Source organism: Perca fluviatilis, chromosome 11 (genome assembly GCF_010015445.1).
Source record: "Perca fluviatilis chromosome 11, GENO_Pfluv_1.0, whole genome shotgun sequence".
In the NCBI taxonomy this organism is placed as follows: domain Eukaryota; kingdom Metazoa; phylum Chordata; class Actinopteri; order Perciformes; family Percidae; genus Perca; species Perca fluviatilis.
In genome coordinates this window covers 13,873,843-13,945,931 of record NC_053122.1, presented here as the reverse complement: position 1 = coordinate 13,945,931, position 72,089 = coordinate 13,873,843, and the positions used below count along the sequence as shown (strand labels likewise).

Genomic DNA, 72,089 nt, shown 5'->3' with positions numbered 1-72,089 from the left:
CTAATTATTTATTTCAAACTAATTTATTCAAGTAATGAAGAGCAAGGTGTGGGAGGCGTTTTGGGGAGGTGGGTGTGGATCACAGTATTAGCATAACAGAGCAGATGGACCATGGGTGTATTTTAAGACATATTATATGGACCTGAAAGCAGGCGGCATGCCTACAATTTTTTTACAAATAGCAAATATACTATAGCACACCTTACCACTAAAGACTTAATTACAATACATTTGTCTATAAAAACAAATAAGGAATAAATATGAATGCAAAGACTCTCTGCTCTCTCTACTGTAGATGTCCTACAGTAATGTCTTAAAATTGGTTCCTTATGATTCTCATCATGAGGAAACTTGTAAGTCTGTGGAATTCCTTCAGTAATTGAAATTAAATAAATAGTTAAATAAGATTAGCCAGAATCTTCTTACTGTTGAGTTTGAACCTCAGTGTATGTTACATGATAACACTCTGTAAAGCTGCGTTATATAAAAGTTCTCATCCATACAAATCCGGTCACCCAGGATGAATAGAATACCTGCAGGACAAAATATGCAGTTGAACTCCATGAGGACTTTTCTGGTTTCCACTTGCTGTGTGTGTTATCTCTCTCTATCTTCCTCTTCTTGTTTTCACTTGCTGTGTGTTACTGTATCTCGTCTTCTTCTTCTCCTTTCTCACTCCCTCACAAACACCGGACACACCTGGTGTCAGCCTGAGGGCAGCGGAACAAAGCTTTCTACCTCCTACTCTTTTAGATTAATTGCCTTAGCTGGGTCCCGCCTTCTCTGAATCCCACAAAAAACACACACACGCGCACACACACAGACAGACAGACAGACAGATGCACGCCTGTCATGTCATACACACTACCAGCTTGCAGCAATAACTGTCTTTATCTGTACATCTATAAGTAATGCTCATAGTTTTATGCTTAGCATTATCTAAGCCATTTGCACATAATTTGCACATTTATTTTATTGGTACAATTTACCTTAATGGTTGCCAGTGTTTGACTATAAAATCAGATTGACCCACTGTTGTCCGAAAGGGTAAAGTCCAGGGCACTTTCACACAGTAGTCGTTGCTAAATCTTTTAATGTTTACATTAATGTGTAAGATGAATGTCTTGCTTGCATCTCAATTCAGCTTGGGGCAATCAGTTAATACACATTTGAGTGTCTGTCTTTCAGAACCTTATAGTGTGATGATAATAATTCTTGGCTTTCAGTTTGACACAATCAGTATATCATTGCAGTTGAGGTTGTAAAATGGAAATGTAAGGCAATGGGAACTTAAATGGAAATGTTATCTACCTAATTTGCTCATTTAATGCAGGATATTCAGTACATATTTACATCTAAACATACTTCCATTGTTTTTATATTTGTATTTGTATTTAAGTCGATAAATTAGAGAATAGACAAAGTCAGATTATTTGACAGTAGATGATGCTAGAAAATGTGTAGGATGTGATGTTCCTGTGCCACTGTGTTGAAGCTTTGATGTTTTTGATACCACTGGAGACTGGAGAGAGTAACTTTTAAAGCTAACAATATTGTTTAAAAATCTACTAACCTGTGTCGAAAGTATACTTTTGGCTAGTTTGTCTAGGGTCTTTGAAAATGAAAGGAACCGGACTCTTCTGCCCGAAATATTTAAACACAGACCTCTAAAGATGTTAACATTAAAACTGTTGTTACTGCTCTGAGACAGTATGATTACAGGTGATTGGACATGTAAGATGGGTTGAGAGAAAACTGGCATGACGCCCAGGGAGCAGTTAGAAATACAGGAATAGTATCAAATGCGGGCAGTGCCAACTCCCCAACAGGATGTAACAGTTTGCAGTCTTGCACCACCTTCCTGCATGAGTAAAATGTAATGACTCAGAGCAATTCAAGCTTTAGTTTATACTGCAAGTCCAAGTCAGTAATTAAAAATGACAGCCGGCGATTGGATGTCAGCGTGCCAGTTTGCACAACGACCATGTACAAAAAAACATGGTCTCAAATGACGATGTACAAAAATCATTAATCTCATTCAAAGAGATGAGATGTATTGTTCCAGATTTAGCTACTAGCTAATTTTATATAATATTGCTTATTCTACTGTGCCAAAAACCATTAAAAAAACACTGTGAGCCAAACTGTTGACAAGTTCCTTCATTATGATGATCACAAGCAATGTAGTTTATTTTGAGTAAATTTTGAATGTCCTGGGGCTGTAAATACTCACTAGACCGCCAACCCTATATTAATCCACAGCTGAAAATAGTCCCCGACAAATGCACTTATTATTCCTGCTCAAGTAACATTATTTAGGAAATAAAAAAAAAGAATAAAAAAAAAAAAAGAGTCTTGCCACAGAGAGGGGGTGGGATGTAGAGATGTTGGTTCTTGAGGAGGGTCTTTTTTTGTCTTGCCATGAGGTGTGTTGGTGGTAAGAAAAACACCAGCCTTTAAGCTGTCACTTCTGGCAAAGGTAAGTTACTAACCGATTAAGTAATTAGGTAATGTCTAAACAAAAATAATATAAATGGAACCCTGTAATGGAGACTTGTGTGGCTAAAAGTATATTAATAATGTTACATTGTGATTTATTTTCCTTCTCTGTCCACTATGTTACACTTATGTACTATAGATGTGTGGGTGTGAGACACAGAAATAATGGTTTCCCCCCACTGTCTCCTCTGTTGGTGAGAGAAGATTGTGTTTCACTCCCCTCACCTCTTCATGGTGGCTCGTCTTCCTCGTTGCAGCTTTGCTTTGTCCTCAGGAGAGAATAAAGTTGGCCTAGCCTCTTAGTTCATCTCTTATTACCATAGTAGCCTGATTATGGGAGTATTATCATTTAGTGTCCATAGAAACCACATCAAAAGAGTTCTTTTACTAAACTGATTTAGAGTTAAATATATTACACATATAATGTATATTGAGTTTTAATGCTATGGTGAAGTTAGTGTCATGAATACCTCATGTGTCGGTATAAAAATTATTGATATAAATGGTTAGCAGACGAGTTTAAAATACAGCGCAGTCTAAGACAAAGACCATTGTCAGTGTTCAAGAGGTCCTGGTAAAATGCAATTCAAAACACTTTTTTTTTTGGTGAGTGGTGCCATGTTGACTTCATCAGTGGGGGGAGGCAGCATGAATGAAAGGCTTTTCTGTTGACAGTGGAGTGCATGAATCAGCAGTGACTCTGCAATGGAAAAGACAGGAGAGGCAGGCTTTCTATTCAGTCTGATGAATCCTGCTTAATTATAAGCTTATTTAAAAAGACAAAGAGCTAGGAGAACGGATGAAGAGCTTTATGTACTAATAATGTTTTCGTAATGATGTAATATGTACAGATGATCTTGTAAGTTTTGCGGTAAACTGATATCAGCAACCTAAGTTTCATACAGTTGGACTCTGGGAATACATTTTGCATTGTTTCAGACTTCAATTTGCATCATGTAAGCTTGATATGCAAATGTAGAGTGCAAGGTCACCATTTTAAGTTGAATACTCTCACCATGTCAAGGTGCCAACAAGCAAGGCACTTGAACACCAATCTCCAGTGGAGCTGCTCAGTGACCAACATTAAATAAATGGTGCTTTATTAAAAACCCAACCTAAAAACAATAGCTACCGCAACCAATGTTAAATCTGATGTTCAACCAACCCTTTACCCAAGAGCCCAGTATCTTTGACTGGTCATACTGTAATGAAAGAAGACAGACATGAAGTGAAGCCAACACACAAAAAAAAGAAATACATGCATCACTCAAACTTTATTATGGGCCTGAACTTTATTACAGCAAACTTATCAAGGAGTCAGCGGTCGTTAGAGGTAAAGGTACTTTATTGTCACATACACATAGCGAAATTCATTCTCTGCATTTAACCCATCCCTCAAGGGAGCAGTGGGCTGCCAATCACAGCACCTGGGGACCAACTCCAGATCTGAGCCAATGCCTTGATCAAGGGCACTGACTGGAGAACCTAGTACATGTTTTTTGACATGGGGAGGACATGCAAACTCCACACAGGCCCTGGAACAACCTGGATTCGAACCCAGAACCTTCTTGCTGTGAGGCCACAGTGCTAACCATTGGGCCACCATGCTGCCCAGTGGTTCAGTTGAGAACAGGAATCCTTCCCCTTGACCCTGAAATTGTTAGATTTAAAAACATCCAGATAAACATCCAAAGATATAAGGTTGTGCGAAACATGAATTAGGAGAAGTTTGAGAGTGAATCCCATATACTTTTGTATTGTTGTTATTATGATGAGTTAAGAACATTAATCTTTCAAAAATCCAAAAATGTTTTGGTGTACTGATGACGACAAAATGGAGTGGTTGTTTAAATGTAATCTGCTGGCGACCTTTGTCTCTAAAGCATGGGAAAAACGACAAGAAGGTTTATTTGTTTAATATAATATGTAATTTATGTTGCTACTGTTACTACATTTGCCAATTAGCACTAAACAGGAATATCATAATTGATTTCAGGTATATGATCATAAACCAAAGTAATGGCAAATTCAAATTTGTGCTTAGTGATGCTGTAAGATGAGAGGTTAAGGGAACACCAAGGTTGTTCGAGTTCATCCTGAGGGGATCATGTCTACCGAATTTCATGACAGACATTTCACTTGAAACCACAAATCTGAACCTTCTGGTGGTGGAAGAGGAAAAGTCAGAGGATCATCAAAGTCATTAGGAATCATCCTCTGTAGACCATGAATGTCTGTACAAAATGTCACGGCAATCCATCCAACAGTTGTTGAGACTTAGGGCCCTATCTTGCACTCAGCGCAATTGCCTTTGTACACCGACGCATGTATCATTCCTATTTTGCACCCGACGCACAGCGGACTTTTCCCTCCACAGACGCACGTCGGTAAATTAGGGAATGTATTTGCGCTCCGGGGGGGGTTCAGCGAAAAGAGGAGGCGTGTTCCGGCGCAAACGTTATGTGGTCCTTTTTTGCAGTTTCAGAAAACAATTCCGCCACTGACCAGGAAAAACCTGGTCTAAAGTCAGTGGGCTAGTCTAAAGTCAGTAGCGCGTTATTCAGATGCTATTTTAGGGCGATGCTTGGCCATAATGTAGCGTGTGCAACACAGCGGTATACACTTCTCTCATCTACAGCAGTTCCCATTTTTGAAAACCATACATAATTACAAAGAAAAATATTACTGAAAATGCGCTTCATGTGTTTGGATAGATCAGGAGGCACTTACAGTCCTCAAAAAGTCGCAGCATTCTTTGTGGCTTGTTGTGTTTTACACATTTCCATGAATCATGGATGTGTTGATGACATAAATGAGGAAATATTAGAGGACTTAAGGAGACGTGATGTTGAACTACGGTGGGATTGGACACTCCGGCGGAATCTGGTCCGGGAGTAATTCGTGATGTGCTCCTGGTGGAGCGGGTGGACGGAGATGGTGTGCGGGGAGGAGGAAGGGGCACAGCAGGAGCAGGTGGTGCATTTGGAGGCCCACGCTCCATGGCTGCAGAATCCTCTCCAGACTTGAGGAGATGCGCCCGAGAGGCCGCAGCAACATCGCCACCCGGCTAAGACGGGCATTTGTTACTTTGCCGCATCCCAGACAGCAACCGCTGGCGTGCACCAGGCAAATCCGCCGTCATAATAGCAGTCCGCCGTGGAACAAGCGCGCCTGCTCTTAAAGGGAATGTGAGATGACGCTCTGATTGGTTATTTTCACGTTACGCCCAAACCACACCTAGCTACTTCAGACCAACCCATTTAAGATTTGCGTCGGGCGCAAGAGTCATTTATCCCGCCGGTATAATAGTAACAGCGCCCGAGATCCGCCCACAAAGCTACTTGCGTTTGGTGTTTCAGATCGTTAAAATAGGGCCCTTAGACTGACTAACTGATTTTTTTTTTTTGTAGATCAATTTTTTATTTGCACCATTTATCATTCAGACATACAGAACAAATTCCACAGTATGTGCCAGGTAATATCAGATGGCGCACAGAACAGAGAAACATAAAATGAACAAGAACAAAAACCCTCTCCCACCCCCACCCTCTGCTGTCTCGAGGAAAACAAAACAAACCGAAATCACACCTTGCCTAGTCACTCTCCTCTAGTTCTTGTGGCGCTGAGGTCATTAGGTCTGATATTTGTGCTGCTGTGCTTTTCCATAGGTTGATAGTTGATTATTTGCCTTTGGTAACCCTTGCTGTAGAGAGCTCAAGCATAACTATGTCTAAATGAATAACTGGTCTAGAGTATAAATACCTCTGTCCCTCCACTGCTTACAACAAAAGCTTTGTTACCAGACATTGAGTGTGTATTGTGCCATATTGGGGTATTCACGTGTCACTTATTGGTGTAGCGCAGGTGCTCCTCCACCTGTTTAAAGTTGGCCAATGTGTTAGTGATAGTGGGGCCATAGGTTAGCATACACTTTCTTTGGACAAACACCTGCAAAGGCCAGGTCTTGCAGTCTTAGACTTCCAGTGAGATTTTGCTCTATTCCTCTCCATGGAACTGGAGATAAGGGGTCCATCCACACTCTGAGGGCCTGTAGCAGAAAGGCCTTGTGATACATTTTAAAGTTGGGGAGGACCAGGCCTCCAGTGTTTGTGGTACGTTGTAAGGTAGAGTATTTTAGCCTAGGTTGTTTATTGTTCCAAATATACTGCCGAATTAAAGTATGAAGTTTCTTCCAGAAATGTATTGGTGGGGGTAAGGGGATCTAACCTGACTCCGCCAGATGGATCGCTTCGCATTTGCACGGCATATCCATCTGGGAACTTTCCATTGGAGAACTTTTGGGAAGGGGCGAAAATACTGGTTAGCTGATTGGATAAACCATCTGTCTATCACCTATGTTGGTGATAGATCAACAAAGCGTATGAAAATACAACCAGAAGCCCCTGCTGCTGCAGGCAAAGCATAGCTCATTAGCTCAGCAAGCAAGCAACATGTCGGTAAAGGATATTTGCCGTTTGTGTAACAAGAATTTAGGAATAAAAGGCACCCTTTCAGGTTCCCGGTCCATATTCCAAAAGAAGGATCCAAGAGAAAAAAGCATTAGCGAGCAGCTAACAGAATTAGGGCTACCGCTGGCTGAAAATACTGGTTAGCTGATTGGATAAACCATCTGTCTATCACCACCTAAACCCGCCTCAAAACCAACGCTGATTGGCCCGGTCGTTTGGCGAACGGCTCCAAATTTTCTCTATCTCAAGATGCCAGACTGATCTGCGAGTGGAAAACTGGAGCTCGCGAGATCAGGACGGTCTCACGAGGCTAAAGGGGATCATTGCACTTAAGACATTCACACAAGGAACTATGTTAATTTTAAAAACCGCAATTGTGGACCGCAGTGATGCCGGCAGCGAGGTCCACCTGGCCAGATCCCTTTGAACATTACTTAACATGGTTTCATAGTTGTCCTGGACCACTCACTGTAGTGATGCATGTACGATGATTCCCAAATATGTAATTTTGTATTGGGTTGGTATTGTACCACTAATAGCTGATGTCACATGCCTGTTGTTCAATAGAAGGAAGATTAGATTTATTCCAATTTTTTTGCGTAACTTAAATCACATTAAATTCCGTATGAATGCATGCCTGTAAATATATGGTAAACACTACTCTTTGGCTGATGCTGGTAGTCACTGTAGTTGTTTATTTGACTTCCTTTAGAGAGCTGCTTTTCTTGTACATTTGTAGTGTTTTAAGTGGCCTCTGTGTTTTTGCAGTTTATTTTGGGCCTTTCTGAGACTCTCTAGGGACTGGGTGGTGTTTGTGTGTCTTTATGTGCCAGGGTGGGAGCTGCAGCCATAAACTACCTTCTCCTCCCAGCCCTGCTAACTGACAGAGTTGTGTAACAAAAATGTGAAATCCGCTGGTGTCTTGTGATGTCGCCTTCTGGCATGTTACAGATTGTTGTAGAATAGAAAAAGAAAAAGATGCAGCTTACGGTTTTAGCCTGAGCCACTAATGCATGGATAGTGCATGTGTCGATAAATGAATGACATCCCAGTGGCTATGTGTCACCTAAAAGCTGCCAGACTGTCAAGTTTTTTGTTTGTTTATTGTTTACACTTATGCGCTTGTATGTGGTCGGTGTGTGTTACTGTCCAGCGTGCTTGTGTTTCTCCGTACACAGTTACATGTAGTCTTTTTTTCCACAGACAAAGGAGTATTTGTGGAGCGTATGCAGAGAGGAAGAATAGCTTGGTGTTTCTCCTTGTTGTGAGCTTCTACTCTGACACTGTAGGCCCCAGTCAGCTACTTCCCTAGGTGGTGGGTGGACCGTGTCCCTGTGAGAATTGCATTGATTCATTCATACTGCCTTCTCCTGCACAGGGCCCCTCAGGCATTCCTACCACAGCCCCCAGACCTGTTTGGAACAGTGTCAATTCATATCAAGCATTGGAAGTTGCTTCCGGTTGTAGCCTACTCTAGGTTATTGATTCAGCAGGCGACTGTGAAATACAGTTTCATGTTTTGTAAGATCTTGAGTTGTTCTCCGAGGTGAATATACTGTAGATTAATCCAAAAATTATCAAATTCATCTGATCATAATGGTTTCAGTTCTCAGTTTCACAATGATGTTATTGTGAGAAAGTTACTCATCTCTGTGGTTTACTCAGTTCAGGTGATGCCAGCCCTCTGTTTCGTCATGTGTGTAAAGTGTACGTGGGTGGATGATTGTTGCTGAAAGCTTGGCTTCCGCTTCACCGCAATAGATGTAAAGTTTCATTTGCCTTGAAAAGGAAAGAAAAACGGACGTTAAATGTATGCATGTAGGTGTTTTTTTTTAAATTTATTTTATGTATTATAAAAACGTTTTTGGGTTTTGTTTTTTTAAAGTATATTGCATGTAGGGAAAAAAAGTAATTTTCATCAGTATGTCTAAAGGTGCCTTAAAACTGGTTATTGACTTACTGTCATTTCATTAGAACCGCTGTCGATAACCTCATTTATTTATCTCGTCTCTTCAGTTTTCACTAATAAGAACTGCTGTCCTGTTTCCTGTGCTTATTATCAGCCCGTGTCTTCGAACTAAGCGTGTGTCTGCACAGGGAGCCCTCCAGGGCAGTCAAATCTGTTTCTTTTGAAACCCTGTAAACCCTTTGCGGGGTCATGGCTCTGACTCATTCTCTCATCACAATATTAGGTCTCTCTGTGGGTACACAAAGATCCATTGGTGTTCACTTTCAGTCACTCAGGACAGGCGAGACGCGGTTCTTTCAGAGGTGTTTATCTGCCTGGCGTTGTCGTCTGCGCAGGGAAAACGGCACATCTGCAATTAGAGGTGATGAGGCAAGCTCTTTGTAACGCGTTGCGTAAGGAAATAATATGATACTTAGACCCCATCATACTATAACGTGAGCATTTTTTGTTTTCTTTGTTTTTTTAGGCAAGTCCTGAAACCTACTCCCGGGTTTGTGTTGACCAATGGATGAGGATGAAATCATGTGAGCGTGTGCTAGCGTTGCAGTGCCATGGACCTGTAGCTGGACAAAATCTCACCTCAATAGACTGGGGGCCTCGTCTGCACGTGGTTGACCTTCTGTCATCAACCTGAGAGGAGTATCTGCTGTACGGTGTCAGAGCGTACGCTGGACTCAGACCAGGAAAGAAATCCTGGATTGTACGGCTTCAATATTGCAGGTAAGAAGATTGTGAGACAGACACCAGCACTGTATCGATGCCATCTATTCAGTTTTCTGAATTTATTGCAGCTGCGTGTGACTGTGCTGTGCATGTTTTTGCCATAGTGTACACTGTTTAAACACACAAGTTTGGTTTGCTGTTCTGTCTCAGTGTGTATGCAGACATGACATCATGCCAAACAGTGACTGTGCGTTCCTCAATGCGGGGAGGGCCACAGACAAGCTCAGTACAATGAATGGGAACTATTCATCTTTGAAATGCAGACAAGCAAATATCGAGGATGATGTCATCATGGGTCTCACTGTTGGATTTTCGTATGTGTGAGTTAAAGATATCATGGCAGGGTGATGAAGAAAAGAGCAAAGGATTCTTTACATCTCACAGGATTTAATGGTCTTCTTGCAGATGCACACTTAAAAAGAGAAGGTGGATGTGGCTGACCATTTCCTGTTTCATCAGGCTTGTGTTTGTGTATCCAGAAGAGGATCTGTCATGTCCAAGATTTGTTAATTTTCTATTTGTGGGACACAGTCACCGCATAACAATCCGTAGCTGATGAATTAGGGGGAAGTGAGAGTCACACTGGTGGCTTTGATAGAAACTCCTCTGTTACACGGGCACAAAACCACGGTGTCTGCAATCCTCAGTACACAGAGAAACAATAATAAAGTGTGTGTTTTCAGAGCTAAAAACGAGGAATAGTGTGGGGAACAGACTATGTGAGTGTGTACAGTATGTGTGCATGTGAATGTAGGAACTGGGCCAACACGCCTTTGTGTGAGTGGGTGCACTCACTGACACTATGTATATGCTTTTGTTTTGGGAAACACCACGCGAATGACCGAATGCTGCTGCCAGGCCGGTTGTTTACTTATCCGAGGTAGACCATCAGTGTTTAGGTCTGTAAATGGCTCTATAATGGCAGCCCTGTTAAAGATGCCTATCTCACGGTGACTGTTAAAGTCAGGCCAGGCCTCCTTCCTCTGCAAGAGGGGAAACTCTACTCAACAAAGGTCTGACTGAAACAATGCACCTGTAGTCTGACCAATACAATATTTGTTAAGGCATGTGAAGATCAGGGCTGGAAGTACAGTACCAGTCAAAAGTTTGGACACACTTAGAATGTATATTTACTCAAATTATGTACTTTTGAGGTACATGCATTTATATTTTCCATTTCATATCCATGATACTTTATACTTATTCTTTATTACATTTCAGAGGAAAATATTAAACTTTTTACTCCACTACATTTATTTAACAGCTATAGTTACTTTTCAGATAAATATTTTTTCCACACAAAACATAAATTTATAAAACAATAGGCTACATTGTTATATATCAAACAACCCAGTAGTATTTGAAGTGGTTAGCTTCATTTTGACCAGCTGCAACATTAAAATGCTACTTCAAAGTAATGTAGATAGTAATAATAATATAATATAACACCCAGACCTATTAGGCAGCAGAATGGCACCTTCTGCCTAATGGGAACCTTTAATTTGGATATATTTAGTACGCTATGATGCTTATATTGTTATTATATTATATTTCTGTACTTTACTCAAGTAAAACTGTGAATGCTGGACTTTCACTTGTACATTGAGGTTAAGGATGCATCGATCCCACTTTTTCAGTCCCGATACCCATACCTTGGCTATCGGTCGATACGAGTAACAATCTATAAGTCTTAAATTAATAAGCTGTATGCCTCACTTTGTGGAAGTGACTGGGATACATGGATCTACATTTACCAGTGTTGTAGTCAAGACCACCTAAACCGAGACAAAGTCATCACCAAGACCAGAGTGTATCGAGTCAAGACCAAGACTTTGAGGGGTTGAGACCGAGTCAAGACCAAGACCAGACCAGTGCCAGAGCTTCTCCTGTATCTCACATTCACTTTCTTGGGCGTGCTTGTTAAGGGGCGTGGGGAGAGGGGGTTAACAGTAACAAAGTTCAAATTAGAAATGAGTCAAGTTATTGGTTGCATTTGAAGCAGTAACGTTTTACATCCAATGACAGTAATGATGTTAACACATAAAATTAGACAATGCACAGGCAATTTACTGATATTTCTGCAGTTGTGGTCTTGACCGGTCTTCTCAATAAAATCCTGAGTCCTCTTCAATCGAGACGAGACCGAGTAAAAATGTGGTCCATTCCGAGACGAGACAGAGACCTTCAGAAAGTGGTCTTGAGACTGGTCTTAAGACCAAGAACGATCTTGAGTACTACAACACTGACATTTTTGGAATTATTTATTATTAAAATAATAAATTATGCACCAGCAACTTAGTAAAAAAATCTTCAAAATGAACAGGAATTACAATTCAAAGGTAAACTTTTTAAATGCAGCAACAAATTGGTCACAAGTTATACAGGAATTTAAATTCCAGTATATAATGTGTGTGTGTGTGTGTATGTATGTATGTGTGTGTGTGTGTGTGTGTGTGTGTGTGTGTGTGTGTGTGTGTGTATGTATATATATATATATATATATATATATATATATATATATATATATAGAAACATAGAATTGAATTGAATAGATCGGCACCATTGTCACCGATACCCGATCCAGCTATGTCAGTCAGTATCGGCCCGATACATTTATTGAGTCGGTGCATCCCCAATTGAGGTATTGATACTTTTACTTAAGTAAATTAACGCACTACTTCTTCCACCACTGACAACGCTGTTGGTTTACTAAAAGTGATTCTGGTGTTAATTGAAAGACAAGGTCATACTTAACAACAGACTTATTCCAGTATGTTAGATTATAGAAAAGGTAATCCAGTAGTTTTAAATATTTTAATTGCAAGCACCATGCAGCACATGCTTGTCTAATAAATGTCAACTCTGCTTTGATTGATTTAATGCAAACACTGAGTCCATGAAATAGCTGAGTACCTTGCTGGACCAGAAGAGCAAATGTAGCCGTCAATCAGACAGGATTTTTAATGGGAAAAATGAAAGTCATGATTCCATTCAGGGACATTCAGTCATTTGGTAATAAAGAGAAGAGCTAGTAAGTTCCAGTCAGAGAAAAGGCATGCTAATAAATGTGAATTGACCATATATAAAGATTTGTTTTAGATCTATGGAATTGTCATTGTGGACATAATGGAATTTATTTACTCACAATTCAGTTCCTAGAAATCTAGGCGACTGGTAAAACAGTTAAGAGAATTTTAGGATGTTATATGACCTCAAGGTAAAAATGTAGTTTGACAAAGATAATTAAAAGCGAAAGGGGGAAGAAAATTTGTTCCATTAAAGCCTGTGATGCTCCAAGAATGACTATGCGCTTTGAGTTGCTTGTTATTCTCGATTTAAATAAAAAAAAAAAAGTGATAGTGCGAAGAAAGGTAGACAGAAGTATGCGGATGGATGGAAAGGGACTAAAAGAGAAAGCGGAGAGGAAGTTCCCAGAATAGCAGCAGCGACCAGTGAGTGTGCTTTTTGTAGAGTGTCTCTGAATGCTTGGAGGGCGTTGGGGGCCCAGACTGACAGAGGAGAAGTCGGAGGAAAGGGAGCGTCTGGGAGTCAAAGTGTGTAAGTGTGTGTGTGTGTGAGATAGAGGGGACAGTGTTATTTTAACCCTGAACTTACATCTGGCTATTTCACCAAATCTCCCCCGTTGCTGACTCCTCATTCACTCTACCTGCAGACCAGTTGTCACACGCCTCGCTGTTACTTTAGTTCCTTCTTTGGCTTCGATCTCCTTTCACCTTCAGATGTCCCCCCCCCCACCCCCATTATCCTTTCTCTTTTTTCCGTTCCTCCACACAGATGCACAGGTATTGCATTACCAGCCCCCCTGAGGACTGGCGTGCTGTCTGTCACTTCCGGGTGTATTGTATGCTAGCCGTGTTGTTAACGCATCAGATTTCCTGATTAAGTGACCCTGTAATAGATCACCTTGTGACAACTAACAGCCATCGCAAAGTTTAAAATTCAAGCTCTGCTTTTACATCCAAAAGATGTTTACATGTCATTAGTCTTGTAGGCACAATCTGATGCATACAGTGTCGTCTAGCAAGCCTAATAGAAAACAAGCCCCAGCTATAAACTGTTGAAGGGGTGAGCAGTATGGTAATCCTCTTTTATACAATGCTATTGATATATATATATATATACACACATATGTGTGTTTTTGCTAATCCACTTAATTAAATGTCTTAAAAATAAAGGTATTTTATCACTTTGATGCAAAAATACAATCCAATGCTGTCATAAAAAAAGTCCTGCTCATTGATTGTCCACAATTGCCCAATGCATTCATAGATATTAAATTAATAGATCCTTCAGTATAAATGGTATGGCAAAATCTTTGACGGTTGGGAAGTTTATATTGTCTTATGATTACACCGTAAATTTGGTCCGACTCAAAGACACTTGTTTGACATTTCCATTGAATTGGAAGTTTTTTTGAAAAGTTTTAGGAGGCTCAATGTCGTTAGCATGATAAAAAGTCATAATGGACAAAAAAATGTAAGGGTAACACCCAGATTGAAAGATACCAGCATTTCCCTTTAGTGCATCCATGGTTCATGCTGTAAATGGTGACAGGCCTATCATAGACGTTCAGGGTTGAGAGAGAGAGAGAGAGAGAGAGAGAGAGAGAAAAAAAAAAAAAAAAAAAAAAAAAAAAAAAAAAAAAAAAAAAAAAAAAAAAAAAAAAAAAAAAAAAAAAAAAAAAAAAAAAAAAAAAAAAAAAAAAAAAAAAAAAAAAAAAAAAAAAAAAAAAAAAAAAGAGAAAAAAGAGAGATATGAACAGACAATTGCGCAGTTGCTTACCACCATAACCTCTCTCTCTCTTTTTTGTACACAACCATACACACACACACACACACACCTGAACACCATGCAGCACAGTCACATTTCAGGGTCACAGGCTGTGTGTTTGCTTGATAATGTTGAAAAACAAATCATGATGGAGACGGATCAGTCTCACTGAATGCACTTGTGTATCAAGGTTGTCTAACCACCGAGTTCCTGTGTGTGTGTGTGTGTGTGTGTGTGTGTGTGTGTGTGTGTGTGTGTGTGTGTGTGTGTGTGTGTGTGTGTGTGTGTGTGTGTGTGTGTGTGTGTGTGTGTGTGTGTGGTCTGAGGGATTCGATTGAATTCAATTTGTTGTTTCCCTTCATGATCCTTTTATTTTTATCATGTTTTTCTGTAGTAAAATATTTTGACAGGCTGTATTTTCGCTCCTTATCTTTTTAGTCTCTCTCTTTTTCTCATGCACATGAACAAACAAACACACACACACACACACACACACACACAAACAAACAAACAAACAAACAAACAAACAAACAAACCACTGTAGACAGTGATGATGTAATTTTGCAGTCTTTTGCAGTGTTTTTATAGAAACAATTTTGAGTTACATATGAGGTAGATAATCAAATTTGGGCTCCAGTACTTATACCTACCTCATAAACATGAATGACAACTGCTTTAAAACTTGTTCTTCTCGCTGCCTCAGGCTGACCCCATGTGGCCAGATGGAGATATGATAAGTTTTATTGTCATTGTATTAAATACAAATTAGGAGCGCTACTGCTGATCAATGCAATAAAAAGACACCGGAAGAACATCACAAAGTGAAAAACATCTACAGCTGACAACACCAGTTTAAACATAACTAATATAAATTAGTCCAATGTAATTGCCACTAGAATAAGAGTTTGTATATTGCCCTATAATACATTTAAACATTTCACGGGTATGGGTGTATTTTCACACTACATATAATGTATATACAGTATATGTATGTTTTAAATAAATCAGAAACATTATTCAGAGTACAATAACATATAACAGTAATAAGTAATAATACCATAATAACAGTATTAAAACTAAAAGGAACTTAAAAAACTAAATTATATGGTTCATAATTAAAAATCTATAACTAAGAATCTATTTTGACCAACAGTAACACATATTGTCGTGACAAAAGTCCATAGATGATAATTGAGTCAGTATGGTCAGCGTCACTTCAATGTCTCTAGCGCGCACGCACGCACGCACGCACGCACGCACGCACGCACGCACGCACGCACACACACACACACACACACACACACACACACAGACCCTGGCATAATGCATGACCAGGCACCCAGATGGCAGTGAAACACAGAGAGCTTTAGCTTCTGATGGTTTGCATACCTCATCACTTGTGACCTTGGCACCAACGCACACACAGATTAAGTGAGACAGTAGGACCCTCATCCCGGCCTCCCGGCCCCCTAATTCTGTCCTCTGCTTCCCTGCATGGCTCGGTGTTGCCCCGCAGGCTTTAGATCACCCTCTTAAATCCCACCTGTTTAGCCTGGAGGGACAGGGGAAAGCCAACACCACATACGCTTCTGTGCCCCTTCAACACTTCCTAGAAAGACAGCATGAGAGTTAGAGGATTATATAGCATGGAGGTCAGTCTCTCTCTGTCACATTCACACAAACACACACATGCATTCTTTCTTTCATCCGTCTCACACACACCTCTGTCCACAGTGGATTTGTTCAGCGTGCCTGTCCGCCTCTGATTCAGCCAAAGTGGAAATCTTTCTAAGAAACAGGTGATGAGAAAGGATTTGTTGAGATTAATATTTCTCCTGACAACTCGGTATGAAATATTGTGTTGTACAGTAGATAGTTATTAGGGCGTTTGACTCTGTGCCCAACCATGATTGATCTGAACTGAGCCTGCAGGGCTGGGAACAGGCCATAAAAAAGCTGATAATACAAAGTCACAATGTGATACTTTTTTTTATTAATCCCCATAAAGTAGGGCAATTTCTCTTTGTCAACCCCTCCCTTAGGCAGTCAGAGTCGATTACAATTAATCAGAATGAAATCGATATATGGATTAAAATAATAGATCTGAAAAGCTTTATGTGATGAGACAATGTGGCATCTTAATTCTATAAATCATTGTCCACAATGTTGCCTGTTGTTTCTTTCTTTTTTGGATTAATCAATTAATTAATTAATAATAAAAAAAAAAAAGTTTCCAGCCCATTGTGACCTGTAAATAGCAGATTTTGTCAAACCAAACAAAGACATTCAATTTACAATGATATAAACCAAGGAAATCAACAAATCTTCACATTTGAGACGCTAAAATGTTTGGCATTTGAGCTTGATAACTTACTTAAAAGTGAATTAATTAAACTTAAAAATAGTTATTTTCTGTCCATCAACTATTTTTTTCATCAAAAACACTAATCTTGTTAGTTGCAGCCCTAGTTTATGTACTCAGCATAAACTTTCTGGAAAATGTTTTCCAAGATAATCTTAGTTATAAAGAAGTACGTATGTTGGTATGTGACCTCTGTCTACTTTTTTCCAGGAACACAATGAAGATGTTCTGATTATACAATATTTTCAGCAACATCATATTTGTAATCAAAACTTTTATTAAGGCTTTTCAGCATATGGTGAGGATTTAGAGAACGAAAAGAGGTTTAGTTTTAAAGGACAGCACGTGGATCGGCAGTCAGGTTTTAGCCCACTGGTGTTGTGTTGAAGATAAAGGTGAAAAAATAGGCTGAACAGAAACGCTGAAGGAGCTACTGTACCGTTTCTTCACAGTCCACACCCTGACCACAACTACGTCAGCTTCTTCACCCGCCGATGACGTTTTTACTGTGTCAACATTTTCCCACGAGCACTGACCTCAGCACAGTAGCAGTCATTGGTCAATCTTATTGTCTTTTTCATAGCATGTGTGGTGTCTTTTCACCCTCAGTGAGGTGAAGTCATCGCCTAAGTCAACAAGATTTGATCTCTGAGCAGAAGTTGTGGGTGGGTGTTGCTGCCATGACCTATAAGAAGAAATATTTCATGCACATGGGTGTTTGTAAGTGTCAGGGCCCAAATCGGTTGTCAAAGGATTCATTTGGAGTCCCACCAGAAACAGGTCTGTTGCACATTTGCTGTGTCATGATGTTAGTATTGGGACTACAACTAATGTATACTTCCACTGTAAATGTATTGATTATTTTGTCAGATATTTAATCATATGAAATCTGTGGAATTTGGAAAAAATTGACCTTTTGATTTTTTTTTTTTTATTGTTGGACAGAAAAAAATAAGAAATTTAAAGGCATCAGTTAGGGCTTTGGTAGTCTCCCATTGCCAGACCTTCCTCCACAGCGCTGCGGAGGAGGGTCTGGCTAGTCCACACAGCATTCCTGGATAGGAGGAAAACGTGCTCTGGTTTACTGGCATATCTTTAAACCAATCACAATTGTCTTGGGCGGCGCTAAGCCCCGGGCATAATGACTGTGCCTCTGCAAAATAGCTTCAGGGAGGAACGGTTTTGGTGGAACGTGTACGTTCAAAAGTTGTTTTAGTCGTGCAACAGAAAACTGAGATTAGACCATTGACCTATATAAAATGGACCAACAGAGCCCGTTGCTCTGGACGGAGACCAGTGAAGGCTATTAGAAGCACTTTTCCGGTGAGCGCTGAGCGTTACTGCACAGCCTCCAATTGAGAGAGATGACGTAAATGTGACGTGAGCAACCTGTCTGAAAGTTGTAAGTCTTCTGGTAGCTGTGCCAAGAGAAATCTCAATCATTCCCAATCTTACAGAGACAGAGAGCGTAGGTATATGTAAGGATATAACATGTGCACAGGCTAATTATTGCTAACTAAAATGCTAGTTAACATTAGTAATTAAACCTAAACAGCTAATGTAAGTGCAAACTGCCTGCGAGCTTCTCCTGTACTATACGGTAATTCCTCTATTATGCGACAGTAAGTCGCTTGGTTATGACACAATCGTTAGCCTATTTTTACAAAAACGTCTGCTACGGAGCCATAACATGAGGTACAAGGTAATGGAGCCTTTTATACATTGTCGTGTTTCTTTAGAAATGAACAATGGACAAATAGAGTCTTTAAACGCTTCAGATGTAAAGTTATTCACTGTCAAAGTGACGTCAAAATGAATGGCAGTCAATGGAATGCTAACGGCGGGTGATCGCTTGTTAGCATCAAAATGGCGCCATAGGAGCTACGTATTCCAGAGGCTCACTTACCCCCTTGGATTAGACAGATAGTCTAGCTAGCTGTCTGGATTTACCCTGCAGAGATCTGAGGAGCAGTTAACCATTAGAATGCCAACACAAAGAAAGCGCAAGGTCTGGGATATCCGGCCTAAAAAGAGGGACATCCAGCGGAATTTCATTTCCAGCGGCACACACACACACACACACACACACACACACACACACACACACACACACACACACACACACACACACACACACACACACACACACACACACACACACACACACACACACACACACACACACACACCATAACCTCTTCTGCTGTACTGTCCAGTTCCTAGCTTGATTATATTTCCACCCTACGAGCCCCACATCAGCAGTAGACATCAGGGATTTCTTCCAGCTCCTGTTCAAAAGCTTACTGCTGCCCCCAAAGCCTGCGGTCTACCCACCAACAGTCGTAACGAGGCAGGAGGGACCCAGGAGTTGCAGTCCTTTTAGTCTTTCAGGACTCCAAACGGTCTCTTAAAGGGAGTTTGCGACGTTACACCCACAGCATGCCTGCTCTGCTTCTCCACGCTCTCCATCACAGGGACAGAGAAGGCGTTCACATGTTTTAACAGGCTCAGCTTTAGCTTCCCCCTGATACAAGATGGCTGGTAAAAGAAGCTTCTGGGTTCAAAGGTTGAAGCCCCAGCATTTGGTCATTAAAGGGGATTTCCAGGTTTCTGAAGGCGAGTTTGTGAAATGTGGTGTTTAGTGCAAGCAGAGAGGTCAGAGGAGAAGGCTCTGTGGTGCTCTCTGAGTAATCGATCTACTGGGAAAAATGAATGCCATGTTTAAAGACGTATGAAAATGACAAAAAATAACACATGAATGTGAAATAAGAAAACGTTTGCTTGCATTTTTAAAATGGGTCTATTAAAAAATAAATAAAATAAGCAATAAGAAAATAGATTAAAAAAGAATTGCACATTCCTATTTATAGCCAGCATGTATGTAGTTTGCTCACTAATAAAAACTATGTACTTTAAAACTAGATGGTAATAACATACTCATGTTTCTGTCCATTAGAAAATGATTCATGACATGATGTGATTTATTTATTTTTTAATTTTTTGGTAGTGAATGTGTTTCATATTTCTATAAAGTATATTTCAGCACTTGAACTTGAATATCTTACACTTTGAGTTGAAGGCAGGTTCAATTAGGAAGATTAAAGATGAGATTAATACATTGATATATAAATCAGAATTTCTGGGCAAATAATGAGCAGCAGTAGCAGTAACCCCACATGACACCACAGCTCAGCCCTGCTCCATTTAGCATGGCCTCAATTGGCCAGGATGTCCCTTCTCTGTCTTTCTGTCTCTCCCCTACTTTCTCTTTTTTTCTACTATCTGTCTCTGTGTAACTGTGTAACTTTGCTCCTCAGTCTTGTGCATTTCATATTTAACAACGTAGTGTTGGATTGTGTTACTATGTTCAGTATTGAGATCATATAGTTTGTGATGTTGCGTATTGTATCCCCTTTTGCACGTACTGTATTAAGTGTCCAAACCACCTCTCTGTAATGTCATGAAAATTGAACAGCTTTACAAACGTGTAGTATCTATAACAGGGCAATATTGTATTGTCTTATATTGTACAGGTGTGGCTTTTTATTGTGTCCACCCCTGTACATGTGCAGCAAGAGTTGGAGTTGTGTTGGTGATGTTGGCGAAGTGAGGATATAAGCCTTTGAGGTTTGTACTCGAGGCATGTCAGCCGTTTGACCAATAAGGATAATTTGGGATTCAGTTGTAAAAGAGGGAGGGGAACAACACAACGGCTCACCCCAGAGACCAGAACACAAATCAATAACAATAGAGAGAGAAAGGAAGGGTCAACCTATAATAATTCACTCGTTCATGGCAAAGGGAATTTGATTGCAATAGCTGGCAATGCCCTCAAAATGTGCAGAGATAATCAGCATTATCTCCAGTAGTAAATACAGAAATGCGGGCCTCTGTGTTGCTCTGCTTTGTGTCTGCATGCATGCATGCACGCACAGTGTTTCTGTGTTTCAGTTTTATAGAAATATTTGTTGGCTGATGTGTGTGTGCATGCGCCTTTGTGTATTTACCGTGCGATATTGCGTGCTCATATGTGTGACAGCCAGCCTCTAGAGGAGCAGATCCAACAACGGAGCAGAGGAGAGGCAGAGGAATGAGTGCTCAGCGGACTACGAATAACCTGCCTGAGGACATCAGAGAGAGAGAGAGAGAGAGAGAGAGAGAGAGAGAGAGAGAGAGAGAGAGAGAGAGAGAGAGAGAGAGAGAGAGAGAGAGAGAGAGAGAGAGAGAGAGAGAGAGAGAGAGAGAGAGAGAGAAGAAGAGAGAGAGAGAGAGAGAGAGAGAGAGAGAGAGAGAGAGAGAGATGGACTGAGGGAGAATATATATATATGAGTCATTTAAATGTGTTAAAGATTCGCTCAGTGGCATCAGTGCTTGGACTGCAATTTTGCTAATCACACTACAACTTGGGAAGGACCAAGAGGACAGTGACACACACACACACACACACACACACACACACACACACACATTGTTCTTTTATTATATTTTCCCCTCCATCCAGATGTCCACTCAGCAAGAATCCAGATGGCCTGGATACCCATATTGGAGAGGTGCTTTTGACGCACACACAGATCAACACGAACACACACAAAGCAGCATGGCCATGTTTTTCTCCCTCTCAGAGGGAGGATTAGAGGGCTCCCCCTCCTCTTGCCATCGTCTTCCCCCGCGCCAGCCTGCGCCTCGCCTTCATTGGCTGCTTCTATCAGGACTACCCCTGACTGGATCAGCGATACTACAGGACACAGGAGAGTGGGGAGGAGGTGGGATGGGTTGATGTTGCCACGGTAATAGAAGAGGCGACCACTCACAAAATCATTGAGCCGGGGCTGAAATGGAAAAAAAAAAAATGTATCAAGTGGAGGGGTGTGGAAAGTGGGTTAGAGGGTGAGGGACTGAAAGGAGGAGAGGAAGGGAAAAACAATAACAACAACAGCTGGGGATTAGGCATCGGCCGAGCAATCATGGGTGGGGGAATAGAAGCGCACAAAGGAAGGATGAAATAAGACAGGTGAAAAATGAAAAACATCATCTGTACGATCTCTCTCCTTCACTGCTGTCATATTTCACTGCTGGCGATGAGTGAGAGGAGGTAAGCTGGCCGGTGTGATGCCTAATGCCGAAATAGAAACAGGGAGATAGAGGGAGAGGGACATCGCTGGATATGAAGAGCATGCGTCAGCAATAAGGCAGGGCAAACAAGAGCAGTTAGAGAGAGAGAGAGAGAGAGAGAGAGAGAGAGAGAGAGAGAGAGCCCAAAGATGAGCGAGGTAGAGCGAGAGACAGATTGAGAGTAGAGGTTATTACTGTGGCGCGAGATGGGTCGACAGAAATAGAGTCTGCTGGATTTGTCACCTCCAGTGCCACACCTTGGCTGCATCATCCCAATGCTCCATCCTGGCTGCAGCAGCATCTACACATGGGATTTCCTTGTCTAGGAGGACACTTGATGACCAGTAAATTCATTTGGAATAATCTGTTTAACACCTCGGATGCTCTCTGAAGATTTAAGCCCCCGGCATGTGAAAAGGACAAACCGTACGGTCTTTTATTGAATCGGGGAAGAGGAAGAGTCCCTGCCTGCCCACACAACAATGCAAAAATAGGGATTATTTCATTCAGCATCAAGAATTACTGTCTGCAGCTTGCCAGAGCTATTTCCATAAAGATAAGCACCTGTGTTTTTACAGACTAGTCAGTCAGTGAACACAGCCCTGTTAACACTGTGTGAACATGAGGAACTCATTGTCCGGCCATTTTCAAGGAAAGCTGACTCAACCTAAATGAGGAAGACAATGGAGGTGGGCGTATTGGAGGTATACAGCGGCAGCACAGTTAGTCGAATGATTAGAGATATTGTGCTCAGCTACCTGAAGTAATGCAGTGCTGTACTGTGAATGACATGCAGAATACAGTACTTGTCTTCTAATGACAGGACAGACCTCAAAGCGGGCCAACTGACCTGACTGTGCATGAGTTGCTCACTGACTGGAGCTGTGGCTATTTGAGGACTTTAAGGACACGTAGCCCCAGGCAGGTACTGGCCGGTGTTGGAGCCCCACCATGGGGGAGACGGCAGAATACCAGAGGCTGCAGGAGACGTCCGAGTCTGACTACCAACGCCTGCCCAGTGATGACGAAGAGGTAGACCTCTACACTTCCTTGATTATACCCTGCCACACAACTTTAGACAAACATGGATGACAGATAAACAATTCAGCAGGTATTATGGAAAATGAAAGGGTGTGAGATGATGTAAGGCTTTGTTGTGGGGTTTTTTTCCCGTGGGAGGGCGTATCTCTCGCTGAACAGAAAATACATTTTGGAGTGCAATACAAGCAATTGGGTAATCAGTAGATGACACTAATATGTATTTTTTTGTGGCAGTAACGTTAGAAACAGTGTTGCACCTTTTTCGTGTGTGCAGATGCGATTTTGGATGTGTAACATTTGTGTTTGTGTCATTAACCAAACAAGAATTTTGGTCGACATTCACAGGCAGCTGTTTTCGTGTGACATCTGGGATTTTCATGGGTCATGGGGTTAGCACCTGACCAAGAGGCAGGCAGGGAGATGCAGTATTATTTTCATTAATGTATTGTTTTCAAAAACCTGTCAAGATGAGTCGTTTTGACATGTCACAGCAGTAACATGTAGAATGTTGGCTAAATTCAGTGTAGCTTTTTCAGGTTCAGGGTCCTGGTATTGTGAATGCTGGCCCCTGTCACACTGTCATGACTTACTTACTCAGACACTTCTATGGAACGTAGCCAGTGTGAATGGTAATACTACACACCTGTGCTTTTCCTACCATTACAAGAAAGTGCTGTGAAAAAGACCTACAGTAATGTCTAAATATAAATCCGTATCCTAGATCCCTATAAGCGCTCATGCATCTGTCACACAGAACCAGCTCTTTCACACTCGCATGTCACCATCACTCTCCTCAACCACCACATACTCACGCTCACCACACACAGCACTTCTCACCCACACACAAGGCCTGTGTGTGTGTGTGTGTGTGTGTGTGTGTGTTTTATTAAATGCAGAACCATGAGGTCATTGATGAGGTGCTGCAGAATGAGCATGGTGACAGGCAAACTATGACATTTTATAGCCTCCCACCGCTTCCGCAAACCCCCACGCCCTTTCACAAACCCTGTGACACACCGTACGGACAGGCCTCACTGTTCTTTTGCCTTGGATAGGGTCAGCAATGCCTTTGCCACTATGCTGTCAGTGTTCTTGCCTTTTTAAAATCGTTATTGGTAGCATGCTGTTGGGAGGCAGATGGGAAATGTGGCAAAGAGAGAGAGGGGATGACGTACAAAATGGTTCCTGGCTGGATTTGATAGTGGCCAGGCTGTTATTAGCTTATTGCTGATGTATATCGTGCAAGTATCAAAAGATTTCAAACCGCTCTGCTGCCCTGCTCTCAGTCTGTCCTGGGATTGAGTCCAGCCCTCCACGACCCTGCACAGGATAAGCGGGTATTACAAATGGACGGGTGGATGAATGTGTAGATCTGTGCAACAGTATAAATATCACGATTGTCGACTGAGTGCGGCGTTTAGGGTCTGTGTGCTAGTTCAGCAGAGTTAAGCCGGTGGACACAGCAGCTGTCCTGGTTTCTGTGGGCTGAATCAGATCACTCTCTTCTTTTAAAGCTGCAGCTTTGTGCTAAATACAGCGGTTTTCTAGTTCTAATGCACACAACCCTAACACACTGCATGCAGCCGTCTCCATCAGGAACTCGGAGACAAAGATATGTAAGAACAGACAAACCGAGGCACTAAGAGAGAGAGAAGGATAAGGAGAGAGGTTAGAGTCCCATGACTCCCTTCAAATACATGTACTCATTGTTCTATCAGAGCAATCCTTTTATGCTTAATACAGTTTTCAATCTAGTTCTGATAGACTTTGGAGCATGAGGGAATTATTGAGCTTCAACCAGCACTACATTGTTGAGCATCTTGCTGTATTTTGTAAATGGAAATAATAAATATTGTCTCAGCGTAGCACATATTTTACAAAATATTGGGTTCACACGCTGTTGACTGTCTGTAGGAGGTCAATCATCATTGACCGACATTTTTCACTAACCCCCTCCTTTCCCCTCTTAACCAGCTTTAGGGGATCAAAGAAGAGATTGCTCGGATGGATGTATTTTCAGGGTGGAGGCGACATTAGGATGTATTAGTGGGGGTTGTTTTGGTTGTCTGGCATTATGCTTATTTGGCCAAGCTACCAAAAGGGGACACATATGTTCTGTGTTCGCCTAGGAGCAGTCTGTATCCAAAGCAGTTTTCATTCCCACAGTCTGTTCCACCCACCGCATGACGCCTCTCCTCTCCTGACTCTGTGAATGATGAGGTGATGTGGACAGTGAAGGGATTTACGGAGAATGTAAAAAGCCAGACTTTGACAGAGGGTTACTATCTGTGAGATCAGGAATGACGCATCTCTGTTTGTCTGTGCATGCAGGCCTCCGTCAGAGGCATTGTGTGTGTATGTATGTGTGTGTGTGTGTGTGTGTGTGTGTGTGTGTGTGCGTGCAGATATTTTGCTTGCACAGTTGTAAGAGGGATTAATGATGTTTATTCTACTACTCCTCACTCTGCTCTGCCGGTTTTTGGCACCCACCACCAACCGCAGATTGAAGTTTTGCCACCAAAAGGTTGCCACTTACTTTTGAAATGCACTGGCAGCATGTCCACCCGTATCCACTAAGCTATCTTAATTCCCAACACTGTACGTCAATGTGAATCCAGCCGTGAGTGCAAGCCTCTGCATGCCTGTGTCTGTGTACACTGAGCATCATATTACAGAATCAAGCTGTGTGTGTGTGTGTGTGTGTGTGTGTGTGTGTGTGTGTGTGCGTGTGTGTGTGTGTGTGTGCGTGCGCGTGTGTTGCAATACTCTGACATAATGCAGACCTCACACAGCGCTTTGTTCTTCATAATCTCATTAGCCAGCAAGCCACTAATTTGATGTCAATTCATGATAATACAATCTACATGGTCAGATGTTTAACTTGGGCTTGGCATCCCTTCATATTCCAGTTGAACGGCCATTGAGTCATACTACTGTGTGTGTTTGTGTGTAGGCACAAGAAAGAGATGGAAAGAAAGAGAGAGGGAGATGGAGGCCAGATAGAAGCAGCTGGAGAGGCCCACAGTAGCTGCTTCATTGTAAGTGAGGGACCAAACAAGTCAGGCACAATTGAAGAGTTTTATTTACTCAAATATCAATGTCCATGAAAAATAAACCACTTATTTACCATATTTAACAATTAACAGGGCAAAGTCATTCAGCTCTTTCTAGGCATCAACAACATGTACATTTACATGCACTTTAGTATCCCGTTTTTGAGTATTATCCCGGTTTTGATAATTTTCTGGATATGGTTTCTGAAACCAGGATATTGTGTTTATTGTGTAACACATAACTGTGAACTTTACCCATATGGCCAGATAATGAACAGAAAATGGGGGGGGGGGGGCAGTGGACCATATATTATTATTATTATATTAAAATGAGTAGATAACATTAACTGTATATAGTAACTAATGCTAAATAAAATCAGTATGATATATATATATATGATACAATGTGTCACTATTTCACTTATAAATAACCATGTGAACATCACCTCATGACTTTATAGAGGTAAAATAAAATGGTGTGAGGAGGAGAAACTTTGCAGTCGTTACTAATAACTTAGTGATTAATGTCTAAATATATTACCAGAATCAACAGAGTGAAAGCTAATCCACCCATCCACCCCACTGAATACTCCATCATAGAGTGGTGCTACCTAGTGGTATAAGAGTGGAGCTGCAGGTTGACTTACTGACCATTAATCGTATTGGTCTAATCTGCTTTGTGAGGAGGCGGCTGACGGCCCTGTGACACATTCCTTCCACTGATTTAAATCTACCCAGCATCAGTGGAACCTGGAAGTCCTGTTGTAGTGGTGTCTTAATGTTGGGATCTTATTGTTGGCGCTGTTGTGGTGTTTTAATTTTGTTAAAATTGTATTGTTGTTGTGGTGTTGTGGTTCTTCTTGTCAGAGTGGTGTTTTTGTGTTGTGGTTTTTGTTGTTGTTGTGGTGGGCGAGTTTTAATACTGTGATATTTGACTCTTGTCCTTTACGGCTGTGTTAGAGCTTTTATACTCCAGTGTTAGGTTTCCCTTTTGAGAGAGATGCTATTCCTGCCCAGGGACTACAGATGGAAATTAGCTTATATGTGGTACTGCTAAGGAGCTGTTCATTGTCCCTGTTAAATAAATAAATAAATACATTTCTGATGCGCTATATACACGTATGTATGTGTGTGTGTGTGTGTGTGTGTGTGTGTGTGTGTGTGTGTGTGTGTGTGTGTGTGTGTGTGTGTGTGTGTTTGTGGTTGCAAAGGGGAAGAGACGGCAGGGAAGGGTCTTTGCGTTTTTGTCATCCTGTCACATCCTGTGTGCTTGATGATTTAGAGCCAGATTCATGACATCACCTCTGAGTGACTGTGAGAATGAGACATCTGATAATAATAATAACTTTTCTTTATATAGCACCTTTCATAAAACCCAAGGACACTTTACAGAATTACTGTGGCTAAGCTAAAGGAGGTTGTAGGCTGTGGTAAACTCCCTCAGATATTCCTCATAAAACATTTGTGAAGCACATGAAAAATAAAAGCTACTCTAGAGGCTGTTGACCTTTAGGAGGCTTCCCAACATTGTAAAATACTGCATGCAAGGGAGTGTTAGAGCTCTATAGTAGTATGTGTGATGAGAGCGTTTGTGATTTAACTGCACCCCCCCCTTTCTTTGGGTGTGGAAAACTTGCAAGCTTGATTTGATTGTTATACACAATACATTGAAAGAACCAACAATGATCTGACACACCTGTCAATACAACTCTCTGGTGTGCAAGACCATTGTAGTGATCTATACAACGAAATAAAATGAGTAATGAGGAATACAAACAAAGACGAAAGCGCTCTGCTTCTAACTGTAGGTGCTCTATGTTGAGGCAGGTAGGCAATCACATAGTATCACAAGTACAAAACTGCTCAATTTGTATACATTATGACCAAGCAGGACATGGCAGTCATGTCAGATAAGATAAGATAAGATAAAATACTTTATTAATCCCACACTTTGTTGTTTGGTAATATGTTCCATTTCTTTAGTTCCTTAATTCCTTAAATTAGTTTAGACAACTATGAGCTAGGGCAAAAAAGATAAATGAATCTATATCCCTGTCATGTTTATAATGATATTTTGATTAAAGTAAGTCATTTAGACAAATAGATAAAATGTATGCAATGTTCTTAGATCACAAGTATGAAGAAACACAAACACAAACCAGCATATTCATAAACAAAACTATAGAACGCAGCAGCACCACATGCCCTTCAGATTTGTCTGCTGTCCAGTCTTTAATTAAAGACAGACCTTTTTATAACAACATCCCTATTTTGTTGTTGTTTTCTTTTTCCTTCCCCTCAGTCTCCACCACTCCACCGTCTGCTCACCTCCCTTCCTTCCTCTAGTAAACACAACACTTCCTAATCAAAAGCAGAGGAGAGTGGCGATGAATGAGAGAAAAAAAAAAAAAAAAAAAAAAAAAAAAAAAAAAAAAAAAAAAAAAAACAAAAGCAAGAGGCCATAACAAATGCTGATAGGTGGACTAAAAAAAAAAAAAAAAAAAAAAAAAAAAAAAAAAAAAAAAAAAATTTATAAAAAAAAAAAAAATTAATAATGTCTGGCGAAGGAGATGGAATGAGAGGGGCTGCTGCTACTCTGTTGAAAAGTCGCTGAAAGCGTGATAAGGGTTTGTTTATATTCAGAAGAGGGAGAGAGAGATAACATTTTTGGAGGATTAGAGGCAGGAAATAAAAGGCCGCACCAAATAAAGAAGAAAATGCAACGGGTTGGCGAGACCCTAGGGAGGGAGGGGAGGCTGAGAGAGGGTAGCAGAGTGAAAGAGAGTGGATTAATGAAGGAGTGAAGCATAGGGAAGAGAAGGGTGAGGTTAGGACTTTTATGCAGTGGTAAAAGACAGAATGGATGTCAGTGAGACAGAGAAGGAGTGGGGGAGCTGACTGAAGTTAGGTGGACTGGGCGGGTCTTGTTAAGATAATTGGTTTTTATTTTGACTTGTAACTTAAAGTATTAGTCACCCACAGACATCTGCGGCCTCTGTGAGTTATAATCACCAGTCCGGCAACAGACTTCTCTGTTTTTTACGACTGTAAAAGGATTTAGTGTTGTAGATGTGTGATTGTTTATCCAGTAAATAAATGAATTCAGTCTACTGTCCCTGTGCCATGATGGAGCCGCTGCTGCCTTTTAAACATGCTCTTTAGGTTTAAAATGACATACGTTTTTAAAGGTCTAGATTGCAGGTGTGTCTAAAGCTGCAACTAGAAAAACAGTTTTCAGTATTGATTAATCTACCGATGATCTTGTCTATTAACTGATTAATCGTGTAAAAAATGTCAGAAAATGCTGTTACACTTTTCTAAAGGCCAAGTTGATTCTTTCAAATAGTGTGTTTTGTCCGATAATCAGTTCAAATTCCCCAAATAATTGATTCGCAATCACATAATACAAAGGCAAACAGCACATATAATAATGAAACTAAGAAGCTGAAACTACTTAATGTTTGGGGTTTCTTGATTGAAAAATATCTTTAAATAGTCGGAAAATAATTTTCTGTTGATCGACTAAATGATCAGTCGACTAATTGTTTCAGCTGTAGTTGTGTGATTTGTACTTGTTGAGCAGATACTCTTACATAAAGTCCGATGACAAAGCAACACATATTGTACTGATTCCCAAAAAGTTTAAGAGGAAAAAAACAGGAAGAATATCTTCATAAATATTCCCATACATATTTTATGTGAATATTAACTATCCTCATCCCCAGAGTGTATACCACAAGAGTGTCACAAGTTCACTCAAAGCCAGTGGTTTTAGTGACCGTCAAACTCAAAACCCCAAAAGTGCAATTTCTCCACTGTGGTGAATTTTATGATAAGCAGGCATGAGAAAAGCTGTGGAGAAGGGGAAGAAGTGGTTGTGTGTGTGGTTGTGTGTGGTTGTGTGTGTGTGTGTGTGTGTTGCATCACAGGAAACAAGCTCTCTCCATCCTGCAGTTGAATGTGACCCTTTGGCCCTGGATCAAATGCTCCTCCGGGCTGAATACCATGAAGCCTCTGTCCTCTGCACCACGCACTGCAAGGACCGTCTGACTGACTGCAGGAGGGAAAGGAGGGGGGAGGACAGAAAGATAGGGTGAGAGTGTAGATCAGGGAAAAGTACAGCAGTAAAAGGTAGGAATAGGGGTACGTGGGGGAGAAAGTGGAAGAAGAAGGGAAGAGATGACAACAGAGTGAAGATCAGAGTCAGAGGAAAGAGACATAAACACTTAACATACAGCACAAAGCACACATCGCTGTTCTCTGAAACCAACAAGACACGCATCTCGTTACACCCTAAAATGTGAAACCAGAGACAGTCACTCACTTTGGCTCTCACGTCCCTGCTGCCTGCCCGACTGGCAAGCGATTGAATCAGGGAGAAGTCACTCCTATTTTTAGCCCCATGCTCTATGGAGGGATGGAAAAGCAAACAGACACTAGCTGCACGCGCAAAGACACAGGGAGAGAGAGAGGGAGTCTGAGAGAGAGGGAGAGGGAGAGGGAGAGAGAGAGGGAGAGGGAGAGGAGTGATTTATTTGTGAAGTTCTGCAAGTCTGGATCACTGGCTCACTGCTGTCTGGGGAGGACACATGGCTGGACTGGGCACAGGGCAGAGCTGAGAGGCTTTTCTCTGCTACAGACAGCAGCTTTTAATCCCTCTACAGCCTTTTTTTCACATATTTGAAGGTTAAGTTCTCTTTTGCAAGCAGAAGTGCTGCATGGATGCCTCTTTGCCTTCTTGAGGGAGCTGTAGCTAAAGAAGGGGCTTACAGGACGATTGCCCCGCCATGGAATGTTATAGATTTGCAAACAGGATCTCAGGAAGTTTTTCTTCCCTCTCCTGGGTTTGGAGCTGCGGTTCTGGATCCGAGGAGCGTGTGCACTTCTTTGAATTCCCTCAGAGACTGGGAACATCAAATTGGGAAGACTGTGGCTCCGGGTAATGGTTTAAGAGACCAGCAGACACCTCTAGCCATTTAAACACGCACACACACTTTTTGCACCTACTCTACACCCATCCAGACGAAGGAATTCAGGATGCGACGCTTTGACAAGCTGAAAAAGTCATTCCCCTTCCTGGCACACTTTCATATATATCGAGTAAGTCTGGTGTCTGTCTGATGGTGGCTGTATTTAGTCCACTGAGGAATTTTATTATTTGGAAATATGACATGGATATTAGAAACTATAGTCAGGATCATGTGGTCTACCCAGATGTTTGAATGTAGAGTCTGTATCATAAATATGGTGGAGGTCAGTCCTCTGTGTGTGTGTGTGTGTGTGTGTGTGTGTGTATGTGTGTGTGTGTGTGTGTGTGTGTGTGTGTGTGTGTGTGTGTGTGTGTGTGTGTGTGTGTGTGTGTGTGTGTGTGTGTGTGTGTGTGTGTGTGTGTGTGTGTGTGTGTTTGTTTGTGTGTGTACTCTCCAGCTGGACTGAGGCCATCCTCTGGGAGTTGTTGTTATTGCAGCAGGATGTTAGAGCAGAACAGATCTGGTACAGGACATGGCTTTGGCCAGGAGATGTGTGTGTGTGTGTGTGTGTGTGTGTGTGTGTGTGTGTGTGTGTGTGTGTGTGTGTGTGTGTGTGTGTGTGTGTGTGTGTGTGTGTGTGTGTGTGTGTGTGTGTGTGTGTGTGTGTGTGTGTGTGTGTGTGTGTGTGTGTGTGTGTGTGTGTGTGTGAGAGCATGCATTTCTTCACTACCATGAGGATTGAGTTCAGGCCAGAGGCATTTCTCACCAGGGACATCGTGTTGTTTCTCTGCATCTGAATTCCTTCATATCTCTCTCGGTCATACTTGTTGTTTCTGTCTCTTTCTTTTTACTTTTCATTTGAAACTGAAAACCAATCGGCCTATGCTCCTTGTTTTGTCACATTTCATGGAGAAATGACACTATTTAGAGGCTTAATACTGGACTTCTGGCCCTGGTTGGATTCCTCCTGGAGTCCTGTCACAAGTCACACTTAATGAAGTTTGAACATAGCATTCCTTCTGCTGACCTCACACCCCCACAATGTGCAACTTCCTCCTCATCCCATTATATGAGAAGTCAAGATAAGCACCTTAAGATGCTTTACGTATGACATCATAACAAAGAAAGAAAGAACAGGTCATAATTGTCGTCCTCCCAAAATGTTATTTGAAAGTGTCAGTTGGTGACCATATAGGATTTTTGTCAGACTAGACACAACTAGGGCTCATTGATATGGCCAAAATCTTCTATCCCAATAAGTCATTTTATATCTTGATAACCATATATATCACAATATAGCATAGTAATCTGGTAATTGAATCAATAAATAGTCAATGGAATAACCACATGATAAAGCCTATTTTTGTATTCTCGATACTCCATGTTATCAAAACGGCGCCTCTATGGTAACGTAATGTATCGTCCAAATGGCGTAGATGTTGCCGCAACGCAGTTCGGCCGCTGGTTTTTCAACATCGTGATAGAAACCATATAGAAAAATATATACAATAGACATTTTTCATATAGTTTTGGTGATATAATCGCCCAGCCCTAGACACAACCCATCTTAACCACCTCCTTAAGTGAATGTAAGACAACTCATGTCTGTACAGCACCTGTCTCCAAAAAGTGTAAAATGTAATATCCTGTTTCATGGGTTGTGTAAATTGGTTAGCAAGTTGACAGAGAAATCTGATAGAAGCACCTTGATTTTGACCCCTCATGCCTCAGATGTGACACGGTCATGGAAAGAGGCCCAAGAGGAAGCTGACTTGCGTCTTTGGCACCGTCCAGTGAAATAACACTTACATGTTGACTGCCAGGGAAGACCAGATTTGGGGCTGCATGATAAAGGGTGTAATAGTTCATGGTTTATGCTCCATAAAGGAATATGTTGTGCTGTATACAAAAATGTTTATTTTGTGGATGCAAAATAAATAGTTGGTTTGTTTAAATGTTGTCAGGGGAATGTACTGCGGCTCAAATAAACATGCCACGTAAAATGAGAGTATTTGGCACAGCTTAGCGCAGTCGTGAACCAGCCAAGAGTCCGCTGTATCGTCTTTCTCAGGGTAGGGGTCAGGCATGATGCAGCAAAATAAAAAACATAGAGACGGATTCAAATGACTGCAGCTGTAGTTAATCCCACAGGCATTTGGTGCAGCTTGCATCTCTATAAAGTTCTTACAAGTTATTAAATTATATTGGGTTAAGTTAATAACAGACTCGTTTTACCTGCTCCGCTCAAAACAGAGGATTTCTCTTTAAGGGAACATCAAAGACTATTCTCTGTTGGCCTGTTAAAGTGCCTCCTGCTGTTTGGACATCGCTAAAGAGATATCAGCTGACCCACTTTTATGTGCATTGCAGTGAATTTGTATCAGGATATGGACATCTGGCATAACCATTGGGGATTGAGCCCTCCCAGCAGATCGTCCTCAGTCAGACCGCGCATCAACAATTCATGGAAAATACAGGACCACTCACTTTCCATTGAAAAGACAGGGTAGATGCATATTTTCAGTGTTTTGGGGGATGGTCACATGACTTTTTAAAGTAGGGCCCAACATTAGGTGTGTATTTGTGTGAGATAGAAATATGTCACTAAGTGACATAAGTGACCTCTAACCAAGCCCTTTAAGAAGACAGAAAGGAAGCTGCGACCTCTGACACTTTCCCCCAGACCTTGTAACCTTGGCTCAGACAGCACAGGAAGTTCCTCATTCATTCACAGAGTCGAATTACTACGCATTGGTGTGACCCCTGCGCCCCAGAGCATCCACCCTAAAGGTCTCCCTGTCAATCTCTGCAGATTAGGAATGTTTGTCTTTTTTGTGTTTCCCCTCATTGAGACTGGGAATAATACTGTGGTCCAGACAGTGTGAGCAGGTGTAATGGAGAAGTAGATAAGCATCGGAGTGGTTCATCTTTAAAGTTCTTTACTCTTTCTATTTAACTTCATCATCTTGACTAATAGCCCTATGAAGCCCATCAGGATTTAAGATGAATTTCAGCTACATGATGTGCAAGATTCAGCTTGTCACATTAAGTAGACGGTGATGGATGATGTTTTAAACTGGGGTGTTTTGACATTGAAGATTGATGGTCTGACTCGGCATCTTATGGAGGGACGTAGTACTGTGTGTGTGTGTGTGTGTGTGTGTGTGTGTGTGTGTATATATATATATATATATATATATATATTGTGGTGGTCAAATTGTTTAGGAGCCTCCCGTTTGTCTTCACTGACACTTATGGACACCAGATGTGCATCATCCATCTTTTCATGTATGTCTTACTGTTGTATGACAGTGATGTTTGCACACTATCTACAGCAGAACTGCCCCAAATGCTACATTGTGCTTCCAGAGTAGTTATTAATCTATTTTGAGGATCTGTGTAATCAATAGGGCTGGGTATCGTTAAATAATTGTCAGTACCAATACCGTGACTTTGATACTGGTTCCGAAACGATTTTTTCGATACCAATTTTATAAAACGAAAAGAAAATACAACATCACGGCACAAATCTTTTTATTTTTCAGCTCTTACTACGTGAGCCGCGTCTCTGTGCGTAACGTAGAGTTTTTCCAGCGTGTCTCTACGACGTGTAACGTTAGAGATTCAATCACAAACATTATTAGATCTTGGTAGAAGCATGCTAAATGCTTATTGGCTCACTGACGCTGATGAAATTTACTCAGGTATTGAAATTGGGTATTGATTGATAATTTTTTGATACTCAATACTTAAGAGGAAATTCGGTCGGTGCCTGAAAAGTTTTGAATTCGGTACCCAGCCCTAGTAATAAATGCCTATTTGATACTCTCAAAGTAAAATTTGTGTAGTCAGTGTTTGGTCTGCTGACAAGCAGCTAATGCTATTTGGCCCTGTGGTCGCCATGTCCTTGTTTACGTGATGTTTAAATTTGGTCAACCCAGTCTGCTGTGTGCGTGCACCCAAGTGTGTGTGTATTTTGAGTGTATAAGCGTAATTATGACTAATTAGGTATGTGGACTGTTTAAGCAGGTATTTTATTATGCTCTAAACCATTACTGAAGAGAACACAATACATCCGAGCTTAGTTTCCTCTCATTTCTTCGACCGAAAAGAATAGTTTGATTGTTGCTCTGTGACTTTCTATCTGGCAGTATTTTGTTCTCCAGCTATGAGACCAAGCAACGAGAAAAGCGTTGAATGAATATTGAACTCAGTTTCCTGCATTCTTTGTGGGTGTTTTGCAGAAACTGGGCGGTAGCATGCAGTGCGAGGAAGGCACCGAATGGCTACTGGAGCTGCTGATGGAGGTGCAGTTGCAGCAGTACTTCCTGCGGATCCGGGATGACCTTAACGTCACACGGCTGTCACACTTCGACTATGTCAAGAACGAAGACCTGGAGAAGATTGGCATGGGTCGACCTGGTGAGAAACTGTGTGTGTGTGTGTGTGTGTGTGTGTGGGTGTGGGTGGGGGGGGGTGGGGGGATTGTACTAAAGAGAGTTGGTTTGCACAGGATGTGTTTAGTCTACCCAAAGGCCAAATTCTAGTTCAGTTCTGCTGGGATCCTGAAGATAGTCTTGGTTAAGACAACATCACATAAGACTGATCACAGTGCATGTGAGGTAGCTGTTTGATTCATTTGTATTGTATTTTGTTGTAATATTGTCCATGATTCAAGGCCTTAAGAGACCATCACCGTCTCTTTCTCTCTCTACACATTGCTTCCTATATTATTACTACTATTATCCTATAGTATTATCTTTGTCTGCAGTATTGGCAGTGTGTCATTTGACTCACCCTCAGCATAGCTGGAGCAAATCCACCATCACTAACACCCGTAATATTTTAAAGTCCCAACTAGTAATTAGGCATAATAGGAAGGGAGACATAAGTGCCTGGTCTTTTGTGTGTGGTGTGTGTGACAAAGGTGATGGCAGCAGTAATGTTCTAAATCCAGTTACTGAGGCCCTCAGGGTCTCGGCTACCGAGCCGCAAAAGACTAACTACACCCACTTCTCCTGCTCATATATTCATCAAATCTTTTTACTCCTCTCAGCTCACTGTTCTCTAAGCTCCTGACCTTTTCATCTTTCTTGTATTTGCTTTATCTCCAATCTCTTCTTACATATAATGTGTCCTACATATGTGTCCTTCATCTTTCGCCCCCCTCTCCCATCCACGTTGTGTTTTTCTTTAACTACTTTCATATCAAAGCTGGATGTTTTGTCTTGTCTTTGGGCTGCTCTGCTTTTCTTCCAATTGTGAGAGACTACTTGAAATTCAATATAGTATATATTCTGTAACTCAAATATTTACTGGACATATATGTCTTCCTGATGCAAGAAGACCCATAGGAGAAGAAGCAGCTGCAATCTTTATCCTTTTGTGTTTACCGCTGACCATCACTGCATTTCTCTTTTTTCTTTTGATAAAGGGCAGAGACGACTGTGGGAGGCTGTGAAAAGGAGGAAAGCCATGTGCAAGCGCAAGTCCTGGATGAGCAAGGTAACACACACACACACACACACACACACACACACACACACACACACACACACACACACACACACACACACACACACACACACACACACACACCCCACGGGGCTCATTTATTATCGTACATGGTATGCTTGACATTATGTCCCATGGTGGCGTCTGTCTGTCTGTCTGTCTGTCTGTCTGTCTGTCTGTCATAGTGAACGATACCTTAAACTTTACACATGAAATTATCCCGAACAATTTTTGTATCATCAGATTTTTTATGTTAAGAGAACAAGTTAATTAATTAACAAAGGCAAGTTTATCTGTATAGCACATTTCATAACCTATACATGTTTTCTAAAAAGCAGCCTTTAGTGGTGTATGTTCGTCTGCTGTTAAGGGGACTCAGTACTTCTGCCGTGTTAAAGTAGGACATACAATTCTTATCATTTTTAGCAAATAAGGACTTTACTAGTAGTGGGACAGTAGTAGAGTGTGAATGGCAAAGTTGTCCAAGTCCAAGTCATTTCTCAAATCTTTGAGAACAGGCTTATGTCACGATAGACACAATTATTCAAAGCCCTGAAAATAATGTTACGGTGTTGTGAGTGTGTGTGTGTGTGCGCTTGTGTGTATGACATAGACTTCTGGCTTTACTGAACCCTTAGTCTGTAACAGGGCATACTGTATTTGTGTGAAAATCTATTGGGATTATGGAGGAGATCTCAGCGATTTCTCGATTGGTTCTATGACTTATTTTTAAAAGAAGAAAAACATCTGGAATGCATACACATCTGTAGGGACATCCCACAAGAGAACAAGTACTTGACCCTTCCCTTGAGGATGAGCACGCACACACACACACACACACACACACACACACACACACACACACACACACACACACACACACACACACACACACACACACAGTCAAGTCACAAGAGTTGGTGACACACAGATTCAGAGCGTGCTGCATTCACAGAAATGTTGTCTCATTAAGCATAACATTTCTCCCTTAAAGAGACAGTACCACGTATAACTTATATACTTATTCACTTTGTTTAAATAAAGGATTAAAGATAAAAAATAGAAAAATTTAAAACGCTACCTTATACACAAGCTCATACAATATATGATACACCTGCAAACGCACAAACAAGGTTCGGAAGTATGAATGTGTGTTAAGGATGACTGAGCCTGTGTGTGTGCTGTTCTCAGTGGAAGTCGTGGTGCCCAGAGGACGGTGCTTGCCTTCTATAATTACACCTGTCTGTTTCCGCCTTTGGCACCATCCTCAGCTAGAATAATCTGCTTCCTCAGCCCCGTGTGTGTGTGTGTGTGTGTGTGTGTGTGTGTGTGTGTGTGTGTGTGTGTGTGTGTGTGTGTGTGTGTGTGTGTGTGTGTGTGTGTGTGTGTGTGTGTGTGTGTGTGTGTGTGTGTGTGTGTGTGTGTGTGTGTGTGTGTGTGTGTGTGTGTGTGTGTGTTGCGTTGCCATGCTCAGAATCTTTTGAATGTTGAGCCTCCTATTTGAAACCCACTTACCACACAGTGACCACAGAGATGTGGTGTTTTTAAAAAGGTCTGCAGCATTATGTCATGTCTGGTCCTGTGTGAATGTGAAACCGCACACTGCTTGCTACTGTTTATATCTGGCCAGTCAAATATGTTTGGCAGCGGGGATTCATTGACACCTCTTTTTCACTGATGATACAGTTTCTGAGTACTGACCTTTGTTTATCAGCCAATAATGAGTTCACATTGGTCCCATTCACTTTATTGTAGTAAAAACATTGACATTCATTTATTTCTCTACCTATGATATATGTCTATTGTATGTGATATGTTAATAATTGGTGTTGGATATTACTGTTAGAGAAATTATTCTTTTACCTGATATGCTATTTTATATGTAGCTTGATATCGTTTCCTCTGGAATCTGACAGCAGCACTTGTTTCTGCGCATTCCTATTTTGGTAAACGGTCTTATTTAGGGCCTCTAAACAAAGCTTTCCCTTAATGGCTCTGCACAGCACACACATTGTACAGGTTCAAATTTAGGGGAATGAAAAGCTCGCGCAAACACACACAAATATACACAAAGATACATTCAGGTCACCTAATCTAAAAGTGCTTCTAAATGAGTACTTCCTAACAGCTAAGTCTTTCCTTGTGTGGCGTCAGCACCTAAGCTAAGAGGCAGGAAATGCATAGTTGCTTACTGAAAGTCTATTCGTTTTTGTTGAAAACCACCATATGTGTCGTGCATACATAATATAACATTAATTTGCACGTAAGAGCTTATGCTTGTAGTTGTGTGAATGATGATCCAGCAGCATTCACAGTATTTTTATCTGTTTCTTTTGTATGATTTCCGGTCGCCTACTACCTACTACTACTACCTACATACTTTCAGCTACAAACATTTGTGCTTGTGTTCAACTTTTCTCAACCATTTACACTTTTTTAAAATATCAAACTTTTTTCTTTTTACATTGAAAGTCTTTAGGCTTCTTTTTTACTTCTAAATGCTACTACTCCCACATACTTTCACCTACAGATGCCATTCAAGCTTAAAGGGTAACTACTGTTTTTTTCAACCTGGACCCTATTTTCCTATGTTTTTGTGTCTAAGTGACTGATGGGAACAACAATCTTTGACATTGGTCCAGTATTAAGCAAGATCGCTGCAGTTGGCTGCGGTGAAACAAGCTACAATGTAAGTTAATAGGGCCATTTTATTTCAACCCAAACTAGAGTTGTGATGGTTGGAAAAGTGGAAAGACGACCCAAAACGGCTGTTCATAGTTTTGTTTTGTTTCTTTTCGACTTTGAATGAAGAGTATTTTACGATGCTAAAGTTACGGTTTATTTACATGGAGTCTGGTGGGTTTAGCAAATAAGAAATTTTGCGGATGTTCATGTTTGAAAAAAGGATCTTACTCTTTAACAGAAAGTTCGACCACCTTAGAAATCCTTTCCATAATGTTGTCAGACACGTAGAATATTAATGACAGACTTTCTTTGACATACTATACAATCATATTTTTCGACATGCTATACTCTGACTGTTTTTCACTTTTTTCGACATACTATAACTATTTTTAACATTCTATACCATGATTTCTTTATCACTTTTTTCGACATGTTATTTTATGACTTTTTTAATAATGAAAAAATAATAATAATAATTTAAATAATATATATACTAAGATACATGTTAAACGATACAACACTTGTGGCTCGGATCGGTCTAATTGTCCATGAGCGAGACAATGAATAATACTATGACTTTTGAACATACTATACTATGACCTTTGTGACAATTTATACAGATTTCTTTTATTCCTTTTTACGAACTTTTTTTCGACATAAAATACTATGACCTACTATACTGTGACATACTATAGTATGACTTTTTGGACATGCTATACAATGACTTTTTAATGGCTTTTTACACTTTTTTGATATACTATACCACTTGTGTAATGAAAGATATGATACGATGAAGGTAGATAATATGACACTTGCAGCTTGGAGGTAGATAAATATAGATCATAAACACTAGGTTGGTGGTTCAATCCCAGGCTCATCCAACCACATGTCAAATTGTCCCTGCGCGAGACCATGAATATTAATATGACTTTTCAACATACTATACTGTGACCTTTTTGACAGTTTATACAGATACTTTTATTATTTTTAACGAAATGTTTTCGACATAAGTTGTGTGGCTATAACTTTTTTCAACATACTATACTATGCGTTTTTTTGTATTTTTTTCGACATACTATACTATGACTTTTTTCGACATACTATACTATGACTTTTTTCGACATACTGTGCTTTGACTTTTTTCAAGTTTTTTCTAAATACTATACCACTTGTGTAATGAAAGATGATATGAAGGTAGATATGTATAGATATTTTATGTATAGTACATAGACATACTATACTATGACTTTCATACACTTTTTTTGTTTACATACAATAATTTTACTTTTTTCACTTTTTTTAACATGCTATACTATGACTTTTTTCATGAATTTTTCAACAAACTAATGACTTTTATGATTTTTTTTTTTTAACCTTAAAATATTCCGCTTTTGTTTAATACATTGTTGGTATTATTCAACATTTCAATGAAATTCATACTAATGAAAAAAACATTCCCAATTTTCCAACTATTGTTACTACTTGACCTTCTTCGTATGCCAGCGATCAAGTTTAGCTTTAGCAATTTAGCTTTTCAACATTCACAAGCATTTTCTGCAGGAAATGCATTTTTCTAGTTATATTATAGTTTTGAGTGTGTGTATGTGTGTTGAGGTTAGTGGGTCAATCCTATGTGTGGGTGAGGAGAGTAAGGGGAGAGCAGATTAGGGAGAAAGTGGAAAAAAAGAGTTTTCCTCGAGGCAGAGATGGAAAAGAGTGGGAGATAGAATTCATAATTGAAGAGTGTCTGGTGTCTTCCCTCCAGCTCCATCCACACTCTCCAGCCCAGTGTCTCCTGAATGCAAAGTGACCAGGCAGATAGCTCAATGACTAATAACGGTGGAAGATAAAAAGCAAATGTGGCCCTTCATGAGAGACTTTTGAACCCTTCGGGTAGTTGTAGACACTACATAATAGGGTTCTAACTATTTTTTATAAGCAGTTAAATTCTATTTTTATTACTACACTTGTGTACAATGAAGCAGGGTCTTGTCGCAACCAGCTTCATTTGTTCTTTTTGTTCTTCTGAAGGTGTTTAGTGGTAAGCGCCCAGACGGAGGAGACTTCCCCCAGCAAGGCCAGCCGGCCTCCTCCTTTCGTAAGCTGTCTCCCACACCTCCACTGGGCCTGGGGGAGGGAGTCCTGGCCACACAGCCCGATGGTGGTGCTCCTCTTGACGGGCAGCAGCAGGCTCTGACCTGCCTCATCCCAGAGAAGGATCTGACGCTGTTTGAGAAGCTGGGGGACGGCTCCTTTGGTGTAGTGAAAAGAGGAGAGTGGCTGACGCCTGCAGGGAAGGTGGTGAGGAGACCCGCGCTTTCAATTTATTTAGTTCTCTAAATAAGTATAAAAAACTCCTGTATGTTGAAGGTATTTGTCAAAGAGTTGGGGCATGGTCGCACTGCATTTGATCAGAAATACTTCTGCCATAATAAGCAAGTGGGGAAAAGGCTAAATGGTAAGAATACATTTTAAACTAAATCTTTGTCCTTGTTTTCAGCTGAACGTAGCTGTAAAGTGTCTGAAGACAGATGTGCTCAGCCAGCCCGATGCTCTGGAGGACTTCATCTGTGAGGTCAACGCCATGCACTCTTTGGACCACCAGAACCTCATTCGCCTCTACGGTGTGGTGCTCACACACCCAATGAAGATGGTAGTGGACACACAGAAACGCACACACACAGGGAGGAACATCCACAGACAGATAAACACAAACGCGCATCAGTCAGCCTGTACTCTCACTTACTGTACACCCACACACACACTTATCACAATCCTCTCAGGCACTCTCTCAGCCTGCTCATGACCTCACAGTCTGTTTAAATCAGGTCAAGCATCTTAAGGCCTTTGTCATGACCGGACAAAGTGATGGAGGAAAAAAAGGGAGACAGGAAGGGAGAGGACCAAGTGGAAAGAGGACTTCAATAAGGGCTGACATTTTGTGTTGTTTTCATCCTGTTAAAACCTTTTTGATTCATATTGCCAAATAGTTTTTGGACCATGTTGTGATATGTATTTCTCTCATCTCTTTCTCATCAACATCATCTGTTCCTCTTTTTCTTTTGCTCCCATGTTCCTCTTTTCACCCACTGTCTTTCTCCTTCTTTCTCCGTGTTCTGAAGGTGACCGAGCTGGCTCCCCTGGGTTCTCTGCTGGAGCGTTTGCGATGTGTTCGTCCACAGGGCCCAGTGTTGATCCACACTCTGTGTCAGTATGCCGTACAGGTGGCCTGTGGCATGGCCTATCTGGAGCAGAGGAGGTTCATCCACAGGGACCTGGCAGCCAGGTAGGAGGCACATAATTTTATAAAGGTGGTTTTAATAAGTTTCAGCAGCTATAAAAATGTCAAAAAGGGGGTGTATTCTTCAAATTCTCAATAAATCCTATTTTTTTTTTTTTTTACTGGTATGTTGAATTATTTATATTGCTTCTCCTTCTCCTCCACCCATAAATTTACAGGCCATTACAGAGAGACTTGGCCCACAAGTAAAAATGAGTCACTGGTTGGCTGACTGTAGTGGGTGGTCGAAGTTCTCCAAATTAGTCACTTTCACCTAACTGTTGACACTACGTGCTTAAGAAAAATCTTAATGGCTGGTACAAATGAGTCATTTTACCAGTTAAAGCTGTGATCAAATAGTAATGACTACACAGGGCTGTTGCATATGCCAAACACTAAGAGGATTTCTCAAGCTGTGGTTTTAAATACAGGACCATTTTGAGGTTAAGTTATAATCTACCACACAGTTAATTGTAATCGTAATCCATATGGTCCTGTGTTGTAGGACTGCGTTCATAACAGGACACTACTCACACTATGCACCACATGCTGAGTCCTGAGAACTGTAACTGTCTGGCACATGGACTATATTGTATGATTGGATTACATTCTGAACGTTGCTCAGGATTGACCATTAAATAAATCGGTTTTGTTCATCTCCTAATAGGGTTGTATCCATTCACCAAAATCATAATGGGATTTAAATGTCATACTTTAGGTTAAGTTCTGTTGATGATTCTTTCTCCTGCTACAGCTGCAGCCCAATTTCCCCAAATACTCCTTTGTGCTGCGATGTTGTAGGGTTTAGGCCATACAGTACTGAATGAGAGGCATGCATGAAAGAAAAACAGTTACATACTGTATTTGACCCTCTCTCTTCAGGAACATCCTGCTGGCCTCAGCTCACAGAGTGAAGATCGGTGACTTTGGCCTGATGAGGGCGCTGCCCAACAACCATGAGCACTATGTCATGCAGGAGCATCGAAAGGTCCCCTTTGCATGGTGAGTGGACTGAGAGAGCAACACAATAACCAAAGCTGTACTTGGATGCAATCCAGGGATGAGTATGAGTGGTTTTAGGGGTTAAAGTGGGAATCAAATTTATTTTATTGCAGAAAGTTTCCACAGAGAAATCTGATCGTTCACAGTTGCATTCCAGCAATTCTGATAATTCTTATAAAAACAATGCTTGCTGTTTTTTGTTTTTTTTTGGGTCTCGTTGCCAAATTCTGTGTTGGCCAAGCAGCTAGCTAGCACTCCATCTTTCATTCTACTGTTTTCATTCATATACATGAAGTTTAAGTTTCCAAACACAGTACAGCTTTTTATGCTTTTAAAGTTAGAGTAGCCACATTGAAAAACACATTCTCTGCCCAAAGTGAGGATTACCTGTGGACATGTACAGTTCGTGCAAGTTTGTTGTCCGTCCTGCTGCAGGTGCGCCCCAGAGAGTCTGAAGACCAGAACGTTCTCCCATGCTACAGACACGTGGATGTTTGGAGTCACTCTCTGGGAAATGTTCACACATGGCCAGGAGCCTTGGCTGGGACTCAATGGGAGCCAGGTAAACACACACAGAAATAAACAAACATATACAGTATGTATACAAAAACATACTGAAGCTAAAGTAACACAGGCAGACCCAGAAAACTACTCACATTTATTCACATCCACACCTCTATTGTCCTCTTTCAACCACCCTAGATACTGCACAAGATTGATAAAGAAGGTGAACGCCTCCCTAAGCCCGAAGACTGTCCGCAGGATATCTATCATGTTGTGCTGCAGTGTTGGGCTCAGAAACCAGACGACAGACCCACCTTTGTCGCCCTGCGTGAGTTCCTGCTTGAGGTAGGAGAGCTGTCATTTCGGTAGCCAAAGGTGTCTATCCAGGGTGTTAAATATAAGAGTTTTTTTAGCCACTAAGCAAAAGACACTTGATGGTAATCGTGACACAATCGGTGCAGAGAGACCAGTGTTTCCTCATCCTCACATAAATGGACTTTTAGCTCCACCTAGTGGAGTTACTTCAAAGTGGAAACTGAAACATGCCCTCAACTGGAAGGATTGTGACAACCAGCTACTGTATGGCCAACTCATAAATGTTTGCTGTGTTAAAATGAACTTTGGTGTTTCATGTGTGTTTTTTTTTAGACCATGCCCACAGACATGTGTGCTCTGCAGGACTTTGACGAGCCTGACAAACTCCAGATCCAGCTCAATGATGTCATCACTATCATAGAGGGGAGGTGGGTGTTAAGTGTTTGAGACTTTGAACAACAAGCCTCCCTCCAAATCTGTGACTTTGACCTAACAAACCTACCTGCCAACGTCATTACTGACAATACTGAGAAAAAATAATAAGTCCTAACAGCTAGAAGTCTTCTCTAGTTGCTGGGCTCATTAATGATCAATAATAAAAATATATTAAATGTCTGTTAGGCACTACATTATAAATATTAAAATGTTAAATGTCCAGTATGTATTTGTTTTGGTAATGCCCTGCAGATGACCCTCAGTATTTCTGTGTCTTCCAGGGCTGAGAACTACTGGTGGCGAGGTCAAAACAAGCGGACCCTTAAGGTCGGACCGTTCCCTAGAAACGTGGTGACATCAGTCGCAGGTTTATCAGCTCATGACATCAGCCGGCCGCTCAAGAACAGCTTCATCCACACAGGACACGGAGACACCAACCCTCATCGCTGCTGGGGCTTCCCTGACAGGATTGACGAGTAAGGACCAGCTTCTGTTTATTAACTTTTAGTGTCCTCTGAAATTAGTACCACAATGTACCCAGAGAAGTTTTTGCATGGTCTAAATGTCTCTTCCTCACTTTATAACCGGGTTTCGGCAGGGTTCTTAAAAGGTCTTTAAAAGTCTAAAATTTCAAAATCAAAATTTTAGGCCTTAACATTTCTTATTTATTCGCTGAAGTATGGTGTTCTAGGTCTTAAATAATTTTAAACAGGTCTTAATTTTCCTACGACCATGTAACGCTACCTTATGCTCATTTCTTTAAATCAGTCCCTCCAGAAAAACGCGATTATGCGATCGCATAATAATAATCAGCCAAAGTCTGCATATTTATGTGAGGGACGCATTTTTTCAAATACGTCGCACTTTCGCCGCATCAATTGCCGATTTCCGCGCAAAATATGCGGGGCTTGCATGATTTCATAATCCCCGCATTTTCGTTGCAAAAAAGTCACATACATCTTAGCAGAAAGAAAAATGAAAAGAAAACTGCAGCCATTTTCCCCTGTTGCCATGGGAACGTTATGAAGTGACGTAATTACGTCAGCAAATCACTTTTTTTTTCTCTTTTTCATCAAACCACAGTTTTTGCAAGTTCCCGCAATTTTTGCAAGTTCCCGCAATTTCATTGCATAAATATTCTGCATATTCCATTGCATTTTTTAAGAAAACGTGCCGCATAATCAAGGAGTTTTTCCCACAACAATCACAAAAAAGAATTCTGGAAGGACTGTTAAATTCTGTGGTGTTGTAGTTCTTTCTTTTGCTAATCCAAATATAATGTTGCTGTATTATGACTACAAATGAGACCAACATGTAACTCATATTGCAGCCAATCAGCTTTCGTGTTATTGGTGCGAGTCTCTTTTGGATTGTAGCACAATTTCTTCAGCTGCCAACTTCTTCAACTATGGGGAAGTCCAAGTTTAGTGATACTTGGCTTGAAAAAACTGAATTTAGGGCTTAGTTGATGTTGTGATAAAGGTCTTACATTTAATTCATAATGGCCTTAAATTTGACTTGGTGAAACCTGCAGAAACCTTGTATAAATATTAATCATAATTATGCCTCATGTTGGAAGTTGGTGGTCAAATTCTAGTTTTTTCTGAGTTGTAATAATAAACTCTCACCAATAGATGGCACTAGCACACTTATTGCAACATTGTAACACTAAGGTGAGGTAGATTCAGTATATTAACATTTACTGTAATTAAGTCTGTCCCTCTCTTGCCTCCAGTTTGTACCTCGGTAATCCCATGGATCCTCCTGATGTCCTTGCTGTAGACCACAGTGGTGCTCGGCCCACACAGCTACCAGGACGAGTTAAAAGTGAGTAAAAGGGCTCAAAATAAAGACTTAGACCACAAATAGGATAAACATCCTCGTAAGACCATTCAGCATCCACCATCTCTGGGTTCAAACTCTTTAGTTTGCACCACTGATCCAGACAGACTCGTTTAGCATTTAGCTCATGAGCTAAAAGTCAGAGCTGGAACAGCGCCTGTGTCACAACACTGAAATGGCACTTTTCGGTGTTGTGTAATTGTTCGTTCAGAAATGTCAATTGCATATTCTGCTTGATGACAAAACAACACTTGTATTTTTTATTTTTCACAATTAATCATAATCACCATTGTAACCATGACCATACCTCATGTAAACAAACTTAAACATTTAAAACTATTAATTATATATTTGAATTGTTCCCTAGTGCTAATAACATGCCTGTAATTCAATCAAATGATCAGATTCCACATTTAAAAGGTGCGGCTACATTTGCATCACAGATTGTGGATTTCAATTTTAAGTCTTGCTTTGGAAAAATGGCCACCAAACAGCTTGTTTTTCAATTTTCTTTAACACTTGCTGGCAAAACTTTCATATGCAATCTGACATTTGCTTCCTGCTTTTTTTTCCTCTAATCTTTCTATCTTTGCTGCTGTCTATTCTTTTTTCTGTTTCTCCTTTGCGGTGGCGGTATTTGCTTTTATTCTTCCAGAGGAGCCTCCTCCCCGCCCTCCTCAGCCAGCAGTGTTAATCAAGAGTAAGTCTGGTTTCTCTCAGCAGCTCCTCACCCATTGCTCCTGCCCTCTCTGTTTCCTCCTAGCACCACTCCTCAAAGGTACATCCCATATTTTTTGGTTTCCCTCCTTTGTCTGTCTTTGCAGTGATTCTGTCATCTACTTCTGTTTCCTTAGTTAACAGCATTGTTCTCCATCTTTCCACCCCTGTCCTTGCTGTGCACAATAGGACTAACTTCGAACCTGGAATCTTTTTTGGAGTGGAGTGTGTCTTGTATTTTGTGGTGTGACGTGATCGTAAAGAGCATCGGCGTCCTCACTGTAAATGTTTTTTAGTAAAGGGATTAACGTATTGTGTGTTTTTGTCTCCAGAGCCCTGCTATGATTCAGTAAACGATGATGAGGATCTGACTTCGGCAGGACTAAAGAGATTATCACTTCGGAAAACGGGTTCCGTCAAAGGCTTAAAACTAAAACCCGCTGCATGGGTCTCTGCTTGCAAACAGGGGGGTGGCCGGACTTCAGGCTCAGGTAACAACCACAACAGTGAAGTGTCCCTCATTGACTTTGGGGAGGAGTTCCCCCCACCCACACCATCCCCCTCCCCTGTGGTTGAAATCCAGATTCCTTTACTGGCAAAGCTAGCTTTGGAAGCAGACAACATCCTGGACCGGACTCCACCTCAGAGTCCGTCCAGATCGCTGCCCCGCCCCCTTCACCCTACGCCAGTAGTGGACTGGGATGCCCGGCCATTACCCCCACCCCCTGCCTATGACGATGTGGCCCAAGACGAAGACGATATGGAGGTACGGTAGGAGTGTGACACAACACATTTCACAATAAGCCAAAAGGTCTTGGAAATGGGGTGTTTATCTCCTATTCTGATATCCCCTTGATCCACAGCAGAATGTATTAAAGTTGTAAATCTTCTTTCTCCACAAAGGTGAGCTCCATCAACAGCTCAGAGCAGCAGCATGAAGAGGAGCTGAGTGATGTCCATAACCCAGATCAGGCTCTCTTCTCTGGACAGAAGGGGGAGAGTGAGGCTCTTGTCTCCAGGGGTCTAGACAGATCAGGCCTGGAGGACAACCTCTTTCTCCCCAGCAAGCAGAGCCAGGTTGTGTCCACCTCCTTCTCCCAGTCAGCAGAGATCTTCCAAGAACTCCAGCAAGAGTCATTGAATGAGAAGAAAAAAGAAAACTACCTGTCCGTGGGGGGGGCAGCCAAGGCCCCCGGGCGAAGGCCGCCGGGGTGTGGCTCACTAAGAGAAAAGGAGTGAAGGGGGGCGCGGGGCGAAACGCCCCCGCCCCCGAGCGCACGCCCGGGGTCCCAAAAAACACAAACCCACGAGGGGCACCAGCAGAGTGTCTTCTCCTCCAGTGAGGACAGACCCCAGATCCCCCCACGTGTCCCCATACCCCCTCGCCCCATAAAGAGGGGCGACTACACATCTGCTCGCTGGTCAAGGGATCTCTCCCTGTCACCTACGCCAACTGACACCACAGAGGACGTTTCAGGCCCAAACCGGCCACCTCAGATCCCTCCCAGGGACCTTTTGTCCCAGCCGGGCTCCAGGACTCCCAGCCCCATGGGCCTGGTAGTGGGCTCCCCCCAGCAGAGAGTCTACTCTGTCAGCCCCACCACCATGCAGGCTCCTATTACCTCCTGCCCCTCCACACACACCTTTGGCTCCTACCTCTCCACCTCTCCAGGTAAACTCATGCCTCCCACACACAGCTTTGCCTCAGATCCTAAATATGCTGCACCCAAAGTGATCCAGGCGCAGGGGAAGGACGCTGCCAGCAAGGGCCCCTGTATCCTCCCCATCGTCCGTGATGGACGTAAAGTCAGTAACACACATTATTACCTACTGCCGGAGAGGCCCCCATACCTCGACCGCTATGACCGCTTCTTCAGGGAGGCAGAGAGCCTGCCTGCCAGCGGTGTGGAGGAAAGGCATGTACGGCAAGTTAACACCGCCACTGTCAGACCCATGGTGGTCAGTAGCCAGACTCTCCAGGGACAGGCCCAGGGACAGGGGCTTGTCCAGCCAGGCGAGCCGAAGGCTAATTTCTCCTCCAACAATAACAGCAGTCTGGGTGCACCAAGGTCAGGGATGAAGACATCAGTTAGTCTCCCTCGCGTCTGTTCAGACGGGCTGACAGCCGCGGTGGTGGTCACTGGTTCCTGCATCAGGACAGACGGAGGAGGGAACTCAGCTGACAGGGTCAAAATGGTAAGCTTGGATATATTTGGATTGCCCTTTGCAACTTCTCATTTGAAATAAATGTATAATTTTATGATTTATATCATGTGCTGAAATGCATTATTGATTGCTTCAGTAATTAAAGTGCTAAGCTTGCTCACTTTATCTCTAATGATGGATAGTTTAGATGCAATATGTAATTGACCTTATGTCCTCCTTAATGCTACTTTGATTGCTTTTGTGTAAATTCGATAAAAAGTACAGTTCTTAAGATAACCATCGGTTCTTAGTTTCCTATCACTAGTATAAGAGAGTATGCCTCTATTATTATTGGATAAAGCTCAGAGCTAAAATAGTGCAATGTTCAAGGTTAATCCAGTAAGATTGACTTTAAATGTAATGTAATAGAGTGTGGTGCCTATTTGATACAGGACTTGCTTGCAGTTTTTCACAGTAGCTTTTGAATGTGAACTTCAATATAAACAGTATGCTGTGCAGTATATTACATTGCTAGTACTCTGAACACAACAGAAGGTCATTTATGTTGGTTGTCTACTCAGGCCATAGCTTGTAGGGAGAATTGTGTGCAAATGTTTTTCTTTCTCTTAGAGACTGAGTGAAAGAATGAGCAATTTCTGAAACATATGGTAGAAGTAGCAGTAGGAAGTGATATTGTTATTATAAATATCAATCAGTATTGATAACAAATAACTTAAATCAATGACTATGCTGCTAGAAAGTCACACAGTGTCAGTGTTACCCTGTTGAAATTAGAGTTAGCTTAAGGTGGATTTGCATAAACATAATCAGTAGGACATGATTCGGTTTGTAAAGAGATGGACTGTTCAAAAAGCCTCATCAAATCCAGTGATGCTTAAATCTCTGCACTTGGATTATTATCAGTTTTTTCAGGTGAAGCTTAAATTAAACAAAAGAGCGTGAATAAGTGCCAAAAAGTAATAAAAAAGAAAAGTGTGTATATATATATATATATATATATATATATATATATATATATATATATATATATATATATATATATATATAAAAAAAAAAAAAACATATTTTCTAGAAGAAAATTTGGAGGCGCTTGTACATGAATTGATACAGATGATTTCATCTCTTAGAAAAGGACCCAGCTGTGTGTGCAGGTTCTCCTGAGTAAATGTTGAAGGTTGTACTAAGGTCCATGAAGTGATGAGGAAGTGAGGAATCCGAGCCAGGCGAATATGAGTGTTGTTGGATGTTGCAGATACTCACGCTGTTGATGTTGTGTGATTCAGGTGCAGGACGCAGTCCACGGTGTCACAATAGAGGAGTGCCAAGCCGCCCTCCAGAACCACAACTGGAATGTCCAGAAAGCTGTGCATTATCTAAAGGTGAGAGCATTTATTAGTCCGATATGAAAAAACGTAATGCACTGCAGCCAGTTACTGAAAACTATATAGGGGCTTAGCGCTGCCCAAGACTGTTGTGATTGGTTTACAGAAATGCCAATAAACCAGAGCACGTTTTTCTCCCATCACGGAATACTGTGTGGACTAGGCAGACCCTCCTCCGCAGTGCTGTGGAGGAAGGTCTGGCAATGTTTGACTACATAATCTGAGACCTTATTTTTATATTATACAGCCCTGCTGTCACACAGGAAAGGCACCAGAGTTGGCAAAACAAAACATTATACAAAGTAAGGGCCACAAACATGTCATAGTTCAAGTCCATCAAACTAAAGACCCTGTAAAGTGGACGTTTATGTTGCAGCAATGCAATTACTAAAAGAAAAGCAGAGTCTTCAGTGCTTCAGACGAGTCCTCAGAGATCCAGATCACTGCATCTCAGGTCAGGCATTAAGTCCTTTTTTTTTGTAATACTTTTTTTTTTTTACACAGGATATAACTGCAAACAGCTCATTAAAAGTTGCTGAATGTCATTTTTTACTTTATTGGTTCACATCAGGATATGATAAGGACAACTTTGTTAAACCTTCAGAGAATATCAGCACATTGCTGCTGTAATAAATACAAATGGATCCACTGATGTGTCTACAGCAGTATTCAGCACCCTCTTAGCTGCTGGTGTTTGGGGCCACTGTGGCCGGATGGAAGATGTGTTTAGATGGCATTGAGCACAAGGGAACACTTGAGTGTTCCTTATTTGTTTAAAAGATACAAAACTGTGTTTGAACAAGATACTTACCTTGTTTTAAGACTGAAACATTTTTACAATGCGCTTACTGGTGCTGCAGTCCCTGTCTAGAGCTGTAACAATTCAAAATTTCAGTCAAATCTAAAAAATATTTATTGATGTATTACTTTTCAAACAAATGAATTGCTGTTAAACAAAAACAAAGGCGATTACATAAAAAGAATTGCGATTAGACAATTATGTAATAATTGTTACAGGCCTATCCCTGCCACATGAATGAGTAAAAATATCAATTCTGCAAATCTTTCCTATAACCAGTGTGTCCCATACATTGATTTATTCGTGGCGGGCTGCCACAAACTCAACAGTGACCGCAACATTGTTACAGTGGACCTCTGACAAGCACAACATCAGATAAGTTAACTTTAAAGGTCCCATGGCATGAAAATGTCACTTTGAGGTTTTTTAACATTAATATGCGTTCCCCAGCCTGGTATGGTCTCCCAGTGGCTAGAAATGGCGATAGGTATAAACCGAGACCAGGGTATCCTGCTCTGCCTTTGAGAAAATGAAAGCTCAGATGGGCCGATCTGGAATCTTCTCCTTATGAGGTCATAAGGAGCAAGGTTACCTCCCCTTTCTCTGATTTGCCCGCCCAGAGAATTTGGCCCACCCATGAGAGAGAGACATCATGGCTTTCAAACGAGCAAAGTGGCAGTTGGTCAAGGCCACACCCCCATCCTCCACCTTGCCCCCTCCCCCCCCTCCCTCCTCTCCTCCTCTCCTCCTCAATAGCTACAGACACAGAAATGGCACATACTAAGGAAAGCTCATTGTGGGACTGGCTCTAGTGGCTGTAATTCTGCACCAAGGCTGAATTTTGGGAAAGAGACTTCAGATACAGTATTAGAGGACCACTAAGGTCTATATAAAAGCATCCAAAGAGCACCATGTCATGGGACCTTTAACCAGCCTGGTTCTATGTGAAAAACAACGGCAGAGGGGAACAGACTTCTCTTAACATACTTGCTGTTTGGGAGTTCCAGGTAAACTCATGGAAGACATTACTGTATGCTAGCTGTGTGAGAGAAACACACCGCAATGAATTGATAACTATTCTCAGCAATGTTTCCCCCCCCAAATGTTTAATGTACGTTTCCCTGGGTCAATATGTCAAAATCACCCACCTATAGCTTATAGCCTCCTGATTTGGTACTCATTTAAAACAGACAGTTTTCTTGACTTTAGACATTGATATATCCAGGGCAAAATGGATTTTTACAATTCGATTGCATTTGAAATGTTCACCTGCCTTTGTTCTTTTGCAATTTCAACTGCAAAGATAGCCCTTACCAATCTCTTACAATATTAGTTTATACAGATAGACATGAATGCTCCAAAAGAAATTTGAGAGGCTCAACTTCCCGTAATTGTGGGAGTCTCTAGTCTCTCTATGTACGTCCTTGTGTACATAGTAGAGACCGACCGATACTGGTTTTTCAAGGCCAATACCGATTATTAGCAGTTAATGAAACCGATAACCAATGTTTGGAACCAATGTGCATTTTACAGTGAAAATGAAAATCTTTAAGTCAAAATTAAGATTTTGGAATATTACAAACTCTAACACAAAATTTTGTTTAATGCTTTAAGCAATTATTTAAAAAATGAGAAACTTTCAACATAATACACAGTAAAACACAGTCAGAAGGTGTTGTGGGTGGGACATTAAGTTTTACTCAGTGGTGAGTGAAACCGAAGCAGAGGGACCGACACAGAGCTGTAGCGGAGCCAAAGTAGCGCACTTTTTAATTAATTAACTTTATCAGTTAAATAAAACGCTGATGCGGATAATCTGTAAACTGCCAGAAAACGGGCCGACAATCTGTCTATTCTTAGTACATGGACCCTAGGAACACAGGGATGAACCTCTTTCTTGTCCCATCTCATGCCTCCCATCTCTCCCTACCCGTGGCTCATTTAAACAATTGTTTTCATTTGAGTTTGTTATCTGTCTCTCTGCAGGTGGAGCAGTTGTTCTGTTTGGGTCTGAGGAGCAGGTCAGAGTGTCTAAAGCTGCTGGAGATGTATGACTGGAACCTGGAGGTGGCCAGCACTCAGATGTTAGATAACTATGGATCCACAACAAGACAGAGGTACTGTATTCAGTAGCTTTGTTTGGGTCATGACTTCCCACATCCCAACCTTTTAAGAGGTTGTACTCCTATGTTACTGGCCAGCAATGACTATCCATCCACAAACTTATTTACCACTTTAGTGTTGTCACTTCATATAGCACCCTGAGCCTCTAATCTACAATTAAAACTTGGTCCAGACATTTAATTTTGCATCTGTGGCTTTTTGTCTGTCATTGTGACAGTAGTCTCGCATTGCCAGACCTTCCTCCACAGCGCTGCGGAGGAGGGTCTGGCTAGTCCACACAGCATTCTGGGATGGGAGAATAACGTGCTCATTTATTGACATTTCTTTAAACCAATGACAATCGTCATGGGTGGCGCTAAGCTCCGAGCGGAGCAACAGAGCCACTGCAAAATAGCCTCGGGAAGGAACTTGTTTTGGTGGAACGTGTACGATCAAAGGTTGCTTTAGTCGTGCAACAGAAAACTCAGATTGGACAGATAGTCTAGCTAGCTGTCTGGATTTACCCTGCAGAGATCTGAGGAGCAGTTAACCATAGTCCTCATAGTCTGGAATTTCCGGCAGCAACGGAGCAATCCCGGAAGTTGAATGTCGTGGATATAGACTATTGTGAGGTTTCAGGGAATTGAATTCAGTCAATAATGACCTCGGTCCACATGATGTCATGAGGTCAACTTTGTCAAATCTGTCTTTGGTCTATGACATCAGGGACCGTGTTGGAAATAAGTGTTTACACTTTTACATGTTATCTGCTTCCTAGCTGAGCTGGAGATTTCCCCTCCAAATATGAATGACTGCAAGTTGACTAAAGAAGTTAACAGCATATAGCAGCGAGACAGGCAGCAGTATGATACAATGATGGTGTGCTTGGTAATGAGACTAAGAATCATATTTGGCTGCTGGACTGAGAAAGGTTTCTCCTTTGTTTAGCTTTTCAATAGAAAAATATATTGTGAAAATGGTTTAATGCGTGAACAGTTTAATGTGTATCTCACATTCAAAGCCTCAAAAGTGGAAGCCTCTCTTGCAAGACAATGTAAATATCATTCCAGTTAATTTAGGAGGATTTAGCATTTCATCTCATGATTTTCCCAATCTAATCTAAAGCTTCTTTATATTTGCAGACGGTGACAGAAATCTCAAGCTGCTGAGCTCTGATTGGACCTTCATCCTCAGTAAAACATCATCAGAGGAGGTGAATCTACTCCTGACCCTTCTTATTTATGCTTCAGACACGCCTCCAATCAGAAGACTGTTTTCTGACTATAGACGAATCAAGCACATTTTCACTGAACTAGCACAAAATACCAAACTTTATTATGGCTCTTTTCATACTTGACACGGACAAAGGAATTACACCTGGGTGGTAAGAAAAGAAGACTTTGGGTTATTTGGACTTTGGTCTGAAAGATATGCGATTGTTGCACTTATTAAGAAATGGTAGACTGCCCTCTCCCACCTTTTCCAAGTTGTTGGACACAAAAATGGCACTGTACTTTGTGAGTTCAATTTCATGTGGTGAACCTGAAATGTCACAGATCCTGGGTGCTACCACACTGTGTCAGATCCACTTACTGGTATCCTCACTGCCGCAATTACACTGTTGACCAACTGCTGAGAGATACTTTAGCCATCTTTTCTTTTGTTAATGTCATTAAAAAGCCAGTTCGAAAGTGAACCCATACAACGCCATGAGGTAATTGTATTTTGTCAGAATGTTGCCAAGAACTATTACCGTTTGACTGAAAGCTGGTATCTCATTTAGTGAACAGTGTCAGAATTTAACTGAAATACTGTATAGTGTATACAGATTTTACCTCTACCATGTAAAAGCTCAACAAAAACAAAACTAATACTTATTTGGCTGTCCGGGCCAGGAAATAATATAGCCCGTTTACAGTTGTTAAGAGGGGATATGATTATGAAAATTGCTGCTGAAAGACTGTGGAGTCAAGGAAAAATGTGCAGAAGACACTGCTGCAAAATAAACATTTAGACCTCTACAATGAAAAGAAAAGCTCACATCCTCCATCGTTTGTATAATACATTTAGTATTGACGCAGTACTGCACAAGAGACAGAGGTGAAACCAGCCCAGTGTTGACCTGAATCTGAAGAATTAATGGAAAAAGAAGATCAGGGAAGCAGTTTGTCCAAGATTCACTTATTTTAAAAGACCCACAAAACTGTCTAATATATAATCGAAGGGTATAAGAAATATATCCTTTATAAAGAGACATTTATGTGTTTGTTAACAAAATATTGGTGTATTATTTTAATACATTTTAAACACGATGCTCAGAGACAAGAAAAGACTGTTATGTCATTACCGGGCAGGCTATTTTATATGCGTCTTTCCTTGAGTTGAAAACTGATCTTAGACTCTTGCCACATTTGGCTTTAGATCAAAAGGCCACACAGTCAGTGCAAACTTCCCACACTCCAGATTTCCTTATTCCTTCCCTCGAAGCACTTTGCCCAAACATAACTCCTGAGCATCAGCTGAAAACCCCTGCCAGCTGGGTATTTTCTGCAGACTACGTTGGCAGCTAATAACAGCACTGCAGTGAAATATACCCCAAGGCACAGATCCTGTCCCATAATCATCACTTAAAACCATAACTGTGATATTTTGGTCAGCAGCTTTGGGGGCAATAATTTAAAACTGGGAGGACGTGTCAGCTCTGTGTGAACAGTAGAGCCCTCTGCAATGAATATAGAAGACTTTGGGCCTGTCTGGCTTTTGTTCTCCCGTTTTATTACAGATGCACTTAGTATGTGAGGACTCAACTAAAAGTAAGGGAAATAAAAGGCATTCCACATGCTTTGACATTGAAAAACAATAGTTTACAGGCAATTTATGGTCAACACACATGATCCTTTGGTGCTATAGAAAAAAAAACTAACATTTGCCAACTGGTACCCAACTATTTACATTTAAATGGTTGTCCACATGAAGACACTGGCTTTGCTTCAACCAGCCCCCCCCAATATGTCCACAAAAACGTATGTGACAGGTCTCTGAGCACAATCTGTTTGGGCATACAGTAAATTTCAAATGGCCTCGACAAAAACTAATATGGAACCACAACAAGCCAGCTACCTGCCAGTGAAAATGATATACATGACTGATATTGGATGATAAACTCCAGTAAAAGTTTTCCTCCGTGTGCAATAAGGCTGCTGTAGAACCTGTAACCTCCCAGTCTGTCCATCCATCCATCAGTGCCATTCAGTTGTGTAAAAAGAGCTTTTATCTCTGCCGTCATGTATACTAGTAAATTAATGCACAGGAAACACCGTTTTCAGTAACAAGTTTTTGGTGACTCAGTTTTCCTCCCCAGAGAAGAATGAAGTTGTCCTTAAACACTGATTCAGAGTCAGTTTTGCCAGTTCTTCCCTCTGTGTTGTGGTAAAGCTAATTGCCAACCAGTGCGTAAAGGACAGCTTAATGTGATGGCTGCCTCCACAGTCTGTCCATGTGTTTTGTCTTCATACCAAGCTGCTGTAGTTTTTTTGAAGGACTGAAGTGAACCTTGTGGTGTTATGATCAACCCAAAGCAACATGCTCCTGTTGTGGTGTTGAGACTCTGATGTTAGAAAACTCAGTTCAGTTTAGTCTTTGTTTGCCAGATCAGTTTCTTCACAAACTGTCTGCTATTTTAAGTCATTCATATTGTTTTTGCTGTTTATTCCTTCAATCCAACTTGCCATTTCTTCCTCATTTGTATGTATTTGCTTCCCAGAATGTTTTATTTTAAATGCCTACTGTACAGTTGGATTTCATTGTTTCTCTCCTCCTGGGTTGATGGAAATGCTCAAGAGAAGTTCATGCTGCCGAATTTAAAAATGTATTTTTTATTAAATAATTAATTATTTTTTACCTCTTTTCTTCGGTTTATTAATCTTTTTTCTGTCACCTTTATTAACATGTTCCAAGATGCTCAAATGCATAAAAGCTAATTATTAAGATGAGACAAATACTACATTCATCAGCCTTAAAGCATTTTAAAATGGACAATGAAGTGTTTCGGTCCTTTAAGAATTAACAAGAACAACAGCAAGCCTCTAGAACTGAAATCTGCATTTATATTTGTCATCAAATGTATAATGCTTAATGTGCTAAAACAATCAATTAATGGACTATCATCTTGATAAGAGATTAATTTGTTAATTCATTTGATTCGTCAAGCTAAGGGTCTATAGCCATGCTAGTGGAGCTTGTCCTTAAGATTAGCATCACTTTGAGTTACAGTAAAAGCTAATGCAATGACACTATTAACATGCTGATGTTAATGCTAATCTTTGCTAATTAGAACTAAACACAACAAACAGCTGAGGCCGATGGGAATGTCATTAGTTTGGCAGGAAAGTAATTGACAAGTTAAAATGTGGACGTGTTGATGGTGCTAGATGAAAAGTTAAGGCATCAGTGACTACAATTGTTCCTGTGAAGAAAATCAATGCCTGTACCAAAATGACAAGTCAGGGGGATTCGTTGGAAGCAGGAACATCTGCCAATATTTTGACAATCCATAAAGTAGATACTGTATACAAAATTTCACTGGATAAGTGAAACAATTGACCCCTCTGGTGGAGCTAAATAAAAAGTCAAAAGAATACCAAAGTCAGTAGCAGCAAATTATCTGATATTTGTAATGCTATTTAAATAGATATTTCACCGTTGGAAATATGAATATATCTTTAAATTGGGTCACTTATGTAGTAGAAATGTGAAATTATTTTCGAAATTGGTGGCTTCTAGGCCGAGAAAAGCAAGAAAATTTGTTTTTGGGTCATGTGGATGAAAGACACCAAATCCCAGAATGCACTTGCTTCGCTGCTTTAGAGTCCACTCCCAAGCCACGCCTACCGTTTACAGACAGACAGACAGTGAGGCATTGGTGCGTTCGCCGAACTTAGCCCCGCCCACAAAATTCGAGGTCAGGAAGTTCGGTCTGGAGTCGCTCCGTTGAGAAGCAATTATTGCCCGAACAGGATCTGTTCGGACCAATCAGATTGTCGGAAAGATGATCAACAGTAACATAATCAATCACGTCACCAAAGAACGCTTGGGTTGAATTCGTTGAGGTGTAGATTCCACCATCGCGTCTGTTAAAGAAAATATCGACAGCGCATTTATTTCAAAATCCTCAGCGAGGAGCCTCAACAACTGCCCGAAAGCACAGTAGCGTTATATGGTGGAGCGAGATAGAGAGAGACTGAAGAGAGAGAGCGTTATATGGTGGAGAGAGATAGAGAGAGACTGAAGAGAGAGAGCGTATATATGGTGGAGAGACATAGAGAGAGACTGAAGAGAGGGACCGCCCGCGCTAGAACCAAACCGTGAATCAGAGAAATAAAACGTGTTTTCGCGATCCATCTCTAGAAATGCAACTGTAGCGAGCATGTCACTATCATTAACGTTATCCACATTTATATTTACAAGAAACAAATGATATATCCAGCTTCAAAAAAGTCTAAAGGTTGGAAGTTAGAACGAATGCATTGTGCAAAGAGTGGTTGCTATGGAGACGATACACAGTGTTGAGTTCCGTTGCTCTGATTGGTTAGAGGTCTATCCAATGAATTCAGAGGCATTTTTTTTCCTGGTTCGGTATATACTGTCTATGGTTGGAACACGCCCCATAATCACAGCCCAATGGAGCGGTTTCAGACACATTCTGACTAGAATGTGAGTATGACCACGTCAGGCTAGTAATTACAACGGTCCGTGTACTTGGCGGCCAACGGATTTTCGTTTTGAAAGGAAAAAAACAAAAACGAAAAACGGCCAGTTTCCCAATTACCATTAGTAAATAGGAAAACAAAAAACGGAAAACAACCCATTATTCGTTTTTGTTTTGATATCAAAAACGGAAAAACAAAAATATCTCGTTATCCGATTTTCTTTGATGTGTTTGTAGATGGAACTCGGAAATAAAATGTAAAGATAATTCTTATTCCTCATTCATTTTGGTGATGTGACAGTGTATTAAGCGGCTGCAACAGAAATCATTTGGACATCAATGAGACCCGACAGTTAGAATGATACGGACGTAAAAATGTTTTAGAACGATATGTTAGTTTTATATTAGAAGACCGATAGAATGGGATGTCTTGAGGGGATATAGCAGCTGCGTTGGGTTCAGTTTGGAACGATACGGGGGTTTTCTGAGAGGAGTGTGCGGAGGTGGTGTAGGCCTACTCAGCAGGGACTTGTGGGGAAACACAAGTTGACTTTTATTATGAAGTGGAAATGGAAATGGCCTATATGGCCGATATGCAGACTAGGGCTAGGCCATTTTAGTTTGTTTGACAGATATTTGCCAAAGCAATGGCGCAAAACAACGTTAGAGACCTTTTATGTGAAAATGAGAAATTTTGAAAATGTTTTCGCTTCATTATCATTATTATTAGACTATGATGGTTGTCTTGTTGTGTAGACTCATTTTTGATGAATGAGAGCAGTCAGCGCTAATCTCCTGTGACCACTTTATAATAAAAGTCAACTTGTGTTTCGCCACAAGTCCCTGCTGAGTAGGCCTACACCACCTCCGCACACTCCTGCAAAAACCCCCGTGATCGTTCCAAACTGTGAACCCAACGCAGCTGCTATATCCCCACAAGACATCCCATTCTATCGGTCTTCTAATATAAAACTAGCATATTCGTCTAAAAACATTTTTACGTCGTATCATTCTAACTGTCCATGGTCTCATTGATGTCCAAATGATTTCCGGTATGCAGCCGCTTACTACCTACGACGCTTCCGGTCACGAAAAATGAATGAGGAATAAGATTTATACGCACATTTTAATTTCCGAAGTTCCATCTACAAACACATCAAAAAAATCGGATAACGAGATAGTTTTTCGTTTTCCGTTTTTAATATCAAAACAAAAACGAATAATGGGTTGTTTTCCATTTTTGTTTTCCCTATTTACTAATGGTAATTGAGAAACCCGCCGTTTTTGTTTTTTTCCTTCGAAACAAAACCGCTACGCCGCACGTACGGACCTACAACCATATACACGAAACAACGTTTCACCGTGGCTCAAGTGGTGTTACACATTTAAATTATATAAAACCGACATGGCGAAACAGGCTACATTTAGTGCACGCAGATTATAGGCTCCGTAAAGTCCAGCTAACGCATACTAGCATTAGCGCTTGGTGGGCTGTAAACACTGAGTACAAACACAGCCGTAAATTTGCGTGGAATGTAGAATGGTCGGCATTTAACAGTCACAAACTCCACCAGCAGTTAGCAGTTAGTTGGTTACAAGCCGCCCATTTCTGCACCAGTCCGTGTTAACACAGCACACTTCCACTAGTCTTACCCAGTGACAATGCAGCAGGCCTGGTAGCTGGATAGTCCGGTACACTGTTGTTCAGCCATGTTTCCACAACAACAAAAACACAGCAGTCTCTGAACTCGCGTTGGGAGTTTCGTTGAAGTTGGATGTAGTCCAGTTTGTTGTCTAATGAGCGGACACTTGCAAGCAGGATTGATTGGGCAGGTGGCCGGCTAGCGTTAGCTTTCCACCGAGCTCAAACCGCTGTCGAGGTCCTTTTCCCCGGCTAGCAGCATCGGGCGACACCGCTGGCTGAGGTGCTAGTCTTTGTAGCAGGCGAAGCTTGCGCGTGTGTCGAGTATTCTGTCTGTAATAAAGTGTCCTGCATATTCTCCGATCTGTACCAATGTATCCTGGTGGTAAACATGTGTGGTAGTTTGAATGCACATAATTGTTGTAAAGGTTTTCTGCTGAAAAGACGGAGCTTGTTTAGCGAAGCTTCAAGATGGCTGACGCTCGTTTTGTTTCGGGTAAAGACGACAGTCCAACCCTCTGTGGGCTGGTTGAAAACATGCAGAAGTAGCTCCTACTTCTGGCTGTAGTCCATTGCCTCTGGGCAAAAGAATCTTTATTTTCCGTCATTGGAAGATTTTTTTTCAGACCCACAATACAGAGATCTCTCGTCTCAGGGGGACATGAGGGAGGGAAGCACGGTCATTCGAAAATACTACTGTGTTTCTACTGATACAAAGCTTAATGCTAAATCGGTGAAGTATCCCTTTAACTGACAGAAAAAGGTGCCACACCTGGAGCCTTTCCACTACTGTGACTTAAACTGACATTTGTTGATTTCAGCCTCTCTTTTGCTGTTCAGACACAACATGCAATTGAAGATGCCACCTTGGTCTCGTGGAACTTATGATGGTATATGGTAGATTTTCACTAGTTTTATAGACTAAAATAGACAACAAAAATAGTATTTGTCAGATTAAACTGTAATAAAAAATCACTGTTATGGCTTCATAACTATTAACTAAGTACTATGGCTTGTTGTCCTCCCATTCCAGCAGCCCTAATGGCCTGTGTGTGTCTGTGTGTGTGTGTGTGTGTGTGTGTGTGTGATGTGACAGATCGATCTGAATCAATTAGGCTGTTTGTGATCATTGACGTTCCAACAATGCAAGGTATTGATCCCTATGAAAAAATAGAACTCAGATCTTGCATGTGTCAACCAAATTGATCCTTGTAGCTAACTTATCAATTGACCACTATATTGTATATTCATATCAACACAACACCAGGCTATGGTTCATAGTTCATAAATTGTTTCCGATGTGATCTAAATGAGCACATCATTTGTTTATCGAAACGGCTGAAATCCTAATAATGAAAAATGTCTTTGGCTCGAAAACTTTTTAACACAATACATTTGGAACATGGAAACTTGGCCGAATTTTTTCCCCCTCTCCCATCATTCACCATCTTTCCTTTATTCACACACACACACACACACACACACACACACACACACACACACACACACACACACACACACACACACACACACACACACACACACACACACACACACACACACACACACACACACACACACACACACACACACACACACACACATCCTGCTTTAGTGTTGGACCCAAATAACCTCTGCTTACTAATGAGAGACCTAGTAGGCCCTCCATTCATCTTAGTGGTGTGTTTGTTTGTGTGTACAGTATCATTACTCAGTCCCTGGGCAAATTATTAATGTCTGTCGTTCCATTTGTTTGGGGCATTAAAGCAGAGGGCTCACAGGAATCCCCCAGAAGAATTATTGTAGTTTTCACCAAACAGAAGGGTAAATAAATAGGAAAGTGAGATAAAGCAAAAGCAGGAGGAGAGCTGCCAAGGAAGTGAAGAGGAGCAGATAAGAGTGTACCTTGTGCCGTCTGGAAAAGAAATCCTCCGGCATATATATTTATATATGCGTCTATTGTCTTTGCTTTATAGAATATGATTTCTCTCTTTCTGTCTCATTTTTTTTCTTTTTAAGGAAAGTATATGTTTTCCCCTAGACTGTCTGTTTTTAGTGCTCGCCATCTCCTTTGTTGTTACGAGTTGAAACTTAAGCTCGGAGCTGAGCAGGAAGCACAGACACAAACCTTCAGTGTGCGATGGAGAGGAGAAAGAGAGTGATGACAGGGTGATACTTTTAGAAGTCGGAGAGGAGAAAGAAAACACAAAAGAGGGATGGATTGGTGACTGGTGTGAGAGGGAAGTGGTGCTGTGCTGCATTACATGCATCTCCCTTAATCTCTCCTTCACTTCCTCTTTCTCCGTCTCTGCCTCTATCAGTATAAATAATCACTGTAATACAACATTATTTCTATATTTCTATTATAAATGTAGTTAGTAGCAATGGGGCTAAAATTAGTATCTCAATTTTAATACAAACCTTTCCCAGATACAGCTAAATATGATATGGCATATATGTATGAAGGATTACATATAAAATACTCCCAACTGATCTATAATGCAATGAACTGTGTTCATGTGCATGTATTACATCAGAGAAAGCCATTTAAAAAAATTACAATTGGCTTGAGATCATTCAATTAAACAACGGAATCTTGTAGGACAATATCACAACATTGTCATTACAGGACACATTTTGGAGAATTTAAAGTTGTATTAATATTTTTTTGACCCCTTGGGGGCAGCAGAAACAAGCTGTCAACATAAGACTGACATATTACCTTTTTAAGTTGGCTAACATGTTTGCAAACAGTTGCTTATTTACACATCTAGCAGATACCTAGCAACATTAGCATCCATTTGGAGTTATGTTTCTGGTCCCCTGACCAGTGTAAGTTCCATAACCACTCTCTTTTAGCTCCTGAGGGAAACATCTGGCTCTTTAGCTGCTAAATGCGCCACCATGTTCACCTGCTAGACGCTAACTTTGTCTCTCTGCAGCTTGATGCTGGGCAGTAGCAGTATTTAGTACTTGTAGGTAATCATAGAATTATCTAACCTTTAGAAACTAATTAACTCCAACTTGATCTCTAAACTTCACCTTCTTAACTACTCATTGCCTTGTTTTAATACATGGTGTCCAAACCTCCTCCTTGCAAACCATATTATAACTTATACTGAAATGAATTTCCCTTTAAACATTACATGATGTAATTATATATAGTGAGTTGCTGTGGAGCATGTCCTATTATTTCACATAATGACACATGAGTATCAGCGGTAAAATGTTTAGAGAGCCGGTTTGTTATTGGGTTTATGAATGACATTATGTTATGTTCCCTTCGCCGACCTCCACTCATGGATGTAATTGGATTTCTGGAAGTGCCGAAACACGTGCATTCACAGACATATTGAACAGAATAGGTGCACGCGTGAGATGTGCAATAGTGGCTTAGACAAAGTAGGACTACTAGGAGTGTGATGTTATTACTCTACAGCTGCAGGATAAGAAATGCACATACTTTTCTGTTGCAGACATCACTGACTGTAAATGCAAATTAAACAGGATGGTTCCATGTACTTGAAAAGTAATAGTGCATTAATATAAGGAGGCTGTCATGTTGGCTGTGATGTTGGGTTGACATGTTGCATATGGGTCCCACCTTTTTCATATTATTTCTTAATTGTCAATCATGTTTCTACTGCAAAAATGCATCCCACTAGGCTCCATTATATGCAATTGCATTTCCTGTTACTCATTTTTGACAGACAAATAGCCAGCAGAGAACAGTCACTTTAGAAAAAATGTTTTAATGATAGTGGTGGTGTGTTGCTAGTCATTTTTGGGACATTAAAAATCAATTTCTGGATGCTCAAGACCTGATTTTCAAAAATTATGAAAAACTACTGTACATAGCATTTGTATATAATTGCAAATCCTATGTTGTAATTAGTTAAGACATGTATCAACAATAAGTAAAAGAGACAAAAACAGTAGTAATGGCACTGCCAACACACTTTAAGTAGTGGGGCCATATATTCAAGAAATTGAAGGAAATGGAGTGTGGAGGAGCCACAGTAGAGAGACAAGAAGGTGGATTGGACAGAGAGATGACTGGGGAATTGAAGAGGAGGGGGAGGGGATGAGGGACTGGAGGTTTAGGAAGAGCAAGAGGGGAATGGAAAGAGGTTACAGTATATGGACTACAGGCAGGAGAGGAGGTCAATAGCTGAGACACTGGAATCAACTAGACCTGCATTAAATCTGAGGCATGATGTTATTTACACTATTCATTTGGCAGATGCTTTTGCCCAAAGAGATGTACAAACAATCCAAGCCACAGGAGAAGCCTTCAAAAATAAGGCTGCAGGTGCATGAAGTAACTAGGGCTGCAACTAATGATTATTTTAATAATCGATTAATCTGTCGATTATTTTTTCGATTAATCGATGAATCGGATAAAAAAAAACAAAAAAGCATTAATTTACATCAACTCAATAAATACATACTTGTTGTTTTAGTTAATAGTTGTGTAAAGGTAAGTAACCCACATAGCAGATACAGAGAAGACACAGACAGACAGACAGACACACACAAACACACACACACACACACACACACACACACACTTATTCATTAAATTATTACCATCATTGTAGTAAGTGCAAGTTAAGTTCATTTATATACCACACACTAATATATTTGTCAACAATAACTGATATGGGACAAAGCACAGAATATATATGACAACAGATTGAAAAATTAATGGGCCAAAAAAGGCGGGTGAATAAAAACGTGTCTTTAGTCTTGCAAACTATACCACCCCTGCTTTATTACTGTTATTAACGAGCTAACGCTAGCTCAGCTGGATAACGAGTAAACACCAGCACCACAACAGCTACTGGAGGGACGGTACGTTCCTCACTTCAAAACGGAACAGAAGTAGGATAGTGTAGTGACTTTACCGTGCTGTTGAACTCCCTTCCTCCTTGTCAAGGACTCCAATGTTTAAGTTTTAGGTGCTGACTCATCACCGTGGTGCGCCCGTGCCATGCCGTGTCGCTTTTGCTTATCTTGCAATTAACATGTTTTTGATTTATTTAGTGTGAAATGCTCCCACACCTTGGATGACTTAGGTTGTACTGATTTCTCAGCCTCCGCCGTGTGTTTCAGAACAACGTTACGGGTCTCTCCGGTCTCTCTCCGTATTTCCTCTACCCCCGCTCTGCTCTTTTTCTTTTCTTTCGCTCCGCACTGCGCCGCTCCGCGCTGCTTCTCTCTGCGCTCAACAAAAAAAAAATTTTATCTCCGCGACTGAGTGGCCTAATAGTTGCGTGACACAACGAATCGATAAAGAAATTCGTTGCCAACTTTTTTAGTAATCGAATTTTATCGATTTTATCGATTCGTTGTTGCAGCCCTAGAAGTAACACATGGCAAATAATAGCAAGAGACATTGCTTAAAGAGAGAGCAAGAGCATATTAGATGAGTAGGTACTCTCAGAAGGTCTTCAAGTGATTTTTGGAGAAAGAGCGTGAGTGGTCCACACAGGAGAAAGGTTTAGATTAGATCTATTTCCTTCTCTACAATCATTTGCAGATCGTAGAGAATGAGAAGGCTCAGAAGCCTGAACTGGGGTGGGTACTGTGCTAGTGGCAACTATGTAGGCAAGCACTAGTAACTAGAATTTAATGAGAGCAGCGACAGGGAGCCAGTGGAGAGTATGTCAATATAGTTCAATAAATTAATAAATAGGTTTACTTTAATTTTTTTTCAGTGGCCTTCATAAGTACACATTTATATATTTCAGGGGACTTTTACTTTATAATGTCACATTTGTTTATTTCCCACTGTATTTATTTCCAATTCTTATCTTCAAATGAAGGGGCATGGTTATCTCACCGATTCAGACCAAAGCAACTAGCTCTGACTTTCCATCTCTCCCCACCGCCGAGAGACAACTTTGCCGTGAAGAGAGAGATGGACTTTCAGTTCACCGCTGCCAATTCAGCCAGAGATAGCCACGGCCCCTTAAAACAATGGAAATAAATAGAGAGGGAAATAAATAAATCTGAGGTTATGAAATGAATATTTCAGGGGAAATGAATAAATGTAAAACCTATTTATTGAACTATACTGACTCATTCATATATTTATATTTCCATTTATATATGTATTCTGCATTTATTTATTTCAGGATGTATTTCATAGGCATATTTATTAATTTATTTAATATCATCCATCCATCCATCCATCTTCGCCCGCTTATCCGGTATCGGGTCGCGGGGGGAGCAGCTCCAGCAGGGGACCCCAAACTTCCCTTTCCCGAGCCACATTAATTATTAATATCATAATATCAATCGGGAGTATGGGGTGAGGGGGTCTCTACTCAGGGCCATCCAGTCTCTGTACGACCAAAGTGAGAGCTGTGTCCGGGTTCTCGGCAGTAAGTCGGACTCGTTTCAGGTGAGGGTTGGCCTCCGCCAGGGCTGCGCTTTGTCACCAATCCTGTTTGTAATATTTATGGACAGGATATCGAGGCGTAGTCGGGGTGGGGAGGGGTTGCAGTTCGGTGGGCTGGGGATCTCATCGCTGCTTTTTGCAGATGATGTGGTCCTGATGGCATCATCGGCCTGCGACCTTCAGCACTCACTGGATCGGTTCGCAGCCAAGTGTGAAGCGGTTGGGATGAGGATCAGCACCTCTAAATCGGAGGCCATGGTTCTCAGCAGGAAACCGATGGAATGCCTTCTCCGGGTAGGGAATGAGTCCTTACCCCAAGTGAAGGAGTTCAAGTACCTTGGGGTTTTGTTGCGAAAGTGAGGGGACAATGGAGCCGGGAGATTGGTCGGAGAATCGGTAGCGGAGTGCGGTATTACATTCCATCTATCGCACCTTTGTGACGAAAAGAGAGCTGAGCCAGAAGGCAAAGCTCTCGATCTACCGGTCAGTTTTGTTCCTACCCTCACCTATGGTCATGAAGGCTGGGTCATGACCGAAAAAACGAGATCCAGGGTACAAGCGGCCGAAATGGGTTTCCTCAGGAGGGTGGCTGGCGTCTCCCTTTAGAGATAGGGTGAGACTCCTCAGTCATCCGTGAGGAGCTCGGAGTAAGCGGCTCCCTCCGCCGTCGCGTCGAAAGGAGCCAGTTGAGGTGGTTCGGGCATCTGGTGAGGATGCCCCCTGGGCGCCTCCCTAGGGAGGTGTTCCAGGCACGTCCAGCTGGGAGGAGGCCTCGGGGAAGACCCAGGACTAGGTGGAGGGATTATATCTCCAACCTGGCCTGGGAACGCCTCGGGATCCCCCAGTCGGAGCTGGTTAATGTTGCTCGGGAAAGGGAAGTTTGGGGTCCCCTGCTGGAGCTGCTCCCCCCGCGACCCGACACCGGATAAGCGGACGAAGATGGATGGATGGATAATATCAAATCAAATCAAAATAGAAGAAATACATTATTATTTTTTAGATGTTGGCTGTAGAGAGTCTGCCTTCTATTTTCTTTCTTCCAATGTTCCTGTATGAAACTGCTCACAACCAGGTCTGTGGTGGATTATCTTGAGTAACTGGGTCATGATTTCGACATTGCTGTGGAGTTTTTTAAATGTATTTTTTGAGCACCACAAGCAAAGTACTATCTAGTTCCGTTATATTGTTAGAAAGCAGACATCTCTACGGCAGATATCTCCAACACTGGACAATTCATGTTAAACCAGTCTAGATTCATACATAGCACAACCGGTAAGAGGAAAAATGTGTATTTTGGATTTTGGGGTGAACGGTTTCTTTAATGTTGCTGGGCTAGCCGGTGTGTTCAAGAGAGTCTTTTACTGCCACCGAGAAAATAAATCCCTGATGAGTTAAAATTAGACAAAAGTTCATAAGTCATTGCAGAAAAACACTGGGGACCAAATAATCTGTCAAGCAGCCAAGAAATGAGTATATTAAAGGACTACTCGATCTGTAAAAAATAATTCCTTAAAGACCTCTTATTATGCTCATTTTTTAGGTTCATAATTGTATTTAGAGGTTGTACCAGAATAGGTTTACATGGTTTAATTTTTAAAAAACACCATATTTTTGTTGTACTGCACATTGCTGCAGCTCCTCTTTTCACCCTTTGTGTTGAGCTATCTGTTTTAGCTACAGAGTGAGGCATCACACTTCAGTTCCATCTTTGTTGGGAGTCACACATGTGCAGTACCTAGGTAAGGACTACTGGCCAGTCAGAAGCAGAGTAGGGCAGGCACTGACAAGCAAGCTAGTGTGATCCAAAACAAACCCACGCGTCTGATCCCAAAACACAGGCAAAACAACTCGAACCAGTTCGTTGGAGCAAGACGTTTCAGAGTGGTAAGTTATTTAAATGTTAAGAAATTAGTCTTTCATACGTCTCCTGGACATGGCGATACAACTATCTGAACTCTTCAGGTCTCCACTCTAACTAGCTTGGTTTGAGGGCGTGCCACAATAGCAGCTAGGCGAGCATTATCACCTGTGTTACAAAGTGACGCAAAATGACGCCCGTTTGTCACAAAAGGACTACAATAGAGCTGTTTCGAGCAGTTCGAGAACAGTGTTTTCTGTAGGCTTTTTCACTTTGTGAACCTATAACATGCACAAAAAAATATATATAACACAATAAAGGAAAGGGAAAAGCCAAAAAAGCATAATATGAGCACTTTAATGACCTGTAATAATTTTTTTATTGGCCAGTTCTCGCTGACCTCATGGTTTCTTTCACTGATGCAGTTTCAGTGGAATGGCCTCTCTTGATGGACTGGTTTGAAATAAGATAGGCCCTTTCTACCATACAAATTCTACAGGGGAACAGTCATGTCTGTCTGGTGTGGAACCTGAAACCAGCTGAGAACATGGTTAATCAGAGGCTGGCTGTCATGGCTTTGGAGCACCAACTTGCATGGTGTTGCGTGGAAACTCACTTACATGTTAGAACAATTCTCATTCTATCCCCTGATATAAACACTAAATCATTATTGCAAATATTAAATTTTTTTGTATTAAAACCCCTATTGATTTTTAGTAGTTCCAAATGGTACACTGTTCTAAACACATACTGTATGTGTGTGTAGAAAAGATTGCCTCCTCTGCACTAAACTTTGACAACCTCTTTAAATCTTCTGAGAAGAAAGGATGATAAAAACTTTAGAGATACTGTACATGCACATAAAGGCAATTGTGGGCATGTGCCAGAAAAGTAATATAAGTTACTGCTCCTATAGGGTAATAAGAAAAAAGAAATCTTAACTCTTTAAGCAGCAAGAAATTACTTCAGACCTCAGGGATTTAAAACTTTGTGGTGAGTTGTGAAGCAATACATATAGGGAGCTAGAGTAAGTTGAAACTTCAGTACAAACATAAACTCCCAAAAAGTTTAAGGTTTGAGGGAGACGGCAGGTCTTACAGTGCACTTACAGTAGAGATACTGTATGACTTCTGCTATCTTGGTGTGAATATATCCAGGTTTATGACCCCATTGCAGCAGCAGCTTAAATGCTTTTTCTTCTTCATGAAAAGTTTGCAAGTGGCACATTTCTTGAAAGGTTACTGCCAGCAGCTCTCAGTGGAATAATGTGAAACCGTTGTGACGAATGCGTATTATGTAATCTGTGAAAACATGCATGTATAGATGTGCATTTAAAAGGTGCTGTAGGTAGGATTGTGAAAATCCAGGACTTAACCAAAAATGTTTTACATCAACAACTTCTCAGTCCCTCCCCCCTTTCCGCTAAACCCTAAAACGGTCTCCTAAGCCCCTCCCCCCCACAAGGGAGAATGAATGTGTGTGCATGAGCAGTGATTGACATGCAGTTAGACAACCCCCCTGGCCCTGATTGGTGCATCTGAACAGGGAACTGTGGATTTTTACAAATCGCACTACAGGTTGTAGGGGGTGCAAGAGGAGCCAGATTCTTTTTTTTATTTTTTTATTACCTGCTTCATGTAGTTCTACTCGAGCATAGGGTCAGTTTCAGCAAATATGACAGAAATCTAGTTTTTTAAGTCTTACCTACTGCACCTTTAAGCATGAGATACAAACAAAATGGGGCCCTATCAGTAAAACCTTAATTCCAGCGCAGGATCAAGAGGTCAAAAACTTTGCCTTCCACAGGGTTCCTTTAAGCATTTTAGTTGTAATAGAATAAGATGTAATGGCTTCAGGTTCCTGTCAGAAAAGGCTGTCTGATGAAGTTTAAGTGGTGAAAATATTCTAAACATAACGTACACTAAAACTGAGGGTTTTTTTGGTGGCTAAAATACGTTTTGCTGTGTGGCCCTGTCCACAGCAGAACATTGCTTAGCTTCCATGTCGGTACTGCTTCCTGCTCCTCCAAACTGGGGGCGTGCCGACTGCCATCTTCTATAGGTATTACACTGACTATAAGTACCTCATACAACCGCACTTCAAAATATCCAATTAATCCCTTTACAGTAACGCACTGTATACAATATGCCAACCATTTATACACATCTTGTATATTTTTGTAAAGTTTTGACTCCTTTACTAAGGTTGCATGCTCTATTAATACAATATAATCTAAAAGAATAATGCTCAGACACCTAAATTATCAAATCAAACTGACTCATTGATGTTGAAACATTTCAACATGATTTGTATTCCAGTGTTTGCAGGCTGCATTCAGTGCTGTCTGCCAGCAAAGGCAGGCGAGCAAACTGACTTGTTTGGAGAATAAATGTGTGTGTGTGTGTGTGTGAGAGAGTGAGAGTGTAGAGAAAGTAACTTCTTTGAAAGAGTTCCTGATCCCGTGTTCCCTCAGCCTATTTCATCTTTACACTTTCATAGAATCCCTTCTTTTCCTGTCTTACCTCCCATTAATCCCCTGTCATCTTTAAACACTGCACACGTCTGTCTTCCTTATTTCTTCCTTTAGTGATATTGTTTTGATTGTTACAGCATTGTGTTGGCTCGCACACATGGACGCGCACACACACACACACACACACACACACAGACAGACAGACCTCACCGGGTAGAGCATGCACCCCATGTAGGCTGACTTCTAGACAGCGGTCAGGGTTCAAATGCG

The 72,089-nt window shown here is 41.2% G+C and overlaps 1 protein-coding gene and 1 long non-coding RNA gene across 2 annotated transcripts in view; both read left to right on the top strand.

The window, feature by feature from the left end:
- The window catches only part of LOC120567953, a 6,061-nt gene extending 2,184 nt beyond the window's left edge, over window positions 1–3,877 (top strand). The window contains exon 3 of the long non-coding RNA XR_005640644.1: window positions 1–3,877. This exon is cut by the window's left edge and continues 445 nt beyond it. This is a non-coding gene — a long non-coding RNA (uncharacterized LOC120567953).
- Window positions 3,878–30,576: 26,699 nt separating this feature from the next.
- Window positions 30,577–57,633, top strand: tnk2b (tyrosine kinase, non-receptor, 2b). The gene is made up of 18 exons (XM_039815061.1): window positions 30,577–31,119; window positions 35,234–35,411; window positions 36,424–36,494; window positions 41,220–41,489; window positions 41,689–41,841; window positions 42,311–42,474; window positions 43,351–43,470; window positions 43,906–44,032; window positions 44,173–44,319; window positions 44,623–44,717; window positions 45,006–45,200; window positions 46,460–46,551; window positions 47,616–48,049; window positions 48,187–48,416; window positions 48,525–49,479; window positions 50,733–50,828; window positions 53,617–53,747; window positions 54,876–57,633. Exons 1-18 carry the CDS (start codon window positions 31,057–31,059, stop codon window positions 54,880–54,882), a joined length of 3,528 nt encoding a protein of 1,175 aa, XP_039670995.1. The 5' UTR covers window positions 30,577–31,056; the 3' UTR covers window positions 54,883–57,633.
- Window positions 57,634–72,089: the final 14,456 nt, after the last annotated feature.

Coding starts and splice junctions, on each gene's coding strand:
- tnk2b (XM_039815061.1), top strand. CDS start 31,057: ATGCGACGCTTTGACAAGCTGAAAAAGTCATTCCCCTTCCTGGCACAC. Junction 35,412..36,423: donor GATTGGCATGGGTCGACCTG/GTGAGAAACTGT, acceptor CTTTTGATAAAG/GGCAGAGACGACTGTGGGAG. Junction 46,552..47,615: donor GCTACCAGGACGAGTTAAAA/GTGAGTAAAAGG, acceptor TTTTGTCTCCAG/AGCCCTGCTATGATTCAGTA.